Raw genomic sequence first — 72,089 nt, 5'->3', positions numbered from 1 at the left:
TTCCTTTTCTAGTCCAGTCGTACGTCATCACGTTCAAAACAAGCGGACCTTTGTCCGTTCATGTGTGGAAAAGTCAGTTCGTTCGGAAGTCCATCGTAACTCCATCGGAACTCCGTCGGGAAGACTGTCCGACCTTTTCTCCCGGAAAGTCTGGTTGTGTGTACGCGGCATTACAGATCACCTATTGGTCTGGATGAAAACGGTGAGGGCCGTGCATCAGCTGGACAAGTCATCAGTCCCGGGAGCTGAGGAGGCATATCCCAGGATAAGGTTTGGGATGAACCCTCTGGAGACAGTTATCCCTGGGAGTAGGGTGTCCCATGGATGGTAGATAGGAGGTGGGTGGCATGACCATGAGTAATCTAAAAAAGGGTGTAAAATTAAGTTTATAAGTAGATGTAATGAGTGTGTATGCTAAAAACGGGAAGGAAAGGGAAAACCTAAAATGACCCCAAAGGATGAGTGGGAAAAAGAAGTGATTTGATGAGAAAGTCCCATATAAAGATAAAGCATGAAATGGAGAAGATAGTGTCCCAGTTATGAGTAAAGGGATAGAAGTGAGGGAAATAGTGTGAAAATAAAGACAGTTGTTAAAAACTATAACATAGGCTACCTTGTGCTGCTGAGCCAATCAGGGCTACCTAGTGCTTCTGAGCTGACCCCTACTATTCAAGATGGTGCCTAAGGTCCACAGGAGCCAAAAGTCGCAAGGGGCACATGTGAAACTGGGGGGAGTATAAATACTGAGTGTGATCAAGGGTGGCTGCCAACGTTTCACTGACGGAAAGGTGGAGGGGAGGCGCCATCACCTGAACAGGATATCCACTCAGCAACTGGCACCAAAATCCCCACATAAAGGTGTTGTTGATACCACAGCACCTGCGCAACAATGCCAATGTGTTGGCGTGCTGCGCATGGTGCTGGATGCATGGCATTGATACGCAGTGTGACCCCCGCCCGATCCCCCAGAGCACCCAAAGGTGCAGAGGGAAAGGGGAGACATCCGTTGCGCATCGCAGCTCCCAAAACTGAAAAGAGACAGCTATGACAGGCAGCTCAATATGTCCACAACCAAAACACCAGGGGATCTAGACAATAGAGGCGTTAAAAAGGGTATTGGTAATGGGTATTAATAAATCTCCTAAGACTCTCTGGAATCAAGGCCCACAGTAAAACCAAACAGTTGGATCAAAATAGTATCATGCTGTATGTAATATGTACAACATGAGGGCAGTGAACTGTCCATATTGCATGCTTCCATCCCTAAATACTTTGAAATGGAAGGGAAGGGAGAAATAGGGAATTTGGGACTTTACATGAGGCATAAGAAGGTAGGTCTAATGCCTCCATCTCTGATTGTCAATATGACTGAAAGAAAGGTTGGGACTTTACTGTATATGAAACATGCAACTTAAAGATGTTAATGGACAATGGGTGTCAGAGCAAACATTTTTAATTATGACTGTGCATACTGGATCTCAATGTCACAGTAACACAGAAAAATAATTGCATAAAAGTAGTATTTATTCCATATATGATACATAATAGCTTTGAAGCATAATATTAAATGATAATAACTTTTTTTTAAATCAGGCACGTAAATCCATATATCACATAATAGGTGTATAAAAGATCATGATTTTTACAGCATAGTACAATAAAACAAGGTACAAATGATTTCATATTGTGTATAACATAAAAGCATCAGACTGACTCGATGCATTTCTTAGAACTTTCCACTCATCAGGAGAAGATGCTAGTAGTATCTGAAATTGATAAGGTTCAACTGTTGTAAGGGGTCTCTAATAACAGGATAGTGAGGGGAAAAATAATATTAAAGAAAAAGGAAGGTAAAAAATATACATGGGGCAAAAAACATCCCCCCAAACTTACAGATCACCAGCCAGGCAAGTTATCAGTCCTGGGAGCTGAGGTGGCATATCCCAGGATAAGGTGTTGGAATGAACCCTCAGGAGACAGATGTCCCTGGGAGTAGGGTGTCCCATGGATGGTAGATAGTAGGTGGGTGGCATAACCATGAGTAATCTAAAAAAGAGGGGTAAAATTAAGTGAAGCAATGCACACCAGGTGTTTCCCCTCTGCACCTTGGAGTGTGCTGGCATGTTGGCGTTGTTGTGCAGGCACTGTGTGGTATCAACGATTTCATTTTCCCTTACCGTGTTTCCCCGATAGTAAGACACCCCCGATTGTAAGACGTATCGGGAGTTTCATAGGGGTCGGCTAATATAAGCCGTACCCCGAAAGTAAGACGTATGTCTTACTTTCGGGGAAACACGGGGGTATTGCCGCCTCCAGTGACGTACGGTACTAAGAGTGGGGCGGGGGGTGCGGGCCGCACCCTGGGGGGGGTGCCAGGCCAGCGCCCTCCCCCTCCGACTGAAGAGACAGCGCCGTTTTGATCAGTCTCGGCCGAGCAGAGTGAAGCCGCCTCCCCCTCCTCTTGTATGGCTACACAGTGCTGTGTATGGAGGAGGAGGAGGGGGAGGCGGCTTCAGTGAAGCCGCCTCCCCCTCCTTCTCCTTCATGGACAGCACTGTGTAGCCATACAAGAGGAGGGGGAGGCGGCTTCACTCTGCTCGGCTGTGAGTGACAGCCGCTGCCCAAGACTGATCAGAACGGCGCGACGCAGGTGTCACTGGCTCTGTGCCCTCCCGGAAAAAGGTCAGTGCATACAGAGAGAGACCAAGGAGGGGGAGGGGGAGGGGGGGTGTGAAGAGATTCTCTGCAGCTCTTGTAACCGCAAGATGCAGCTGAGGAGGACTACAAGTCCCAACATACCGGGCTGTGTGTGCTTACAGTTCTCCTCTGCTGAGCATAGCAGCTTTGTATGCTTGGACTTGTAGTCCTCCATAGGTTAAAACAAAAAATTCGACACTTTTTATTCCAATATAAGACATACCCCGAAAGTAAGACATAGTGGGGCTTTTGGGGATAAAAAAAAAGTAAGACACTGTCTTACTTTCGGGGAAACACGGTACTTTCATTCTTGCTCTACTGTCCTTTTCTCTACTCCTCTCTCCTGTACATCCCTTTGGTCTGGGGAATTAATATTCATTTTGTTCTCTGTCATTTACCAGTTCCAACGCAAAAATCCTACAAATGAGGAAGTCAAGCTTGGCTGGTCTTTAGTTTCTAACAACTGGTACAAGGTACTCCTTAAGGTAAGTGATACAATATTTGACAGCTCCCACCTACATCTGCTCCATGGCTAAAGCTACAAGACCCGCACTCAATTTAGCCACACACAATGCTCAAGGCCTGAACTCCCCCCTTTCGATTCCTACAAATCTCTTAAGATAGACATTGTTATGGTACAGGAGACTAATTTTCCCCAACGTTATAGACCCAAATTTCTCCACCATCACTATCCTTTGTTCCAGCTCAAAAATTATTGACACCACACTCTCAGACCACTCAATAGTGACTGTATCTATGTTTAAATATTCACCCCACATCAAAAGCACACAGTGGAGACTTAATGAGTCAATTCTTTCTGGCCCCATTAGGGTTACTTAAATAAAGAAAGCCCTGCTATAATATTTCAAACTGAACAATGTGAGTGACACTTCAGCAGAGATGGTGTGGGCTGCCCACAAAGTGACCATAAGGGGGAAAATAATCCAAATTGCCTCTCAAATCAAAAAAGAGAGAAAGGTGGATATAATAAGACTGGAACAAGCATACAAGCCCCTAAGGGCTAGTAACAAAAGGGATCCCTCTGGAGCTGAATCTTGCTCTCACAGCTCGAGCTGAAAAGCAAATTTGCTGGTGCGGTGCTAAATTTTACACCCAAAAGGACAAACTTGGTCCAATGCTAGCTGCCAAACTTTCCCCTAGGGTGAGGATTTATTCCCTACCCAAGATTCGGACCCACGGACAGGTCACAACATCTGATCACACCAAAATCCTGGCATCCTTCGGAGATTTCGGTAACAACCTATATAGTGCTCCATCGCAGGGCAATAAAGGCACCATAACGCAATTCCTTAATACCCTCCACATCCCCTCTCTATTTGATAAACATAAAACTTTACTTGAAAAAAATATAACTGAAGAAGAAATTTTGGAGGTCATTGGAAACCTGAAAAGAGGCTCAACCCCTAGCCCAGATGGTCTTTTGGTCCCATATTATAAAGCTTTCACAAACACTCTAGCCCCTGATATGGCCAAATTCTTCAATACCAAAATGGCTGGTGACCCCCTAAGCCCCAACCTTAACACTGCCTTTATTACTGTAATCCCGAATCTTGATAAGAACCCTGAGGAGGTAGGGAATTACAGCTCAATATCACTCATAAATAATGACTTTAAAATCCTTACCAAAATCCTTGCTAACCGACTAGCATCTTTTATTAACTCCTATATACATAAGGACCAGGTGGGATTCATCCCAGGGAGATAAGGCCCAGACCAAGCCAGAAGGGCCATAGATATAATATCTATTCTATGATCCAATTGGCCAGGGGGTGCTAAACAACGGGGTCTTCTGCTTTCCCTCGATATACAGAAAGCATTTGATTCAGTGTCCTGGTCCTATATTCTAACGTTGTTGGAACGTTGGGGTTTTGGTCAACACTTCTTAGGCATCATGAGAGCCCTTTGTTCCTGCCCCAGAGCCCTAATACAGTTACATGGATATTACTCCCGACCCATCTATAATTCTAGAGGCACAAGACAAGGCTGTCCTTTATCACAACTAAATTTCGCCATAGTCACAGAAACTCTAGCAATAGCAATATGAGAAAATCCCTACATCACTACAAGGGGTGTCCTGTGGCTCCCAGACCCACAAATGAGGTCTTTACACTGATGACCTTATTTTATTCATTACCTCACCTATTACCTCTTCCCCCAACCTCTGTCGGACTTTCACTTCCTTTGCAAACATCTCTGGCCTACATGTCAACTATAACAGATCTCAAGCCATTAACATTTCCCTTGCCCCCGAGACGATGTCACTGCTGAAAAAGAACTTCAAATTTGACTGGAATGACTTCTTCATAAAATACCTTGGCATCTCCCTCACCCCTAAAGTTGACTCACTATACGCCAATAATTACCCTCCTATGTACCACAAACTTGAACAGGATTTAAAGCCTTGGTTCAAACAAAACCTCTCATGGATAGGGAGAATAAATGCTGTCAAAATGGCTCTACTACCAAAAATACTTTACCTCTTCGGATCCCTACCCATCTGTTAGGAGAGACCATCTCAGTTCCTTTCAAAGTAAAATACTTAAATTTATCTGGGGAGGTTCCAGATATAGGATCCAACAACAGACTCTCTACCTGCCCCATAAACAAGGTGGACTAGGACTCTCTCGCTTACACAGATACTACCAAGCATCCAGACTAGCCCAGCTCTCCACAGTCTATTCTAATAGTGAAAAACCAGATTGGGTCCAGCTAGAACACCAGGCCTTACCTCATTACATGTTAGACTTTTTCCTCTGGAGCCCACCTGGAACCCACCCACCTATCCTAGCCCTCACACTCTCTCACTCCTTCACCTTGTGGGACAAATGAAGGTACAACTCTTCTCTCACCTCAGAAATTAATCCCCTGGCACACCTCTTCCGCAAGCCGAACTTCCCTCCAGGGTTGGACATAAATGCATTCCAACGGTGGCTGGACAAGAGGCTGTACCGAATTTGGGCACTTCTATACATCAAGGGGACCCCTATCACTAGCCTATTGTATTAGCAAACTGGAACTCCCACAAGTAGAACGTTTCAGGTTCAATCAAATTGCTAATTTCCTTCACTGTATCTGGAAGGATAAATCTGAACCTCCCAAATTCACAGCCTATGAACTTTGGTGCAGTCAAGCCATGGAGCAGAGGGGTGGCATTTCGATCATCTATGCGTCACTTTCCCAGCAGTCTCAAAAATCACAGTATATGTTAGCATGGGAAGAAGCTCTTCAATTTCAGTGGAGCCTGGGGGCCTGGCACTGGGCTCTTTCCATTTTATTTATGGGCATTCTCAAAATATCCCTAATGGAAGTGAGCCTAAAAGTCATGAATCAATGGTATATGACCCCTGCTAGATTAGCAACAATCTTTCCCTCAGCAGATCCTCTATGCAAATGAGGGGCATGTTAACACACATTTGGTGGGAATGCCCCAGACTCAGATCTTTCTGGAAAAAAGTCTTTAACCTCATTTGAGAGTCATGGGATGCAAAGTCCCCAAGTCTCCAGAGGTCGCGTTACTGAACTCACACATCCCAAAGATCTCCAAATGTAATCGAGAATTGATACACTTCATACTCTTAGGAACCAAAATAACATTAGCCAAGGCCTGGAAACAACCATCTGTCTCAATAAATGCAGTCAAACTGCGAGTTTCATGGCAAGTTTTCAAGAAAAACTAGCTACTCCCAACACTTTATTCTTTCTTTCCTCTTTTTCTGGCCCTTTCATCTCCTTTCCTACTCTGGGATACTCAATAACAGTTATTAAGAACACGCCAGGGCTCTTCCCTAGCAATTTTTTGTTTATGGGGGTGGCCTGCTCTGGAGTGGGAAGGGGGGTGGGTGTCCCATCTCCTGGCACAGTTTGATCCCATTAGGGGTGCTGGGGGAGTTGGCGCCCTCCTACTCTTCCCCATTCCCGAAGGAGGATTACACCCCCAAGATTAAGAGCCTCTATTCTGTAGCTTCTGATGCAGCCATGAACGTTCTTACTACAAGTCATTTATAGTTTGGCAGAGATTGGAAATGAGCAATGTTAATGTGTGGTTTAATCCTATATGACCATCTCTTGTCTTTGTTTTGCCTGATCATGACTCGCTTCCCATACATCCCAACATAGTCTTTGCTTTTCTATTTTCTTTGTAAAAATGCTATTTGTGAAAATAAAAACTTTTGAAAGTAATAAATAAACTGAAACTAGTTCCATATTTATGTCGCTACCTCCCCATACGTTACCATCCGCGGTTTCTGCAGGTGCAGCAACATGCGGCTTTTGCTGTCTGGGGCTCCCATGTACTATCTAATTTTGTGCATCTTCTGGTAGAGCGTTGCCCTTTCCCCAAATAATGTCTAAATCTAATTTGCTGGCTCACCACCTCTGCCCAGCAAGAGCCCAGAGATTTTGCTACTCATTACTGGACTATTACCTCAATTGACAGTAACACAAGATCTCGGACATTTACAAACCCTTAAACTCTCGTCTAACTAAACCCTTGGTCTCTGGCCCATCTTCCCCCTGGAACAAGGACCTCCACACCACAGAAACACTAGAACATATATATTAAACGGCTACAATACCACGTGTGTTTTCATCACCAATGAGTTTTGGAGGGAGCACCAATTTAAAATCCTGCACCGGGCTTATATCCCCTTCTCGATGTCCACCAGACCACCACCTTACCAGATAGACAGCAGTGCCCTTGGTGTGGAGCGCCAAGACTGTCTCTATACCACAGACTCTGGCTCTGTCCCCACATTTCCTGATTTTGAGACCAACTGGAGAATCTTGCCGCCGCAGTCACAGGGTACTAACAATGCGGAGACCCTTTCCCACTGTTGTTTGGCTGTCTAGATGGGTATTCTTTAGGTCTACCAAAGGCTCAGTGCGTGACTCTCCAACGTAACAAAGCTTGGCTTGCTACCTGCTTTATGGCAGCCAGAAGGGCTATCCTAAAGCAGTGGATCTCCACTACCCCACCAACCATTGCTGATGTGAAAGCGGACCCGCTGAGCCTGCTACACAAAGATAAACTAGATGCTGTCCTGTCACACCATGCCAACTCGTCATGCTTCCTAAACAAATGGCATCTATATATCTTCAGGATTCAGCCTACCTTGGACCTACCTACATCTGATCTCTCATATCAGCACTATGGTTCTACCCCGTCTCCTATTCCACCTACTCCAGGCTGATGTCATGGACTTACCCTTTCATCCACTCATCCAATTAGCTCTTATGCATTTTTAGTCCTGCTTGTTCCACAGTTTAGAGGTTCTCATATTTCCTGTTTGCATTATCATATCTCCTGTTTTGCATCATTATATCATGATGCTACCTCCCTACTTGGTTACCCGAGCCCAGTGCTGGCTCTTATTATGAAAACTCCTAGATATTTGACTCCATTCCTTCCTCTCCCCTTCTCCCTATTCCCACCTCTTCCTCTCTCCCTATCTCCTTAACCCCCCTTATCTTTCTCCCCCTACCCTCACACTGGCATAACTCACTGCAAATTTTTTTGTCCTGTTATGCTTCTTTATACTAGAATAACTTTAATCTTTGTCATTGTGGCTAAATATCTTGAATTTGTCATTTGGAAAACCCAATAAAAAATGTTGTAAAAAAAACAAAACAAGAACATACTCATGTATTATTCTTTTTTTAAATTCATATTTGATATGTTTTGCACTGTACCACTGATTTGAGTTGAGTGAAGGGGTTCAAAGGTTCCATAATTCAGGTCATCAAGAGTTGAGTTGCAACATACTTTACCAATAAAGGATAAGTTCACTTTTTTGAGCAGAATTTCACTTTTCATAATAAATATAAGCATTTTTCAATACTATTTCTGGCCCAGCCCTCCTAATGTGCTTTTCCCTGACTTAGAATCTTGTCAGTTTCTTTGTATCTTTGAATGTATTCCATCACTTCCTATAGCTTGTATTAGCATTCACTTCCTGTAGGCCATCTCCCAGATGCCTTCACAGAAGAGGGCATGATAGGGTGTGTTTACCACTGTGGACCACGCCTCTCTCTTTTTACAATACCACCTTCCACCTACTTCCTATACAATTTGTTTCTATAATCTCTTTTAGATCTCCCATCAGCTATGTAGTGCTGGGGCCTGTCTGATTTAATACAAATGTAAAGGATTGTTTAGGTCACATAGGGCTTCCCACCTAGGCCAACTATTTAGACCAAAATTTTTGGCCACATGTCAATCGATAGGTATAGTGTACATCATGATGTGTGATTATAATGCTTTTCACATTGGCAAGACTAAATGCCCTTTCTTCCATCGCATCAGAGACCATGTCTCTCTGGTACGTGCAAAGAAGATGGAAACACCAATCAGTCGCCATATGGGCCTATATCATGCCTTTGATGAGACCCACATGCATTTTTTTGCACTTGAATCTGTACCACCAGGGGAGAGGGGTGGTGACAATGATTGTATTTTATTACAAAGGGAAGCACTGTGGATTTTCAATTTCAAATCTTTTCTTTAAGGGTTTTTTTTTGTCTGTTGCCATATTAGTTGATATATTCTATATTTAGAATTTACTAGATTTAATTTAATATGTGTACTATATAATTAAACATGTGATCAAATAGATGGGAATCAGGATCAATCTTTACCACTGTCATCCCTCCGGCCTGGGTGCTAATCAATCATCTCCCCCGGAGGCTTGCTCTTTTATCTAGGCTCTGCTGTGTGCCCTCCGGAGCGCTCTGAATCCCTCCTGGATGGTGAATGGATGGACTGGTCTTTTGCCCGCCCGTCCGTCCATCTTGGTGTATGCCCTCTCTCCTTTCACTGAGGGCACGGGTATTCAAAGATGTCTGCGATGTGCCGGTGATGCAATTTACGTCACCTAGCGCATTCTCGATAGACCTTCCCAGATTTCCGGCATAGCGTCAATGCCAATCAACATCCGCCTGGAAGAAAATCACCTGGCTTTTAGGAAAAAACTCAAGACCTTCCTCTTTTAGCAGATGATCAAAGCTCGCCACAGCGCCTAGAGGCGATTCAGTTCGCATTGTGCGCTATATAAGTATTTCATTCATTCATTCATTCATTCATTCATTCAGAGGGCTTCATAAGGCAGCTGTATTCTGCCTTACCCTCTGTTTGAGATGGCCATTGAGGGACACGTTTGTTTGTGTTCCCTCCTCTCGGGTTCCCTTTATCCTCCTACTGCTTGGGTAAGACATTTTTGATATTAACCACCTTTATTCTGGGCCAATATTTACTATTTGACCTACGAATCGATGGCTCTATAAATCTTTAGCTATACCTTTTACTCTTTCTATTTAGATACCTGATTCAGCCAACACTTGGTTTGCTGTCAGCTGCTGATGCTTTTGAGTCTGTCTGGTTTCGGGCTATTAGCAAGTTAGCGATTTTTTCTCCGCATTGACTCTACACCAATTATATAGCTACTCAAAGATAATATCATCGCTAATGAAGGCAACATTCTTTGTTTCCTGGTCGATGTGTAAAATATTCAATTTATAAGATGGACGCCTGATTCTGGAGCTCCGTTCGCTTGCCAGAGAGAATACGTCGCATCAGCGCTCACCGGCCGTATTTTACCCGCAAACTCACCCGAACGATCAGCGGAACGGCTGAGGTATGTCGAGGAGACGAAAAAACACCCCTCAACCGCAGAAGCTGGCTCACTTCTTCTCAGCGAAGTCCCGCGGGCCCCCGCAAGATGGCGGCGGCTCACATCCTCGCCTCAGAGCAGAGCAGGCTGCGCAGAGTGGGATGGAAAGCGGAGAGCTTAATTCCCACCGAGACTCTGCGGGATCCTTCAGTGGCCAGTCGTCAGGTACGCCGAGCCCCACTACAAGGAGCCCAGCCAAATCCAAACCCAGGCTGCTATCTCCTGACAGACACCCAGCCATGGAGGTAAGCGCCTCACAATGTGACAAGACAGCACAACCATCACAAGACCCTGACCCCATAGCACAATTTCCCACATCTGGCCAACCTATTTCAGATACTGTGCTAAAAGAAATGTTGATATCACTTCGTTCAGCTCTCCATGCAGATATGGTGCAAGGTATTAACCAGTGCCACAGAGAAGTGCAGGCTATAGGGGTCAGAGTGGATAGGGTGGAACGCAAAATGGAGGATTTTTCAGCTACCTATAATGTGATGGTGGATGCACACACAGCACAGGGGGAGGACATAGCATGGTTGAAAGACAAGGTCGCAGACCTCGAAGACCGCAGCAGACGTAACAACATTAAATTAAGGGGAATACCTGAATCTGTCTCTGCACAACAACTCTTACAATTTGCCCAAACGCTGTTTTCCTCTCTGTTACCTAATTTGACTGCACAGGACTTAACAGTGGACCGGATCCATAGGATCCCCAAACCCTCCTTCCTCCCTGAGGGCACCCCGAGAGACACGCTATTGAGGATCCACTTCTACCATGTTAAAGAGCAAATATTTCAAGCAGCACGCAGCCCCGACAATATGCCTCCCCAATATGCCGATTTGCAAATCCTCCCGGACCTCTCTCGGTATACGTTACAGAGAAGACACAATTTGGCGACAATAACGAAAGCTTTAAGAAACCATAAAATTCCACACAAATGGAAATATCCAGCCACACTCATCATCACACACAATGGGGTCACCAAATCCATTAATAAATTGGAAGAAGGCATTAACCTCCTGACCCAATGGGGGATTCTGCAGGAGCAACCACCTACTTTAGCTCCCCCACGGCGCCCCTCGCCTCTCCAAGAGGAATGGCAGCTAGTCTCACACAAGCGCCACAACAAACCACAGGCCGGGAGTAGCTCTTAACTACTCCACATTCTCTACATCTCTTCTCTCTGGCAGACGGAGTTAGTTTTTACTCTCCAATCGCCCTGTTACTAAGTTCAGCAGTCATGACTGCACACGGATCAGTTGTTAGATCCTTTTTTACTATTCATGCATTATACGTTTTTGTCTTATGTTTTTGTTTCTTTCCTTTTTTCCTCCCTTCTGGACTCATGGACTTCTACGATGCAACCGAGAACTTCCTTGGGAAAAAACCAACATTATTCCGTGCAGCACTGGTGCAGCCGCATCTATTGAGAACGTGCGACAATAGTGAGTACCATGCACTTATGATCCCACAGACTTTCTTACCACATCATAAATGACTATTACATGTTTATCTCTTAACGTGCGGGGGCTGAACCACCCCGCCAAACGTTTTTCACTCTGGCGAGAGGCCCACAAACAAAAAGCGGACATACTACTCGTCCAAGAGACTCATTTCCAACAGCGGAAAACTCCGGCCTGTACCCATAAAGATTACCCACACATATTTTTGGCATGTACTCCAGACAGCAAAAAAGGTGGGGTGATGGTAGCAATCAAGAACACTGTGTCCTTCCTTCTCAAGGAATCATTCATAGATGATAAAGGTAGATTCATAATTCTAACAGGCGACTTTGACTCTCAACCCTTCACCTTGGTAATGCTTTATGCTCCGAACTCCCATCAACTAAGATTTACCAGACGAGTGCTCAAAAAAGCTGAATCTATGCTTTACGGTAGTCTTCTCATCGGAGGGGACTTCAACCTGGTAGCGGATCATCATTTGGACACTACGGCTGTTCACAAATGTAGATCATCACCTCTGCCTAATCTTCTACACACAAGAGACCTTTTCGACGTCTGGAGATGTCACCACGCTAATGAAAGGGACTATACCTTTTTCTCAGCTAGACACTGTACTTATTCAAGGATTGATATGTTGCTAACTGACAAGTGGCTTTTGCAGAGGGTCCGGGCCACTACGATTCATGATATCACGTGGTCGGATCATGCTGCAATATCATTGTCTATTGATACACAAAAGGCCGCTCCCTCACCACCCATCTGGCGTTGCAATAACAGGCTTCTTCAAGAACCCAAACTTGCCCCAATAATCTCTCAGCATCTCAGAGAATTTTTCCAAACCAATTCCACCCCCGACATTGATCCCTTTATCCTCTGGAACACACACAAAGCATTCATGAGAGGTATTCTTATACAGTTAGGAGCCAGAGAGAAGAAGAAATACAATTCTTTATTGAAAGACGTGTTAGATGAAATACATTCGCTAGACACCCACAACAAAGTCTCCCCCACGCCCGCTATAGCGGCTGCCATCACCGACCTTAGACACAAACTAAGAAACCTCCTTGCACAAAAATTTGACAGACATTTACGCAGACTGCAATTAAATTCTTACGCTCATGCCAATAGAGCAGGGAAATACCTAGCTAATAGAATTAAAGCCGCCCGCACCCGCTCCAAAATTGCTCATCTAATACACCCGACATCACACCACAAAATCACTAATCCCCAGGACATAGCGAACCAGTTTGTGGATTATTATGGAGCTCTCTATAATCTAGCAATGACATAAACACTCCACAACCGACGGAACAAGCCATTCAGACATTCAGACATTCCTGAAAGCCATCAATCTCCCATCTCTCTCGGAGGACCAACTTACTCAATTAAATGCCCCATTCACACTCCAGGAGATAGCTAAGACTATATCCACATTGCCCAATGGCAAATCCCCGGGCCCTGATGGCTTCGGGAACGAGTACTATAAAATCCTCATGGACCTGCTCTCCCCACACCTTCTTGACGTTTTCGCTAAAGCGGAATCAATCTCCTTCTTCCCCTCTGAGATGCTGAGAGCACACATTGTAACTTTGCCAAAACCGGGTAAAGATCCCACCACTCCTGCTAATTTTAGGCCAATTTCCCTTTTAAATTCTGATATAAAAATCTATGCTAAATTGCTGGCCAGGAGACTAACCAATATCATTCCATGCATTATACCAAAGGACCAGATGGGCTTTGTGAAGGGGCGGCAGACTTCGGACGCCACTAGGCGCATTATCAATGTTATTCACCATGCTAAAGCCTCCGGAACGCCTTCTCTGCTTCTTTCCATAGATGCGTTCGATAGAGTGCACTGGATGTATATGAAAGAGGTATTGATCAAGTTTGGCATCAGGGGACCAATACTCACTGCTATTATGGCACTTTATTCGTGCCCATCAGCACAGGTATACACGGCAGGCCTATTGTCCAAATCGTTTGACATAACAAATGGCACTCGCCAAGGGTGCCCTCTTTCTCCCACTATATTTAATCTGATTATAGAGCCATTGGCGCAATCTATACGGGCAAATGACCGGATCAAAGGTTTCTCTTTTGTCAAATCCAAGCATGTCATAAATCTGTTTGCTGACGACATTATTCTACTATTAACTGATCCTATTCACTCTCTCCCTCAAGCCCACAAGGCCCTGTCTGATTTTGGAGCCATATCCTACTATAAGGTAAATCACACTAAATCACTGATTTTAGATCTGGGAACCCGCCCGCAAGTAAAAAAGTCCTTGCAATTCACGCTTCCATATTCTTGGGCCACCAACAACTTTACTTATCTGGGTCTGACGTTAACTAACACTCTCCCCACCTTAGCTGATGCTAACTTCAAACCTCTCTTGGCCAAAATAGACCGCCAACTTACAGAGATAGGAAGAAGGGAGTTGTCATGGCTAGGCAAAATTGCAGCATATAAAATGTCTATACTGCCTCAAATATTGTATATGTTCCGCTCATTACCGAGAAAAAACTGGGCATATAGCTCAGAACAGCTAAAAGGAAAAACTCAAGAAATGAGTTTCCTATTAGTTCAGTGGGAACAGGGACTATTGCGGTATCATAAATTAAATTGAAACAATCATTAAAATACAATTACATTTTATTATAATTTGATCCACATAAAAAGTAATACATAGACATTGCTGTAGCAGAACCACATTATATTAAATCCAATCAAGGGACACAATTGGTTCAGATTCTAAACAAATGAGTTTTTTACGGAAGTACAGAGATGACGCATAAATCCGACCGGTTTCGCGGTACTAAGAACACCGCTTCCTCAGGGAACGTCACTTTATAAATCTAGTACAAAAAAATATATATAGATATTAAATAATACCATACAAAGTATCAATAAGATTTTAAAGAGAGAAAAGAATAACAGTGTAACAATAACGGAAATTAATAATCAATACATCAAAAATTCAAAAATTCATTAGAAAGACAGTGGTGGATCATGACTCACCCCTAGAGCTCCCAACCCACAGCAAACAAGCGACCTACTCCGAGACACCCTCAAAATAGGGTGATGTATTGATTATTCATTTCCGTTATTGTTACACTGTTATTCTTTTCTCTCTTTAAAATCTTATTGATACTTTGTATGGTATTATTTAATATCTATATATATTTTTTTGTACTAGATTTATAAAGTGACGTTCCCTGAGGAAGCGGTGTTCTTAGTACCGCGAAACCGGTCGGATTTATGCGTCATCTCTGTACTTCCGTAAAAAACTCATTTGTTTAGAATCTGAACCAATTGTGTCCCTTGATTGGATTTAATATAATGTGGTTCTGCTACAGCAATGTCTATGTATTACTTTTTATGTGGATCAAATTATAATAAAATGTAATTGTATTTTAATTATTGTTTCAATTTAATTTATGATACCGCAATAGTCCCTGTTCCCACTGAACTAATAGGAAACTCATTTCTTGAGTTTTTCCTTTTAGCTGTTCTGAGCTATATGCCCAGTTTTTTCTTACATACCAATTGGGACGATGGTATCTTGGTGATCTTGGAGGCTATCTATTATCTATTGATACTAGGGTGGATAACACACCTGGATTGTGGGATCCAATTTCTCTTGTATGCCTCATTTACAAAAATTGTATAGGTATAATTTGTTTAAGGATATTGAATTTTCGTCCTTCGGACTATAACCTGAATCTTTACTAATCATTTACAGTTATTCCATTTTTCTTTTTGTTTTCTTTGTGTTTCTTTTTGTATATCCTCCGGGTATAGCGCGCTGGTGAGTACGAGTTAAATATTTTATTATTTTTCTGGTACTATGGATGTTCTAGGATCAAGCTGGCGTGATTTCATGTCCACTATACAGGCTGAGTGCCTAACTAGTCATAAATTAGATGACGATATTAAAACCTTTCTGGAAAAAATATTCAAGCTGTTAAAAAGAAAATCCCATCTCCATTGGCATATGCAATATTTCAAACTTTATGTGCAGGAAAAGATATGCCCTTTGGGCCTTCGGATACAAGTATTTCCTACTTTAAAAGATCCCAGTACTGATTTTAAAAAAACCTGGGAAGAGACCTTGACCTCATGCAGTATAGAACTAATGAAGCAATTGATGGCTCAACACTTGACTGATATGTCCACATTAGATGAGGAAATAGATAGATTATTACAGCAATATCCGGATATTACCACTTCCATTACTTTTACGGAGAAATGGAGGGAATTGAGGGACCGTTTAGAGACTTTAAATAGGGAAATCATCTTTAAAAAACAAGGTAAATTTTCATTGGATAAACAAGCCTTCCTTGAAGGATATGCATATAAATGGGCTGGTCGAGCCTATAACAGGAGAAATCCCTCATATGCTCGCCAACCCTCAATTAGACCATCAACGGAATTATCCGAATCGGATTCTTCCTTATCTTCTTTATCTTCACAATCTCTATCTCAATATACCTATTCCCACGGCCCCAGCCTTCCACGTAAGAGATCACTCACTGGAAATGGGCACCCCCATAAAGATCCCAAAAAAGATAGAAAATTGGGGAAATCGGTCAAAACCTCACAGGCCACACGCACAACAGCTCCTCCCCCTTCCTCCAATAAATCAGATATAGCGGCTTCCACACTACATAGTGTGATTCCGAAACTTTTGCAACCCCAAATCCAATCCCTTTTTCCCTCCAATCTTTTAACCTCAACCAATCCAGAGGGCACCAGAAAAGGCAGCCTAGACGCCTTTGTACACAAAACCTAAATCCCAAGTACCCTCTTAATACTAATGCAACACACCCCGATCAGATACCCCCATTAAATATTATTAATCTGACATCAATTACATTAACATCAGAGGAGGAATATGTTCTACAGCTCGGCCTTGGCTTTTGCCCTTCTAAACCTATCGATATTTTTGAAACGATTAAAGACTTGTATTTGTTTGCTCGCAATCTCACTTATAAATTCATTTATGACCCTGAACGTAAAAAACTAAACTTAGAAAAAGAACTAGCTGAGCGCACCAAACAATTCACCATGGAAGAGTTTAGGGCTTTGCGTGACCTGATGCTACTCTATGATGAGGGAGCATGTGCCACAGATGAGGACACTGTGAATACCCTTGGACAAGATCTCCCGGCTCTTGGCCAGGGACCTGTGCCATCAGGCCCACCTGTGTCTGAACAGAAGAAACAAAAACTCAAAGCCAAGTCTTGTGCATTTCCCGATTTGATGACTTGTCCCGCTATCTGGGCTTTTTTACATGAGTCGATCAAATCTCTCAAGAAATATAAATGGGCGGATCAGCCGTCCAATTTAACTCCCCGACAAAAAACAGCAATTAGGACACTTCAAAAACACCCAGATTTAATTATCAAACAATCTGACAAGGGTGGAAACCTAGTTCTCATGACACATCTACAGTACCAAACAATGTGTTATTTGGTACTACATAACACATCTTGGTATTCCCCTATTGATTTTTCCCTGATTGAGTCCTTCACTTTGGAATTTCGCCAATTGATAATTGGCGCATACCGTGAGGGCCTCATTGATGAAGCAACTTTAAAATACATTAATATTGTGACCCCACGCACCCCTACCTTTTATACTTTACCAAAAACCCATAAGAATTTACGAACCCCCCCAGGCCGACCTATTGTGTCAGGCCTAGGTTCCTTGACTGAAAATGCCAGCCGTTTCGTGGATACCTTTCTTATGCCTCATGTTGTAGGATTACCGTCCTATATCAAAGATACAACTGATCTGTTGAGGCATATTGAAGGTATCCAGATCCCTCCGGACGCCCTGCTCGTGGCAGTTGATGTCGAGGCTCTATACTCGAGCATCCCCCACGAGCAGGGTGTCAGGATGGTTGAAACCTTCTTAAAGGAGCAGGTTTCTGCCTCCTGGCCGCTCAATTGCTTTATTTTGAAACTGCTTAAATTTATTCTTACTAGGAATTATTTCTTATTTAATGATCAATTATTTTTACAAAAGCAAGGTGTGGCCATGGGCACCTCCTGTGCTCCTTCTTATGCTAATCTTTACCTAGGTGCGTGGGAAAGATACGTTTTTGGTGAGGACACTCTCCAATATTTTCTGGACTCGGTCTTGTGCTGGTACCGCTACATCGATGACCTATTCATTGTGTGGGCCGGCACCAGACCAGACCTTGACAGTTTCATTAATGTCCTTAATATAAACCAATTTAATTTACAGTTTACTTATACGGTGGACAACAGTAACATCTCATTTCTAGATTTAAATATTTTGAAACACCCTTCGGGTACTCTCACCACAGACCTCTATCGTAAACCCACCGCTGGAAATACGATTCTACATGCCTCTAGTGCACATCCCCGTCCTCTAGTTCGCAGCATCCCCTTTGCCCAATATTTAAGGCTGAGGCGAAACTGCTCAGAGGACGGGGATTTCCACAGACAGGCTAACTTATTGCGGGACCGCCTGCTAGTCAGAGGCTACAGCCTCACCAATCTTAGAAAGGCTTTCAATAAAGCCTCTTCTCGTAGTCGCCAATCACTACTCTATGGCCCTCCACGTTTACAACAGCCTTCCACCACCAAAATAATAACAAAATACTCTGCTCACCATCAACAACTTCGGTATATTTTGTCCCAACATTGGCACTTACTGACTGAACATCACATATTAGGAAACTATGTTAAATCTACCCCCGAATTAGTTTTTAAAAAAGCTACTTCTCTCCGTGACAAACTAACAAGTAGTCATTATCGAGTGCCCTCTGGATCCTCGGAGAGACCTAAAGGCACTTATAAATGTGGTCATTGCTCTAAATGTCCATGGATTCAAGAAGGAGGGGCTTTAATCTTACCGAATGGAGAGATGTTTCGGCCTTCACACCATGCCGATTGTGGCCCCCGAGGACTGGTTTACCTGATGGTCTGCACCTGCAAAGCATTCTATGTAGGGAAGACCATCAGGGAACTACGTCAGCGCTTGGGTGACCACCTTTACTATTCAACCAATGGGAAAATGACCACGGTAGGCCGCCATGTTGGCATACACCATAAATTTCAATTTGATTTAGTAAAATTTCTTGTTCTTGAAGTTATCCCACAGGACCCCAGAGGGGGCAATTGGGACCAGGCTATTTTGAGACGTGAAGCATTATGGATAGAGCGGCTGAATGCCCTTACCCCCCCTGGTTTAAACGAAGCCCATTCCTACAAGTGCTTCCTTTGAAGATGCTATATGTTCTACTTGTACATTTATGTGCTTTAAAAATGTAGGCAGCAATTCAAAACCATGTACATGTCTTGAGGGCATTTGATTGATGAGGGTTCCTTTGAGGCAGGAAACATTTGCCTCTATCCCCCCTCTTTCTTTTTATTTTTCTCTCCCTTTGTTTCCCTGTGTTTTTCTCCCCCCCTCCCCTGTTTTATCTAGTATTAGAACTCCTCGCTACCAGGCGCTAATACCCGTTTGGCTATATTCATTTTTTGTCATATCACACCTTATAATAATTTTTAAATTTATATATAAAGCAAATTTTGGTTTTCCCTTCAATGTGGAACCTTTATGATTCAGGTGCCATTCTGAGGACGGACTTTTAAAAATTTATTTCTATTTGTTTGTCTTGGTTGGTTTGGGCTGGCGACTGTCACCTGCGGACGGCCTCGGCCATTGAGTGAGGGTGGCTCTTTGATGCTGCCCTGCTCGGTGGCAGAGGTCTGTGGCGGTGTGACACTCCCCAGTCTATCCATAACATAAAACTCTGTACTGCATACAGTTCTGGATCATGACTCTTTTTTTCTTTTTCCCCTATTGGTTCCTTCCCTCTCCGCAACCAGACAGACTTGAGGAGTTTATTCTCCCCCCCTTGGGCGGACGTGTGGCACCCTGGTGTGGTTTCCACACCTCTCACTCCGCTGCAGATACTATGTGCAGCCGTATGTGTGAGCGCAATTCAATGCGCAGGTTGCCTGACCCGGAATGATCCCTGTCTGGATTAGGTGACGGTGGACGGGGACTGCGTGTTATGCAAATCCCCGCCCAGTCACGCCTCCAGACATTCCCCCCGGTCCATCCTCCATAGGGGACACGTTAGTGGTGCGCACAAGCGGATCCGCGCATGCGCCGTGACGGAGGGACAGTTTCAAGGAGCGCACAACTGCGCCCTGAATACTTCCGGGTTGGGGGTTTAAATGGCGCGCTCGGGAATCGAATCCTTAGAGCGACGCCTTTGTGGAGATGACCTATATACAGGACCACTGAGCTGCAGGTAATACCCCCCTTTAGACCTTACATGTGACCTATATATCCCTTCAATTGCAGAATTGATTTGTTGCTTATTAACTATATTTGTCCCCCACTCTAAACCAGAAAAAACTCATTATTGAAATCGTGGACACCCCTTATAGAAAATCTTTTGGGATCAACATTTTACAAGTCTTGGTTTAATTACTTGACAGATTGGGGGTATGTTTTCTGCCTAACAATTATAACTTTTTGAGGTGCACACAGCTTCACTGACCATGGTTCACTGGGTGCCTTCTGTGGTGTAAGAGATCTCATCTATCTATCTCTCCACTAATTAATCTACCCTGCTCTATTTTATTAGCCCATGGTCTCTGATATATATATATATTCTTGACCTATTGAACATCGTTCAAACGGACTTTTGCACCTACTTTTCTTTTTCAGTCCTTTTATGCGTTGATTAGAGTCTCTCCACCCTGCCCCCCGTGTCCGCCCGTAGGGGGGGCACCCTATTTTGAGGGTGTCTCGGAGTAGGTCGCTTGTTTGCTGTGGGTTGGGAGCTCCAGGGGTGAGTCATGATCCACCACTGTCTTTCTAATGAATTTTTGATGTATTGATTATTAATTTCCGTTATTGTTACACTGTTATTCTTTTCTCTCTTTAAAATCTTATTGATACTTTGTATGGTATTATTTAATATCTATATATATTTTTTTGTACTAGATTTATAAAGTGACGTTCCCTGAGGAAGCGGTGTTCTTAGTACCGCGAAACCGGTCGGATTTATGCGTCATCTCTGTACTTCCGTAAAAAACTCATTTGTTTAGAATCTGAACCAATTGTGTCCCTTGATTGGATTTAATATACCGTATATACTCGAGTATAGGCCGACCCGAATATAAGCCGAGGCCCCCAATTTACCCCCAAAAAAACTGGCAAACTTATTGACTCGTGTATAAGCCGAGGGTGAGACATGCCTGTCCATCCCTGTGTGTGTGTCCGTCCATCCCTGTGTGTCCGTCCATCCCTGTGTGTCCGTCCATCCCTGTGTGTCCATCCATCCATCCCTGTGTGTGTGTGTGTCCATCCATCCATCCATCCCTGTGTGTGTGTGTCTCCATCCATCCATCCATCCATCCCTGTGTGTGTGTGTCTCCATCCATCCATCCGTGTGTGTCTCCATCCATCCATCCATCCCTGTGTGTGTGTGTATCCATCCATCCCTGTGTGTGTGTGTGTCTCCATCCATGTGTGTGTGTGTGTGTGTGTGTGTGTGTGTGTGTGTGTGTGTGTGTGTGTGTGTGTGTGTGTGTGTCCAGCCTACCTGTGTCCCGAGCCTTTGTCCCGAGCCTCCGTCCCGTGCCTTGCCTCCTTGCCTCCGTCCCGTGCCGTGCCTTGCCGCCGTGCCTTGCCTCCGTCCCGTCCCGTCCCGTCCCGTGCCGTGCCGTGCCTTGCCTTGCCTCCGTCCCGTGCCCTCTTCGTCGGCGCCTCGGCGGCCATTGTAAAATTCAAAAGCTGCGCCGCCGCCTTCGCCTGTGATAGGCGGAACACTGAATTTCCCAGCAGCCTGTGTTCCGCCTATCACGGACATCGTATCATCCTCGTCCGTAGTACGAGGATGATACGATGTCCGTGATAGGCGGAACACAGGCTGCTGGGAAATTCAGTGTTCCGCCTATCACAGGCGAAGGCGGAGCCGGAGGCGCGGCTTTTGAATTATAGAATGGCCGCTGTCTGTCTGCTCGACACGCTGATCGAGCGGGCAGACAGCGATGACTCGAGTATAAGCCGAGGGGGGCACTTTCAGCCTCAAAAAAGAGGCTGAAAATCTCGGCTTATACTCGAGTATATACGGTAATGTGGTTCTGCTACAGCAATGTCTATGTTTTACTTTTTATGTGGATCAAATTATAATAAAATGTAATTGTATTTTAATGATTGTTTCAATTTAATTTATGATACCGCAATAGTCCCTGTTCCCACTGAACTAATAGGAAACTCATTTCTTGAGTTTTTCCTTTTAGCTGTTCTGAGCTATATGCCCAGTTTTTTCTTACATACCAATTGGGACGATGGTATCTTGGTGATCTTGGAGGCTATCTATTATCTTCCGCTCATTACCAATTCCTATACCCCTACACTATGTTGACAAGCTGTCCAATGTCATGTGGAAATTCACGTGGGGGGGTAAAAAAGCTAGATGCCCTCGCCACATTCTTACACCTCACAAATCCATAGGAGGAGCTGGATATATGGACTTAAGAGATTATATGTGGGCTACGAGACTTGACCAACTCAAGCACTGGTTCAATCGAGTGGACAGCCCACTGTGGGCAGACATGGAAATTTCTGTGCTCCCTGTAGGTAATCCCACAGATTTCCTATTTAGTGACTCTTGGGACACTTGGGACTCCAGAAGTTTACCCCCCACTATACAGGTATCACTACAAGCGTGGCGATTCCTTCTCAAACAAGATAACAAAGAAGTAACTGACATAACATATGACTTACCATTAGAAATCCTACATGCCAAACTCCCCTTTCTACAAACTTCACAACTGCAGGCGAAAAATATTCACTATATCCAAGACTTATGCAGGGACAAGGAACCCAAATCGGTAGCACAGATTATATCAGAATTTGATTTACCACACACCACATGGTTTTCCTGCACCCGTATTTCTCACTATTTAAAGTCACGCCCGATACCCACCATCCGAGTACCCACTAAGGCATGGGCTTTTTTTTCGAATCCATATCATAATACCAAAGGTATATCACTATTTTATAACATCTTCCAGGATAAACACACCTTTCACAAATCACCAGCCCTCAGAAAGTGGGAAGGAGTTTTAGCAACCACCTTTACTGATGAACAATGGCTCTCTGCCTTTAAATCTATGCACAAATTCTCCTACTGTGTGAGTCACTGGGAAATGACCTTTAAAATTATTTATAGGTGGTATTATACCCCTTTTCGAATGTCTATCATGTTCCAATCCTCTTCACCACTTTGCTGGCGGAATTGTGGTCACACTGGAAACTTGATTCACATTATATGGGAATGCCCGTGTTTGAAAAGCTTATGGAACAAAGTTTTCCAAAAATTTCTGATCTCACAGGTATCCTCACCCCTCCAAACCCTAATCTAGCTATACTGCACATTGGTATTGAAACCTTTCCACGTGGGGATAGAGCTATGGTGACACATATTTTACTAGCCACACGAAACCTAATTCTTCGTAATTGGAAGAAATCTATGGCCCTTAACTTCTCTGAAGTTGTCACCATTGTTAATAGAAATTATACGTTTGAAAGATTGATTGCAATTAACTCATTTTGCTGTAAGCAATTCGATAAAGATTGGAAGCTGTGGACCACCAGATTTGGGCCTTGATACGTAATTACATCTTATTTTAGAACCTTGTTATCGCTGACTAATACAATAATTTTTGCTTTGATTTTTGCTAACTGAACGATAAGTACTTTACTTGTCTGTACTATATATTTTACATATCTACTGGCTGTATGTCCTGAGTCCAGATACCCACCCAAATTTTCCTTTCTGTATTGTATTGTGTTATGTTCTGTTTGTCTTTGAAGAACTTAATAAAAACTAATTGATACAAAAAAAATATTCAATTTATATTTTTCTACATACCTTAGACTCATACAAGTTGAGTGTCCCTCTCTGCAAGCACTATCAACGTGGCTTTCCTGAGCCTGTGGGGCTGTCTCCAATTCTCAATATTTTAATATATTTTCCTTCATATTTGGATTTCAAGCATATGTGGTGAGACCTGTTTTCCTACTTTTTGATCATATGTTTTCTATGCCCATGTAATCTTGATATTTTGCTACTGCTTTCTGTATTTTTGTTAGAACTTTTGACTACTTATTAAGTTCCATAAATATACATGTGCTCTATTTATGCTAACACGCACTTCAAAAGGATGTTTCTTATTTATGTTTTGTTATTGCAGCATACAAAAGAGCTTTACCATCAATCGCCTGAAGAAACTTTAAGTGAAACATGTCGAGAGTGGTAGTTATGGTTATGTTTGAATAATTTCTATATCCCGTTGTATTATTGTCTTCCTTTTTGTTTTTATCATTTTTTTATTTAATAAAAACAAATGTCTTTTATACTTCTACCTCTGGTATTTTGATCTATGCACTTGATAACACTAAAGTCCCGAGGTTTGTTACCTCTCAGTCCCCCTTTTTGCTCTATTTTGTATATTTGGGATGTGGTATCTTTAGTTTGATCTCTTCATCTTGCTTTTTGGATACTTTAATCTATCTGATGTCTGTGAAGGTTTTAGGTTATCCAGGTCATAGTAAATCTAGTAGTATTTAGTCACATATAACTGGCTTTGTTCTGTAAAGTTGAAGATATGTAGATATGTATTTGCAGCAAACATTGATCCAATGACCATCAAAAGTTATCTTTGTACTTGAAATAGGTGCTGTTGAGGCAAGGGCCCATCAAGGAAAATACTTGGTCAGGCTTGAGTTTTGTTCCAGTGTAGAGAGTCTTATCTCATTTCAAATATGTTCTTACAATCTCAATAGCTTTTGCTGTTGGTAAACAAGTGAAAAGGGATGTAGCATCATAGGACACCACTGTTTCTTCTTGCTGTAAATTCAATTCACACACCTTAATAAATTCTATATAAATTCTTTAGAGTTATGTATATGGTGTACCATGTTGCCAACAAATATAACATCTACAGACAGAAAAATGGTTGTGTTCTTCCCTTGAATAACACTGAGTCATCATATGTGGATGATATGTGGTTCAAGATTAGAACATTGAAAACACAAGCTTTTAGTAAACTCATAGACTCAGTGGAAATAAAGTTAACATGGTGAGAGACACAGAATAAGAAACAAAAAAGAAAATCTTTTTGGACTGTGTGTTACATGTCAAGAAGGGGGTAACTTGGGCAAGGAGGTGTAGGGTAAACCCAACCACACAGATATGCATCTGCTTTTTGACTTCCACAACCTAGTGAAACACAAACTGGGTCTTGTTAGAACATTGCAGCGTATGGCTGAGATGGTAACAAAGAAAAGAGACCTCTCAGGTGCTGAAGGTTTTTTCTTTTGTGAAAACACCCACAAGGTCAAACAAAAACACAGGCCATCAGGCAGATCATGTTTATTTCCTTGATACATTTAGTATTTTAAATGTATATTGCAGTTATCCCTGAAACCTTTCTTAATTTTTTTCCATCCTGTTCCATATGATTCCCTCAAAGGGATGAGCCATATTTTCGAGTTGAACATTAGGTGTTCGGCGAACAGCGAACTTTGTGCAGTGTTCACTGCAAATTCAAAAGCCGCAGAACAGCCTATGGGACACTAACATGAAAAACCAAAAGTGCTTGTTTTAAAGGCAAGTTATTGCCATATAAAGTGTATGGGGATCAGGGTCCTGCTCCAGGGGACATGTATCAATGTAAAAAAAAAGCCTAGTATGGATTTTTTTCAATGATTTTTATCTATATTGCCAGGATCCGACAATTCATTACAGCCGCAAGCAGTTTTAAATGAGACTTTTTCCTTTAGACATGTCATTTTGCTGTGGTATTGTTCTAAACACGGGAAAGATGCTATACTTTACAGGCATACTAAGGACACCCCCAGGCACGATATTTAAAGGAATATTTCATTTTTATTGTTTCACTTTATTAATTATTAAAATCACTGCTCCTAAAAAAACTTCAGTTTTTAAAGATTTTTTTTGCATTAATACATGTCCCATGGGGCAGGACCCACTTCCCCATACACTTTTTATAGCAATAATTTGCATAGAAGACTTTAAAATGAGCACTTTTGATTTTTCATGTTCGTGTCCCATTGACTTTAACAGTGTTCACTTGTTCGTACAAATTTTCTGTTCACATGTTCTGGTGTGAACCGAACCAAGGGGTGTTCGGCTCATCCCTATTCCCTTGTGCAGCCTAAAACTGGTCTGTAAATGCTGTCCCAACAGCTGTCCTGGTTCTAATTCCTGCCCATCAACACTAAAACCTGCCTTTAATCTTGGCTGCTTCTTCTGTTCAAGACGCAACAGACTCTACATCCCTACATCATTTCAAGAATCCAAGATTAAATATGACTTTTTGTAGCTTAACAGTCCTTTGGATTTGATGGTTGCATACATTAAAATTTTTTAGGCTAAGAACATTTTAAGCAAGTACAGAAAATACATATGTCCTTGTCACTTTCTGTGAGATAAACTGGACACAAAAGCAATGCAAAATTTGTTGTATAAACTGCTAAGTGCTTCACCCCATATTAGAGGTCCAGCCTGAGTAGAAATCATATCTCCATTCATAGATACAGTGGAGTAACCATCCAGGGACAGAAAATGGTATTCGCAACATTGCCAAAAAAGAAGAAAAAAAATGAAGTCACCTTATCTGAGGACTGGAAAGCTGCAATATATTATTATTTTTTAATTTGCCAAGGGTAATGAAACAGCCTCATTGTTATTTTAGAAAGTGCCACTTTAAAAATAAAAACTTTGATCCAATGAATTAAAAGGCTCTGCTTCTTGTTTAGCAGAACCGTACAGAAGATATTTTCCTACATACATTTTCCAAATACATTTTTTGGCCATGTGTTGTAACTAAAAAGGAATAGTCCTGGGAAAGACTAGCAAATGGTAAACTTCAAAACACTACATAAAATAGAACTACACCTATGCCATTAGGCTAAATGTAAACATTTTTTATAGTTAACAATTTTCTGTTGTAAATGTATCCTACTGTGAAATCAATATGAAATACTAATATTCTCCATACTGGAGAGCTGCTATTCCTGGGTAATTGATATCTACACTGAGTTGATAGATACCTGCATTTATAACTGTTTCAAGGCAATAGCAGAGCTCACACAGCTTATGTTAGCTTGCAGAACACATTCTGATGTTCGTCTTTTCCATTTTTACCAAAGGTCTAAAAATTTGAACAGAGCAATGACAGAATGCTATACAATGTGAAAATGTGAAACTAAAATTTCATGAATCTGTGTTGGTTAGTGCACTGTACACGATATTGGCTTACAATTTAGTTGGCAAAATGTAGGGAATCAATTTTAAATCTTAGGTGTGCAATATTATAATTGAGTTGAGTTGAGAAAGGTCATAAACGTGATGTGCAAATTTTTTTATGCTGTAATTTGCCAATGTTATTAGTGTCTTTTTAAGAATGAAAATATTAATATTTAGGCATCTGTAGGAATAAAAATATTTACATATTTATATTTTACAACATATTTAGAAATTGCTACTCAGCTATGTTTTGCAACTAAAAAACCCACTAAGACATACTTGGATTATTTAGTATTTCATAATCAAATCTGAAAAAGGCTCAGTTCACACCTATACAAGTGCAGGAGCCTAAACTTCAAAGTAAAAATGCATATAAAAGCAAATGAAAAGGCCTTCAAAAATACAAAGCTGAGGGTTCGTTGTCAGAATTTCAACTTTACAAAGAATGCAATAAGAAATGTAAGAGTGCAATCAGGGCTGCAAAGATAGAATATGGAAGGCACATGGCGGAAGAGACTAAAAAAAACCAATAAATTATTTAAGTATGTCAAAAGTTGTGCTAAAAACACTAATTCTCGCCGACCCCTATAGCACACTGCTCTGCGCTCCTGGGTGTTTAACTACAATATTAACTCAATGTGTCATCTTTCAAACAGCTGCTGCTTTAAAAAACCAAGAATATATCGTAAATACATAAAACATGAAACAAAAACTAAAAAGTCCACTTTTTATGTATAGCAGCGCATGCACATTTTTTCAGAATATGCGTAAAAGTTCAGTTCAGTGTTCAGAAGATAGGGTGCTTTGTTCAATCGACTTGCGTTTGTGATTAAAACACAGCTTCCACCATACAGATCACCACTTGTGGTACCAAGGCCGACCCCCTATGGGAATGCACTCACCAAACGTATGAAACCAATAAGCCTTCAGAATGCCATTGCAGCTCTCTCCTTTTACCACCAGTTATCTCCTTTGTGGGAAACGGCTTTCACATATAGGAAACAAAAATGCCCAGACATAGCATAATACTGTATAACAATATTTATTATGTAAAAGCAAAATCCATATATGCGTACCAAGTAAAAAACTGTTTAAGCGTTTAAAAATACTGTGCCTTATTCCGCTGTGTTGAATCCGTCCGAGGAGAACCGACCGTTTACAACGTGCACCTAAAAGTGTGTGCTTCCGTATTTCCTCGGATCGTTGGAACGCAGGGATTGAGGCGCACTTGTCACTTCCGGTATAGTTACGCCCTGACGCGTTTCGTCATTTCCGACTTTATCTGAGGGAGTAGCTGTAGATACCGGAAGTGTTCTTTTATTACCATCACTAACCAATCAAAACTCAATGCAACATGATCTGCGGGGCACCCCACCAATCGTCAGCCACCCACAGGACTTAACTATACCTCAGGTAGCCACGAACGGTGCAGACCCATCGCAGAGTGCAGTAATCTGTAGACTCATCTGCATCGTGTTTAGAACAATATGCATCAAATACAATGTTACAATCATAAATACACACTGCATAAAACACCGAATCACAAATCGATCGTAATCAAGGATAATTGAGAACAGTTAATAAAGGTACAATAAGTTACCGTATACAGTTATCCATGTACCATTATACATTTATCCCCATACAAATACAATCCGAACGGTTAATATAATAGATCATCTTATGCGGGAACCGAAGACCATTCCCCAATCACTATTAAAATTCTCAACTGATTGTTACGCAAATATAAATATATTCTTATGTGTAAAACTTTAGGGCAAACATGAATCAAATTAGGTAGACCGATATTTTCGCGGTACCATACACGTCCGATCCGCACGAACGGATCCGATTTCGTTTTTTTCACTAATATTATTTCTTTATTTCAAAAGAAAAATTATGGCACTTACTACTGATGATTAATCATCTAGAAGCTTAAGGATCCAATGAACGGTGCGAAAATATATGTACACAAAATGATATGTGTTTAAAAAATCTATATATATGTTTAAAAGATGTATACTTTTAGAAAAGATATCTTTAAAAATTACACAAACAACTATGTCAAAGATCTGTATATATTTAGGCTTGACCAAAAAATAATAAATTATATATATCTAAAAATTATAAAAGATGTATATATTAAAAAGATGTATATATTAAAAAAAATATATATATAAAAAATTCTCTACATATATATATATATATATATATATATATATATAGTGTGTAAACAACAGGCACCGACCGTGCATGGAGTTACTAATAAATATGGTCTTTATAACTTGTTTTAAAATTAATTAGTACTAAAATGAAATGAGATAAAATGCGACTTCAATGTATGATTTTAAGTATCACTTATAAAACAATTAATGTCAAGTTCTATGTTTAAGCCTTTTGGACTGAGAGTATCTGTGGAATATATCCAATGAGTTTCACGTTTGGATAATTCACGTACTAAATTCATACCCCTCCAGTGTGGTTTAACTTGTTCTAGTCCCCAAAATAGAAGGCCGGTAGCATCCCTATTATGTTTCAGCTTAAAATGCAATGAAACATTGTGATCCTTATATCCAATTTTTATATTGTATATGTGCTCTGCTATTCTTACTCTTAGTTTCCTTTTGGTTCTGCCGATATATAATAAACCACATGGGCACATTAATGCATATACAACATGTGTACTATTACAAGTAATAAACTGCTTAATCGGGAAACTACGATTATTGGACAGTGAGCTAAAATTGTCCAGGGATCTAATTGGTTTTGCTACCTCACGACACGCCTTACATTTACGGCAAGCGAAAAAAACGTTTCTGTCCCAAAAAGTGGGAGGAGGTTTTGGAGGGTCAATGACTTTTTTTACGATTTTATCGCCAAAATTTGGAGCCTTTCTGTATAAAAACTGGGGTTGATCGGGTAATACGGAATGCATTTTTTTATCTAATAACAGAACATGCCAATGTCGTTTGAAAATAGTTTCTACTTCTTTATACTGTGAGTGAAAGTTGGAAATAAAACCCCATTCTTTGTCAAATTTCCCCTTTGCAATACTCTCACCATCTGCACACAATTCTTCTTTTCTTTTATCAACCAAACAAAGTGCTCTGGGCATATTACCGACTTCCTGAATCACTTTCTGTAATTCCTGATAGTCGTACCCCTTTAAGGAAAACCTTTCAGCTAAGACATTGGCCTGCTTGATATAATTCTCAAATTCTGAGCAATTCCTCCGTACGCGAGTTATTTGTCCTTTTGGTATGTTACGTAGCCACTGGGGGTGGTGGCCACTGGAAATAGGTAGATAGCTATTATGATCTGTATTTTTAAAAAATACTTTAGTTTCCAATTTATCACCTTTTCTGTAGATTGTTACATCCAGAAAATTTATCTCATTCCTATTCCATTCTGAGGACAAACTAATGTTACGGTTATTGTTGTTCAACTTGTTAATAAATAAATTTAATTGCTCAACATTCCCCTCCCAAATTAAAAACAAATCATCGATGAATCTTTTGTAAAAGATTAATTCACAGTATAAAGAAGTAGAAACTATTTTCAAACGACATTGGCATGTTCTGTTATTAGATAAAAAAATGCATTCCGTATTACCCGATCAACCCCAGTTTTTATACAGAAAGGCTCCAAATTTTGGCGATAAAATCGTAAAAAAAGTCATTGACCCTCCAAAACCTCCTCCCACTTTTTGGGACAGAAACGGTTTTTTCGCTTGCCGTAAATGTAAGGCGTGTCGTGAGGTAGCAAAACCAATTAGATCCCTGGACAATTTTAGCTCACCGTCCAATAATCGTAGTTTCCCGATTAAGCAGTTTATTACTTGTAATAGTACACATGTTGTATATGCATTAATGTGCCCATGTGGTTTATTATATATCGGCAGAACCAAAAGGAAACTAAGAGTAAGAATAGCAGAGCACATATACAATATAAAAATTGGATATAAGGATCACAATGTTTCATTGCATTTTAAGCTGAAACATAATAGGGATGCTACCGGCCTTCTATTTTGGGGACTAGAACAAGTTAAACCACACTGGAGGGGATGAATTTAGTACGTGAATTATCCAAACGTGAAACTCATTGGATATATTCCACAGATACTCTCAGTCCAAAAGGCTTAAACATAGAACTTGACATTAATTGTTTTATAAGTGATACTTAAAATCATACATTGAAGTCGCATTTTATCTCATTTCATTTTAGTACTAATTAATTTTAAAACAAGTTATAAAGACCATATTTATTAGTAACTCCATACACGGTCGGTGCCTGTTGTTTACACACTATATTTATATATATGTAGAGAATTTTTTATATATATATATTTTTTAATATATACATCTTTTTTAATATATACATCTTTTATAATTTTTAGATATATATAATTTATTATTTTTTGGTCAAGCCTAAATATATACAGATCTTTGACATAGTTGTTTGTGTAATTTTTAAAGATATCTTTTCTAAAAGTATACATCTTTTAAACATATATATAGATTTTTTAAACACATATAATTTTGTGTACATATATTTTCGCACCGTTCATTGGATCCTTAAGCTTCTAGATGATTAATCATCAGTAGTAAGTGCCATAATTTTTCTTTTGAAATAAAGAAATAATATTAGTGAAAAAAACGAAATCGGATCCGTTCGTGCGGATCGGACGTGTATGGTACCGCGAAAATATCGGTCTACCTAATTTGATTCAAAGTTTTACACATAAGAATATATTTATATTTGCGTAACAATCAGTTGAGAATTTTAATAGTGATTGGGGAATGGTCTTCGGTTCCCGCATAAGATGATCTATTATATTAACCGTTCGGATTGTATTTGTATGGGGATAAATGTATAATGGTACATGGATAACTGTATACGGTAACTTATTGTACCTTTATTAACTGTTCTCAATTATCCTTGATTACGATCGATTTGTGATTCGGTGTTTTATGCAGTGTGTATTTATGATTGTAACATTGTATTTGATGCATATTGTTCTAAACACGATGCAGATGAGTCTACAGATTACTGCACTCTGCGATGGGTCTGCACCGTTCGTGGCTACCTGAGGTATAGTTAAGTCCTGTGGGTGGCTGACGATTGGTGGGGTGCCCCGCAGATCATGTTGCATTGAGTTTTGATTGGTTAGTGATGGTAATAAAAGAACACTTCCGGTATCTACAGCTACGCCCTCAGATGAAGTCGGAAATGACGAAACGCGTCAGGACGTAACTATACCGGAAGTGACAAGTGCGCCTCAATCCCTGCGTTCCAACGATCCGAGGAAATACGGAAGCACACACTTTTAGGTGCACGTTGTAAACGGTCGGTTCTCCTCGGATGGATACAACACAGCGGAATAAGGCACAGTATTTTTAAACGCTTAAACAGTTTTTTACTTGGTACGCATATATGGATTTTGCTTTTACATAATAAATATTGTTATACAGTATTATGCTATGTCTGGGCATTTTTGTTTCCTATATGTGAAAGCCGTTTCCCACAAAGGAGATAACTGGTGGTAAAAGGAGAGAGCTGCAATGGCATTCTGAAGGCTTATTGGTTTCATACATTTGGTGAGTGCATTCCCATAGGGGGTCGGCCTTGGTACCACAAGTGGTGATCTGTATGGTGGAAGCTGTGTTTTAATCACAAACGCAAGTCGATTGAACAAAGCACCCTATCTTCTGAACACTGAACTGAACTTTTACGCATATTCTGAAAAAATGTGCATGCGCTGCTATACATAAAAAGTGGACTTTTTAGTTTTTGTTTCATGTTTTATGTATTTACGATAAATTATTTAAGTATATAAATAGTAAGAAAGCAAAACCAGAGCATATTGTCCCCATAAAGCAGACATTTGCAATTAGTGGACCTCCAGCTGTTGCAAAACTACAAGTCTCATGAGGCATAGCAAGACTCCTACAGCCACAAGCATGACACCCAGAGGCAGAGGCATGATGGGACTTGTAGTTTTGCAACAGCTGGAGGTCCGCTAATTGCATATCCCTGACATAAAGGATGGTGAAGGGAATTTGGCTACAAAGGATAGATAGAAGGCAATGTTTTAAATATACACTTCTCCTCAGTTTTCAAAAAGGAAATAGGGGGATACAGTAACCAAGAATGTAATGTTCATTTTCATAACACATCACAGATTGCACCCTCATGACTAACAGAAGACAGGGTCAGAAATAGACTTGAAAACTTAATATAAATAAGTCACCGGGACAAGATGGCTTACACCTGAGGGTCCTTAGGGAACTCAGTTAGGTGATAGCCAGACCATTGTTCCTAATTTTTATGGACAGTTTATTGACTGGAATTGTGCCAGCTTATTGGAGAAAAGCCAACGTGGCACCAATATTTAAAGAAGGGCCGAGACATATCCCTGGGAACTATAGGCCAACATCAATAGCCTAAAATCATTAGTCTGCAAGTTATTGGAGGGGATGAAAAGGGACTATATACAAGATTTTAGTAATGAAAACAGTATCATTAGCAGCAATCGGCATGGATTCATGAAGAATTGTTCTTGCCAGAAAAATATATTAACCTTAAAAATCGATGAATCTATTTACCTATGAATAAGTTAGCTGCCATCTAGATAAAGAAAGTCCTGTAGATATGGTGTACCTGGATTTGGCAAAGGCATTTGATACAGTTCCCCACAAGAGCTTACTGTACAAACTGAGGTTTGTCGGTATGGACCATAGGGTGAGTACCTGGATTGAAAACTGGCTACAGGGGCAGGTCCAAAGGGTGGGGATAAACGGTGAGTAATCGGAATGGTCTGGTGTGGAAAGTGGGGTCCCTTAGGGATCTGTCCTTGGACCAATCCTGTTTGTTTATGAATTAATTAATCTAGAGGATGGGATAATCTGCTCAATCTCAGTATTTGTGGACAATACCAAGTTAAGCAGGGCAGTAACTTTTACACAGGATGTGGAAACCTTGCAAGGAGACCTAAACAAAATAATGGGGTGGGCCACTACATGGCAAATGAGGTTTAATGTTGAGAAATGTAAGGTAATGCATTTGGGTGCAATACATATGAACAGAAGTTACTGACTGGGGGAGAACCTCTGGAGGAATCTAGGATGGAAAAGGACCTGGGTGTCCTAGTAGATGACATACAATTCCGGGCTGCTGGGATTCACTCCAGAGATAAAACGATAATTCTTCCTCTCAATAAGACTCTGGCCCAGCCACATCTTGAATATGCCATCACGTTCTGGGCACTACTCCTCAGGAAGGATGTGCTGAAAATGGAGAGAGTCCAGAGAAGGGCAACAAAGTTAATTAAGGGAATGGAGGACCTCAGCTATGGGGAAAGACTACAAGCATTGAACTTATTCACTTGAGAGACACTTGAGAGGGAATATGAATCAATGTACAAAGTGAGTTTTTACATACAGTACATGGGGGTGGCATTCAGAATGAATGACAGCCCCATGTATCTCACAGCAGCATGTTTTCACTGCGGGTGGTTGTGGGGGTGCGAATCTCTGCAATTCACACTCCCACAGCCAACCGCATAGATGTGAAATGAGCCTAATACATATTAAATTAGTAAACCTGTATAATACAGTAATTATTGTGTAGTATATAAATAGAATAGTTATTCCTGCTTTCCAATGGAATATGAATAAATAATGGTCAATGGTGCTGCAACCACAGTACTGGCCAAACACTACCCCAAAAAAATATTTACAAAAACAATCAAGTGATGGTATTACTCTCCAATGTGAACTATGATAATATAAATACCCACTTACAACGTGGACATGGATATGGGACAAAAAAATATATATAGGTAAAATAATAAAAACCGTGATTAATAATGTGCAAAAAAGCAAAATAGGAGTGAAAACGGGCTAAGTACCATAGATAAAGAGTACTTAACAGCTAGCATAAATACAATGAAAAAGAAAATTGGCATAAATATAGCAATGAAGCTTCAGAATGTCAAAATGTGCAACATAGTACAAAGAGCAAACAAACAAATTAAGGTTCAAGCGATCAAAATAAAGTGGTTGAAAGTCCTTTTTAACTCAATTATAATCACACCATAAATAAGGCGAAGCTTCAGAATGTCCAAATGTGCAAAGGTGCAACAAGTGGTATAGATTCCACTTAGTAAAATAGTGCAAGGTGCAGGATGTGGGGTAGCATCAGTGGAGTGACATAGGGACTTTAGGTGAATCTTCGGTGAGAAATGTCACCCGCAGGTGTACTAACTTATTACCTTACAGCTGCAAAGTAAGCAGCATATAGTAAAGCCAGTGGGTCACTCTGGGGCAGAGGGGAAGCAGCCTCTTTCCTTTCTTCTCGGTTGTAGATCACCTAAAGGGTCACAGCTTGTTTCCAGGGACAGGTACTTAGCAGAGTGGTTTGCTCCCAGTGTGTCAAGCAGGTAAAATAGAGAAACATAGGCTCTCTGGTGTAGTATGTTTAACACTTGATGTAAGTTTATTCAACATAAAGGAAAAAAATAGGGTACTCTAAACTAGCAACAGTGCATACAAATGAGCAGCGAGCGCAGATGGTAAAAACGTCACTTCCGATGTCCTGTGTCTAGACCCAGACAATTGAGAGCACAGCACAAAAGATGGATAGGGAGGCATATTAGAAACTGTGCTACTTGTAGCTGATAATATTGGCTAACTATTGCCACATAACATTTCATGCAGATAATGTCTTGCAATGATGTAAATTGCTGGGAGTTGCCAACTCCAGGTTAAAGTTTTACTATTAACAGTTAATTTATACATTTGGTCTTCCCTACCAGATCATGTTAAAGAAGTAAGAGCATATTACAATGAAACTGTAGATGAATTGCTAAAAAAAAAAATATATTCCTTTCACCTAGGCTTAATAGCAGGGTATAGAACAAAACAGGAATATAATGAGAATCCACTTGTAGCACTAACCCTCGAAGGAGCTGCTAGTTAGATTTGGGCTTACCGTTACCTTCTGTCCTCCTTGTTGTACATCTAGGGGTGTCCCATGGTAAATGGCCCAGTAACTTGAGAGACCGACAACAGATCCACTTGAATGGATTTTATTTGCAAAATGTAGACAATGAACAGTCTCTTAAATTGGGATCAGAGGGCTGGAAAGGAAGTTCAGGTAGTCTTACTGGTCAAATTGTTGAAGAACTTGCTTACTTTGACCACATCCAGAGAATAGCCATTCGCAACTGGATGATCACTCAGGTTGGACAGTCCCTCTCTCTCAAGGCCTAGCAGCCAACAAGCTGTTTACTCAAGAACAAGTCTCTGCCACAGATGTTGTTGTAGAACGTACAAGATAATGTCTCTGCCACAGACGTTGTTGTAGAACACGTAGGGAAACTAAGCTTGAAAACACTTGCAGGATACCTGGGTCTTTCAGCCAGCTTGGCGATGTCCACAAGACTGGATTCTCTTGGTAACTTCAGCCCTTCCAGACTCTTACTAAGAAACCAACCCATACGTGGTCTTCTTCTGAAGAGTCCTCCCCTGGAATGCTTGAAGTCACTGAGCCTCTCCCGAACCGGAGACGGCACCCAACCACCTCAGAATCCTTCTTTTAGTTTCCTTGCCTTGGGCTAGCCATCCCCGAGACATCAAAATCGGGTGGATCTGCACCCCAGGCCATAGCCTTCCTGGGGGCTGGTCAGGAGAACCAGGACCATGAAGTCAGTACATCATTCTGGACCAGAACACCGAACCATGTGACGTCCGTATCTTAAATACCCTCTCCCAGAAAGCACAGTGAGAGCGCCACTCCCACTGGGCAGGCTCTGAGAGAGAGTAACTTAAGCACCTAACCAGACCATAGTTCCATGCCTGCCAGAAGAGATAGTGCCTCCTGTGGCCAGGCTGAACATTTCACAGTCCAGTCAGACTGATGCTGAAGTCTAATTTAGACAATTATACCCAAACCAAACTGCAGTTTAGGCAAAACATTACCTTTGGAAAAATGCATAGCGCGTGCTCTTCAGGAACCGCCGCTACACACTTCTTTATGCAAACAGGCAGCTTACTATGTTGGCAAACAGAGAAAAGGACAAAGAGAGGACCCAGAGTACAAAACCCTCCTAATATCTAAAGCCCATCCAAAATCTAAAATTAAACGTGGATTTTTTTTATAAATCATGGACTATATGCACAAGTATTTTCATGTAGTCAGAAGTTCTAATTCTGTGAAATCAAAGATATATCATCAGAGTACAAACAACAAAGCTTGTTTAACAAGTCACACTACAGAATTGACCACCTTTTCAAACAGAAAGAGGCACCATTACAATTACAATACCTCCAAAGATAAGATCTAAAGGCATGGTCACACAGTTATTAGTCAGAGGCAAATAGCCTCATGCTCCCCTTTGGATGTAAATGCCATGGAAAGCGATCTTAGATTACAGCACAGGAGATCAGTTCTTTTTTTTATAAATTCTTTATTTTCTTTTCACAAGGATAGTTTCACAATTATACATCAGAATATCCGTACATCTTATCTTCCATTTAGCATCTTCCTGCTTTAACACACACATCAATAAGAAAAAAATAATAATTATACTTTCTACCACTGGTTCAACCTTTCTTCAAATTTAACACAGAGAGAAAAAAGATAAAAAGATACTTTACTCTACCCTTGTTACTCTTGTTACAATTACAATACCTCCAAAGATAAGATCTATAGGCATGGTCCCACAGTTATTAGTCAGAGGCAAATATCCCCATGTTCCCCTTTGGATGTAAATGCCATGGAAAGCAATCTCAGATTACAGCACAGGAGATCAGTTGTGAAAGAACTTAAGTTAATTACCACAATTACTTCTCTTGAAAATTAGATTGAACTACTGAAGTCGCACATTCATAATTGGGAAAATTCCAATAAAATAATGGAAACATCACAACATGTTCCTAAAGTAAAATATGAAGCACGCCATGCAGATGTGGTACAGTGTAGGAAAGTGTAGGGAAGAACTGAAAGCAATAAAACAATCTTTTGATCATATTATTAACCACTTGATAACTGGGCACTTAAACACCCCTCGTGACCAGACCAATTTTCAGCTTTCAGTGCTCTCACATTTTGAATGACAATTACTCAGTCATGTAACACTGTACCCAGATTAATTTTTTGTCATTTTTTTCCCACAAGTAGAGCTTTCTTTTGGTGGTATTTGATCACCTCTGGGTTTTTTTATTTTTTGCGCTATAAATGAAAAAAGACAGAAAATTGTGAGAAAAAAACGCATTTTTCTTTGTTTCTGTGATAAAATTTAGCAAATTTTTTTTTCATGAATTTTGGCCACAATTTATACTGCTACATATCTATGGTAAAAATAACCCAAATTAGTGGATATTATTTGGTCTTTGTGAAAGTTAGAGAGTCTACAAGCTGTGGTGCAAATCATACAAAATTGATCACATCTGATGTACTGGTGGCCTATCTCATTTCTTGCGGCCTGAACAAGCCAGCAAAGTACAAATACCCCCCAAATGACCCCTTTTTTGAAAGTAGACATTCCAAGGTATTTAGTAAGAGGTATGGTGAGCTTTTTGGTGTTGTCCTTTTTTTCCCACAATTCTTTGCAAAATGAAGATTTTTTTTTTACAAAATTGTCATTGTAATAGGCCATTTCTCTCACATGGCATGTGTATACCACAGATGACACCCCAAAATAAATTCTGCTACTCCTCCTGAGTATTATGATACCACATGTGTGGGACTTTTCCACAGCCTGGCCACTAGGAGAGGCCCAACATGCAGGGAGCACCATCAAGTGTTCTAGGAGCATAAATTACACATCTAATGCCGCGTACACACGAGCGGACTGTATGGCATACTTAGTTCGTCATACAATCCGACGGAGAGTCCGTCGTACTTTCCACTGAGCGGACTTGACCACACACGGATACCCAAACAGTCAGACGAAAGCTTGCGCGATGACGTACAGCACATACGACGGGACTAGAAATAGGAAGTCCAAGACACAGCAAAGCACCCTTTGGGCTCCTTCTGCTGACTTTGCGTTAGTAGAAGTTTGGTTAGAGACGATTAGCGCTTTTCAGGCTTCAGCTTAATTTGTCCGTTTTCTGCGGCGCAGTCTGCCTGTGAGGTTTGTATCTGTCTTTCGGTACGCGTGGATCAGTTGGTACCTGTTGTTAGGCGCTTCTGGTCCGCTCGTTTCTGGGTTTCAGGTCGTTCTTCATAGGTCTGGCTGTTCTTCAGTGCGTTCAGTTAAGCTTGTTTGTCCAGCCGACCGTTTCAAAGCCATGGAGAGTGGACGTACTCGCGAACGAGTTCGTGCTATATGGGGGCTTGGTGTTGGGGTTAATACTTTGACCCAAGCCCAGTCTGTGAACAGGGTGAGGAGGAGTTCATGGACAAAGAATTGGTTGCGCCAGCGCGACCAATTCTCGCATATGCCTTTACTCCGTGAGATCCGTGAGAATAATCCTGATGATTTCAGGAATTATCTCAGGATGACGGACCCCGTTTTTCACCGTCTGCTGGCTTTGCTGACCCCTTATATCAGCAGGCAGGATACCTGCATGCGGCAAGCCATCACTCCGGAGCAGAGGCTCGTCGCAACGTTGCGCTACTTGGCGACAGGGAGAAGCCTTCAGGACCTCAAGTTCTCTACAGGCATCTCCTCCCAGGCTCTGGGGATCATTATTCCAGAGACCTGATCTGCCATTATTCGGGTCCTGCAGAAGGAATATATGAAGGTAAGTTTGTTCTTTTATTATTGCATTATATGCATTGTATGTTTGTATTAATTTCATCATGACTTTTAATATCCATGACAGGAATATGCTGTGAATGTCCCCTTTATATGAATGTATGCAATTGTTTTTTTGATGTATTTTTTTTTTCTGTCATTTTTTTTTAGAGCTTTTACCTTTTTGTGTCCCACGTGCATATTTGCTTTCACTAACGTCCCCAGCATGCAATCCTGGGCCCCTATACACCCACAGCCGAGACTGTTTTTCTCTAATTCATATTGTCAGCTCCATTGTACTGTTTTACTGCCCCCCACCCTTTGTATATATATATATATATATATATATATATGGATTGTATACTCATTAATTAGGCCCCCACCCCACTCAAATTGGTTGCAGGAATTGTATACTCATTAATTAGGCCCCCACCCCACTCAAATTGGTTGCAGGAATTGTATACTCATTAATTAGGCCCCCACCCCACTCAAATTGGTTGCAGGAATTGTATACTCATTAATTAGGCCCCCACCCCACTCAAATTGGTTGCAGGGATTGTATACTCATTAATTAGGCCCCCACCCCACTCAAATTGGTTGCAGGAATTGTATACTCATTAATTAGGCCCCCACCCCACTCACCCACCTAACTTATGTCCCCTGGTCCATCAGATCGCTGAGTAATCTGTGAATTGGGCCGTCTATTTGTTTTTTTTTGCAGAAAAACATTTTCAATATTTATGTTTAACTGCTGTTCCAAAATGTTTTTGAGTTTTATTTGTTATGAATTGTTTTGATTTAATGACTAATTTTTTTTTCTCCTGTGTTTTACTCCCCAGTTTCCTTCCACGCCACAGGAATGGCAGACTGTGGCTTCCCAGTTCGCTGCCCGTTGGGACTTTCCCAACTGTGGAGGGGCGATCGACGGGAAACATGTGCGGATTGTGCCCCCACCCCATTCGGGGTCCTACTACTGGAATTATAAGGGGTTCCATAGTGTGGTGTCAATGGCGGTGGTGTCAGCACAATATGACTTTCTGTATGTGGATGTGGGGAAGAACGGCCGGATGTCTGATGGAGGAGTGTTTAGGCAGACCGAGTTCTGCCACCGTCTCATCACTGGTGGCCTGGACTTGCCACCAGATGCTGATAATGTGGAGGGTCTACCTTTTGTTTTTATCGCTGATGAAGCGTTCGGTCTGAGTGACCATTTGATGAAGCCCTTCCCCCAAAGGACCCTCACCCCGGAGAGGAGGGTTTTTAATTACCGGCTGGCCAGAGCAAGAAGGGTTGTGGAGAATGCCTTTGGTATTATGGCCAGCCGGTTCCGTCTGTTTTTGACAGCAATAAACTTGGCAGAGTACAAACTGAACTATGTCATTCTCTGCTGCTGCATTTTACACAACTTTTTAAGAAAACTTTCTGGAACCCATTACCTGCAGCCAATTGGGCCTGAGGCCGGACTAATGCCAGAACTCACAGGGCTGGATCCTGCCCATCCTGGCTTAGCCCCCCAAACAGCACGTGAGGTGCGTGACCAGTATGTCACCTATTTTAATGGTAGGGGGGCTATTCCAATGCCAGCTGACCAATAAAGATTTCCTTTTGTTTAAATATGTATTGTCTGATCAAATTTTTAAGTTTGGTTCTTGTTTGCTTTTCAAGGTGGTTGTCTCCTACATTCTCCTAATTCAGGGATATGCAATTGGCCGACCTCCAGCTGGTGCAAAACTACAAGTCAATCATGCCTCTGGGTCTCATGCTTGTGGCTGTCAGTCTTGCTATGCTTCATGGGACTTGTAGTTCTGCAACAGCTGGATTTCCACTAATTGCATATTCCTGTCCTAGTGCATTTGTATTGCAAAGTGGTTTTTGCCAATAGTAAATAAGGCCCTTTGTGACAGAAAACACAAAATGACTTCCCAAACTGGTATTGAGTATTGAAAGAAGGAGACACACACACACACACATCTTTTTTTTGTAATTTTTAATAGTGCACATTCCAACAAGTGCCTCTTTTTTTGGTATTTTTCTTTTTGTTTTGTTTTGTTTTGGTAAACAATTTTTTTTGTAAACATATAAAAAAAAAAAATATATATATATAAAAGAAAAAACAAATTTTTAACTATTTACAGAAAACATGGGGTAAAGCCAAATTTTGAAGATGCACACCAAAAATTGGTAATGTCAACATGTGCTATCTACCATCATGAGTGATCAATGGACGTGTTTGGTGGGTGCAATCCCTTCCTCTCACATACTAGAATGAGGAAGGGTTTGCAAACACAAAATGCGTACATTGCGATCCTCTGATGGCACATAGCACATGTTGACACACCGTGTGCATCTTCAAAATTTGGCCTCTAAAAACACCTAAAAACAATGTTATAAAAACATTAAAAACTTTTTTACAAGGAATGAAGAACATGATCTTTCGTTTTAGGGAAAAGGGGCTTAGATTCTCCCTAAAACATCGATCATGTTCTTCATTTCCTGCTTCATAGTGTCCAGTTGTCGTTGCATGTTTTGCATCTTGTTCTGCATTTGATCAATCTTGCCACTTCAGGCCATGATCTGACCAATCAGTCTCTGGGCACTGTCGGAGGAAAATGGCTCCGCGGCTTGTCCTTCCACAACCAGATCATCACCTAAAAACATGTGTAGATAAAAAATGTTGTTAAAATATACATCCATTAATTGTTTACCTTAAGCTGGGTTGTCAGACACTCACTTTGTGGGGTGCGTATCTCCACCAGCTCTTCCTCCTCCACATCTAGCCCTGGGCTGGGCTGCTCCAGCTCTGGCAATGGACTGGGCTGCTCCAGCTCTGACACTGGGCTTGGGCTAACTGCCCAATCAGGCTGGTGAGGTCGGGGGGTCCTGGGCTGCTCCGACTCTTGTCTGAGTCTTTGTTCCCCTATGAGAATGAAAAACCAAAAAAAAGGTATACTTTTAAGCACAGTGATATTTGAGTTCAGAAATTGGAATATGAAACATTGGTTTGAAGTGGTGTACAATTATTAGCTGGTTGTTACAAGATCCTAGTTTAAGGCTGGGTTCACACCGCTGCGGGTGGGAGACCCGGATGTGATTCGCACCGCACTGCAGTGCAAATCATATCTGATCTGTCTGTGCGATGCGAGTTCAGCCATACAGATAGTATGGCTGAATTCGCATCGCACCCGCCGCAAACTCGCACAGGACCCTTTTTTTGGTGCGCAGCAGAATCGGATCGCATGGGTGTTCACACCATGCGATCCGATTCCTGTCCGAGTTTGCAGATCGCACTGCGATATGCGGACTGGTCTGGGGGTGTCATTAAGATTTCATTGACACTCCCAGTAGTCCGCATAGGGCAGTGTGAACTGCCGGCGGGAGGCATGCGATGCGGGAAAACGCAGCGGATTCGCGGCGTTCCCGCATTGCTATGGTGTGAACCTAGCCTAATACATCATTTAAATTACATTTTTTTAGTTAGGCTGTGTTCAGGCTGCTGCGATGTGCGAACGCTGCAAATCTACTGTGGTTTCACGCATCGCATGCCTCCCGGGGGCAGTTCACACTGCCCTATGTGACCTGCTGGGAGTGTCAGTGTAAAGTTTTATTGACACCTCCAAATTATTTCTCATATCACAGTGCAATCTTTAAACTTGGACAGGAATCGGACCACATGGTGTGAACACCCATGTGATCCGATTCTGCTGTGGACTAAAAAAAGGGCCATGTACAAGTTTGGGCCAGATGCGATGCGAATTCAGCCATACTATATGTATGGCTGAAATCGCATCACACAGAGATCACATGTGATTTGCACTGCAGTGCGGTGCAAATCACATTCGATCTCGTACATTGCAGCAATGTGAACCTAGCCTTTAACCAAACTGCGATACTTTATATCTTTGTCCAAGTTTCACAGACGGACACACTCGAATCATCCCCTGGAGTACCTGTGTGTGATTATGTCAAAAAATGTTCTATGATGTCCCAAACTACACTAAATGATTCCCAGTCCAGATGTTGAACCAGCATTTTATCTATCTATCTATCTATCTATCTATCTATCTATCTATCTATCTATCTATCTATCTATCTATCTATCTATCTATCTCTTTTTTTTAGTTAGACTACATTACACTGAATAAATTTATGAAACAGCTGCAGCTATAAAGACATGTACACAGGGATATCCTAAACTGAGTGTGACAATTCAGTTTATCATGAACAATACAAAAAAATTAATAACTAATTAAAATCTAATCCAACACCAGATAAATTTACACCATATACAAATTCACGCTATTTACGTCCACATATACGAACGAGCATATTCGCTCATTACATGAACGATTAACCACACAAACGATCAAATTCGCCAGATTTACAAATATATCGTATACACCTATACGAACGATTATGTCCGACCGTCACGATAAGCGCAGAGTACTCACTTTTTTTCAGTGCCTTTTTGATTCTCCTGTATTGGTCCGGCTCCCTGGATTTTATCTCGGACCATCGTTTCCGGAGATGATCTTTGGCTCTTCGGACCCCAAATTTGCTCTCCAAAGTGCTCACAACTATCGTCATGATGCGATCTTTTCGGATATTGGGTTTGGGATACGGGCCATTTTCCCCATCGTAATCCTCCCTTCGGAGTATATCCACCATCTCCACCATCTCTTCAAAGGCCATGTTTGTGGCCTTAAACCTCTTCCTTGCTCCGGAAGCATGGGGTTCAGGGCTTTCCTCTGCGCTGCTAACTGAAAATCCGTCCGCCATCTTTATCTATTCAATCTCCCACAGCGGAACGAGGGTAAAAGGGGCGGAGAAATACGATCACAAGGAACGTCAGGGGCGGGCAACGTGGGCGACGCAGGCGGAGCTTGAACGCATGCGCTGTATATAAAGCGTTACCGCGAGGCCGTACGTTTGTCCGAACGGAAGCAGCGAGCGATACACGCGACGGTAAGATGGTTATCTTTTTATTTTTAGGGTTTTAGGCCTGCGTTAGGAATGTATATAGTGGGATTTTACCTTGTGGATGGTTAGTTGATTTTAATGTGGGTTGGTGTTTTGTGTGGGTGTGTGTGGAGGTGGGTGTGTGTATGGGGGGGGGTAGTGTGTGTGGTAGTGTGTGTGTGGGGGGGTAGTGTGTGTGGTAGTGTGTGTGTGGGGGTGGGGGTGTGGGGGGTAGTGTGTGTGGTAGTGTGTGTGTGGGGGTGGGTGTGTGTGGGGGGGTAGTGTGTGTGGTAGTGTGTGTGTGGGGGTGGGGGTGTGGGGGGGTAGTGTGTGTGGTAGTGTGTGTGTGGGGGTAGTGTGGGTGGGTGTAGTGTGGGTGTAGTGTGTGTCTCGCCTACATTGTCACAATATAAATAGTGTGCATTTGGTCTGACATTAGTATTTATGTTTTCTTTTCTTTTCTTTTTTTTTTTTTTTTTCAGAAATCAAAATGCAAAAGTACACTCCAGACTCCTTTAAGGAGGAGGCATTCCTGTCAACATTCATTGATATGTTTGAGATGCACAGGAACCTGTGGGATTCCAAGCACCAACTATATTCAAGCCGTCCTGGCCGGAGGAAAACACTGGGGACAATTTTGAAGTTTGTGAAAACCCGACTCCCCCAGGCAGACATTAAGTTTGTGGGCTCCAAAATTCAGGGCCTGCGTAACATGTATAGGCGGGAGCGCAACAAGATCCTAGAGTCCCAAACATCAGGAGCAGCAGCAGATGAGATATATGTACCTAGGCTGTGGTATTACAACAGGCTGCGTTTTCTGGATGACCCGTCAGAAGCCAGGCAGTCACTTTCCACTCTTCCGTCTACCCTTCCCTCCACCCTTCCCTCCACCTCAGGTGAGCCATCCCTGGAAGATCCAGACCCTTCCTTGCTGGACGAAGTTGATGCGCCCAGCTGGAGCCAGGTATATTTTAGTTTCTAAAGTTAGGATTGCTCAAATATTAATGATGTAAAGTTCAATGTTTGAATTGCTTCCAAATCTAGGATTTCATCACAAATTAAATTAGATATAAGGATACAGTAGTTTCCACAAATGTGGCTAAAATCTTGGTGAACTGATGGAAAAATGATGGTGTCAAAATGATAGCCTTTTGTATTTCAAGACAAATGTATTTGCAAGTGAGAACTGTAAAATTGTCAGTGATTGATGATTTCAAAATATAGACATATTTTATTTCTTTATTTCTTTATTTTTTACACAGGATGAGCTCACCCAGGAGGAGGCCGGGACCAGTGGTATGGAGGAGGAGGCCGGGACCAGCCACACGCAGGAGCTAGCTGGGCCCAGCAGGAGTCGGACCGAAAGTCAGGTCCCTCCCCTCCGCCTAGCCAGCAAAAGCCCAGGAGGATGACACAGACAGAGGAGGAGTCATTGGCGCTTATACGTCAAGCCAGCCAATTGCTGAGTAAACCCCCCAATCCTGAAGAGGCCTACGCTACTTATTTGGCCAGCAAGTTGCTTGAAATGGAGAAGGGACAGCGCAACTTGTGTGAGGCTATTTTCTTCTACAGTATTCAGCGGGGTCTGAAGGGTGAGCTAACACCAACCACCAGACTCTACAACACAGACCCTACTGCTCCTCCTCCTCCTCCTCCTCCTCCTCCTCCTACCACAAGTCCACCACCAGAGGCACAGCCTCCAGCGAAGCGTGGAGGGAAGGCTACACGGAAGAGTCGGAAGTGACTGCCTGGCTTCAGTCTGCTCTGACAGAAGACGCAGGCTGTTGTAGTACCACAGTCTGGGGACATAGATGTCATCTGCTGCTGTTCCTGGTCTGTGGGATTCTAGGACCATGTTGTGCTCCCTATTTTCATGTTTACACAGGATCTGAATTTTGGTGGCCACTGACTTGATGTGTGCCTGGGGGACAAAAGGCTTCACAAACTCCAAAAGTGTCTCCAGTGTTGCCTCCCTCTTGATTTTGTTTTGTACAGACTAAAAATAAAGATTTATTATTTCCAAAAATATTGTAATTTTTTTTATTTTAGAATAAAAAAACAGAGTTTATTTGTGAGTAGGCAGGTACATGTCAAAAGACTATGGGGGTTATTTACAAAACACACGTTCATGTTAATATAAATATGCTAACTACAAGTGCAATTTTTAAAGCACTGCAAGTGCACTTGGAAGTGCAGTCGCTGTAAATTTGAGGCTAACATTTGAAATGAGGGGAAGCTCTGCTGATTTTGAACATTCAATCATGTGTAAGCTAAAATGCTGGTTTGGGTATCTATCTATCTTTCTATCTATCTATCTATCTATCTATCTCTACTTACATACTTGGACAAAAAAAACGCAAGTCCATCTAGTTTAACCCCCCCCCCCCCCCCACACAAAAAAAAAAGCAAAATAAATAAATAATTTTAAACTAACAATAGTAGTTCCAAAAATATATAGTAATAGATAAATTATAAAATTATATATATATATATATATATATATATATATATATATATATTTTTTTTTTAGTTTTTTTTAGTTTTTTTTTTAGTTTATATATATATATATATATATATATATATATATATATATATATATATATATATATTTATTCTCAAATTGGAATATTAATCATAGGATGAGGATGAATAAAAACATTTGTGATAACTCTGTGTGAATATAAGCAGCAAAGCTACTTCCCCTTTCTTGCATTATGAAGAAGAAAAGAATGTGCTATATTAAAAAAAAAACACAAAATTAGCAGCATGACGAATATGCTAGCTTCAATATGAACACTAGTTTTACAAGACCGAGCGCTTCCGCCCTGTAAATCCTTTCTGGGCATGCGTCATTCTTAGTCCGTCCAACTAGCATACTGACGACCGTACTGTCCACTAAAAACCAAAGTACGACGGACAGAATTTCGAAAAAAACGAAATACTTAGTACGCCGGACTGCACGCTGAAAAAGTCCGCTGAAGCCCACACACGAGCGGATTGTCCGTTGAAATGTGTTTCGACGGACTAAGTATGCCATACAGTCCGCTCGTGTGTACGCGGCATAACTTGTTGACTAACTATTACACTTTTGAAGGCCCTGGAGGACCAGGACAGTGACAGTGACGTGGCACCGATGACAGATGGCACTGATACAGGGCACTGACACCTGACACTGATGTGGCACTGATGACAGATGCCTCTAATACGTGGCACTGATGACACGTGACAGTGATGACAGATGGCACTAATATGTGGCACTGATGACATGTGGCACTAATACTTGGCACTGACACGTGACACTGATGCCACTGATATATGGCATTGATGGCACGTGACACTAATAACAGATGGCATGTGACACTGACAGGTGGCACTGATGACAGATGGCACTGATACATGGCACTGATGATAGATGGCACTAATATGTGGCACTGATGACACGTGACAGTGATACTGCACTAATGACAGATGGCACTGTGTGGCACTGATGACACGTGGCACTGATGTGGCACTGATCACAGATGGCATTATACATGGCACTGATGACAGATGGCACTTATACGTGGCACTGGGGACAGATGGCACTTATATGTGGCACTGGGGACAGATGGCACTGACAGGTGGCATTGGGGAAAATGGCACTGACAGGTGGCACTGGGGAAAATGGCACTGGGGACAGGTGGCACTGACAGGTGGCACTGGCTCGTGGCACTGGGGACAGATGGCACTGACAGGTGGCACACTGGGGACATATGGCACACTGGGGACAGATTTATTAGCACACTGGGGACAGATGGCACACTGGGGACATATTTATTAGCACACTGGGGACAGATTACTTACGGCTGCTGCAGCCGCTAATCTCTCCCTCCTCACACGTTGTCTGTGTGAGGAGGGAGAGCCGGTCGATGAGAGATGATCTCATATGTTTACATATGAGATCATCTCTCATTGGACATGCCGATCGCGCTGCAAACGGCCGCTTTGATTGGCCATTTACAGCGATCTGTAACTGGCTTTGTCCAGGGGACACGGGCAGCACAGAACTTCCCTGATGCGTGCTCGCGGGAGTGCGCAACGCGGAAGTAAACAGGAGGACATCCAGGGACGGCCTCCCGGCAATTGGCGTCCGCTCTGCAGCCGTCTTTCGGCTATAGAGTGGACGCCTAGTGGTTAAAGTCCCACAGAAAACCGTCTGTTCCAATCAAGCAGAAAATAAGGGAGGGAGGCCCAACCTATCTATGTTATCTGCTAGGACTTCACCTTACTGGGAACAAATCTTAAATATAAGCAATGTAGAAATAGTGAAAGAAATACCAGATCTAATGTGTCATTCAGATGTCTATGATCTGATTAATTTATTTTCACCAGATCCAAGTGTGAATGTCAGTGAACATATACCAATATAAATATGTAAAAGTAGCAATGTGGTAGTGTTTGCTTTCTTTGTGTGTCAAAGAAAGTGAAAAGGGTAATACATTTTGTCTATAAGTTATATTTTACAGGTGCAGTGAGCTCATGAAAAGTATTTACATATTAAGCAGGTGTATCTATATAGATGTATATTTACATAAATACACACACCTAACAAAGGTAACTAAACAGTATTAGGCTATGTATTCAAACATGATTATTATTAATACAGGTGTTTATCTTCCCCAAAGGATCAGAAGACTGCCATAAATATTTAAAGGTATAGGGTACAAATATTGCTTAGTACAGAAGCTTACTTTGGCTTTATTTTTTGTTTGTTTTTATTGGTGTTCTTGGTTGTTGTTTTTTCTCCCATTTGCAGAAACACATAGTAATTAATTTGGAATTACATAAGCTCTTCTATCCAGAATGTATGGGATTCAATCTCAATTAAGGTGTGTGTCTGGGTGATGTAATGGATGTGCATGAACTGTCTATGTGTAAACAAAGATTTGTTTTTTACTCAGGGGTGTGTACACACCATTGTTGGATTGCCATCAATACGAAATGTGATTACATTAACGCTTGTGTTTTGTATTTTTGCTTCCATTTGTAATGAGCTCAGTACTAGTACCAGTTTACATGTATACTTTTTTTTTACAAGTTTAACTGGTTGCCGATCGCCAGCTGTAAAATGATGGCCAGGCGGCGTGGCTCTTCATATGATGTCCTCCCATTTAAACAGGGAATGCGCACGATCGTGCGAGCGCATCCTTGTTCCTTCGGTGGTGGCGTGTCACAGAGAAACTGCTTTCCACCGAGGGGGGTGAACAGCCATTGGGTATGGCTGTTTAACACATGATCAGCCGTGATGAAGTCACGGCCGATCACAGATGGTTCCACCCTCACTGTGCACGGCGCATGCGCGCGATCGCGAGCTCATTGCGCATGCACATCGGTGGCTGCATGTTCCCGGGACTCTGGTAAACAGCCATTGGCCAGCTGTTTACCCATGTGATCGGCTGTGATCCTTTCACAGTCGATCACTAAATGTAAACAAACCGCAGTAATGAGATGTTACCAGGTTCTCATCCTCACACACCGATCGTGTGTGAGAAGGAGATTGCGATAACATTCCATTACTGCTTACAGTACACACCAATCACACTGATTGCCCCCTCCCCCCCCAATAAAGAGGACCTGTCACCACCCATCATAGTACCTGTTACTCACAGTCCATCAGAGTACCTGCCACAATCCATCAGAGTACCTGTCACAGTCCATATGAGTACCCGAGTACCTGTCACAGTCCATCAGAGTACCCGAGTACCTGTCAGTCCATATGAGTACCTGTCACAGTCCATCAGAGTAACTGAGTACCTGTCACAGTCCATCAGAGTACCCGAGTACCTGTCACAGTCCATATGAGTACTCGAGTACCTATCACAGTCCATTAGAGTACTTGAGTACCTGTCATTTCCTCTGAGTACCTTTCACAGTCTATCAGAGTACCCAAGTACCTGTCACAGTCCCTCTGAGTACCTGTCATACTCCATATGAGTACCCGAGTACCTGTCACAGTCCATCAGAGTACCAGAGTACCCGTCACAGTCCATATGAGTACCCCAGTACCTGAGTACCTGTCACAGTCCATCTGAGTACCTGTCACAGTCCACCTGAGTACCTGTCACAGTGCATATGAGTACCTGAGCACCTGTCACAGTCCATTAGAGTACCCGAGTACCTGTCACAGTCATATCAGAGTACCCAAGTACCTGTCACAGTCATACCAGAGTACCCAAGTACCTGTCACAGTCCACCAGAGTACCCGAGTACCTGTCCCAGTCCATCTGAGTACACGAGTACCTGTCCCAGTCCATCTGAGTACCCGAGTACCTGTCACAGTCCATATGAGTACCTGAGTACCTATCACCGCCCTTTAGAGTACCCAAATACCAGTCCCCAGTCCATCAGAGTACCTGTTACCAGGACATTAGAGTACCCGAGTAACTGTCACCAGGCCATCAGAGTACCCGAGTACCTGTCACCAGCCCATCAGAGTACCTGGGTACCTGTCACAGTCCATCAGAATACCCGAGTACCTGTCACCAGCCCATCAGAGTAACCGAGTACCTGTCCCCAGCCCATCAGAGTACCCGAGTACCTATTTGCAGCCCATGCCTCATAGAATATACGTTGGGGTGTTTGTTTCCAAAATGGGGTCATTTTGTGGGTAATTCCACTGTCCTGGTGCTCCTGGACCTTCAAAAGTGTTAAAGGTAGGAATGAAATGAGATGTGTAATTTATGCTTGTAGAACGCCTGAAGGTGCTACTTCAATGTTCGGCCTCTGTATGTGGTCAGGCTGTGTAAAAGTATCACACGTGTGGTATCGCCATACTCTGGAAGAGTAGCAGAATGTGTTTTGGTGTGTAATTTTTGCTATATGCATGCTATGTGTTAGAAATATCTTATAAATGGACAACTTTGTGTAAAAAAAAAAGATTTTAATTTTTTTCCACATTTTCCAAAAACGTCTGGAAAAAAATGAACCGTTCAAAATACTCATTATGCCTCATAGATTATACTTTGGAGTGTTTTCTTTGCAAAATGGGGTAATTTTGTGGGTAATTGTCCTGGTGTTCCTGGGCCTTCAAAATTGTAATAGGTGGTTGTGAAATGAGATGTGTCATTTTTTGCTCGTAGAATGCCTGTAGATGCTACTTTAATGTTGGTGCTCTGTATGTGGCCAGGCTGTGTAAAAGTCTCACACATGTGGTATTGCCATACTCGGGAGTTATAGAAGAATGTGTTTTGGGGTGTAATTTGTTGTATGCATATGCGGTGTGTGAGAAATAACCTGATAATCTGACAATTTTGTAAAAAAGAATAAAAAATTAAAAAAATCTTAATTTTGCAAAGAATTGTGGAAAAAAATGACAACTTAAAAAAAATCACCATGCTACTTACTTAAAGCGGGAGTCCACCGGGACTCCACGTTTTTTTTTTTTTTTTTTTAAAAGCCAGCAGCTACAAATACTGCAGCTGCTGACTTTTAAATAGTGACACTTACCTGTCCAGCGCGCCCGCGATGTCGGCACCCGAAGCCGATCGCTCGCTCGGCTGCCGGGTCCCGCCGCCATCTTGGGTATGGGAATCAGGAAATGGAGCCTTTCGGCTTCATTTCCCGGTTCCCTACTGCGCATGCGCGAGCCGCGCGGCGCAATCCGGACAGTCCCCGCTGCCTCTGGGAGCTGTGTGTTTCCCAGCAGGCAGCGGGGCACTTGCTGAAGGGGGCGGGCGCTTGCGGAACGGGGGAGTAACGTACGCCCCGTTCCGCAGAGAGCTAGCCCGGAAGTGGGTGCAGTTACCTGGATTATCCAGGTAACTGCACCCCCCTCCCCCCTGAAAGGTGCCGATTGTGGCGCCGGAGGGGGGGGGGATTCCGATGAGCGGATGTCCATTTTAGGGTGGACCTCCGCTTTAATACCTTGGATTTTCTACTTTCTAAAAAGGGGTCATTTGGGGGGTATTTGTACTTTCCTGACTTGTTAGTGCCTCAAGAAATGAGATACACCTGATGTACTGAAGGCCTGATCAGATGTGATCAATTTTCAGTGAATGGCACCATAGTTTGTAGACTCTATAACTTTCCCAAAGACCAAAATATATAGACTAATTTGGGTTATTTTTACCAAAGATATGTAGCAGTATAAATTTTGGCAAAATGTATGAAGAAAAATTACTAATTTAGCAAAATGTTATGACAGAAACAAAGAAAAAGGATTTTTTTTCACAAAATGTACTTTTATTTATTTATAGTACAAAAAATAAAAAAAACACTAGTGATTAAATACCACTAAAAGAAATCTGTATTTGTGTTGAAAAAAGGACGCAAGCTTCATATGGGTACAGTGTTGCATGTCTGAGCAATTGTCATTCAAACTGTAAAAGAGCTGAAAGCTGAAAATTGGTCTGGGCTGGAAGAGGGTGCACTGTATTGAGGTGGTTACATGTATTTGCGAATAAATAACCTGTGCACGGCACTCTGAGAAACTGTAGGGATTTTGTTTTGTTTCTTTTTCCTTTCCTGTGGCTTAGAGTGAAGTTTCATTTACTCTGACGCTCGGAAAGTACATAATAATACATTACTTTGCATCTTGTGGCATCTTATGGATTCAATATGTCTTGTGTTTTGTTTTTTCTTCCAAATTGACTCATGTCGTACGCTCTGGTGAGTACGAATCGATCATTTCACTATCCTTCTGGTACTATGGATGTTTTAGGATCAAGCTGGGGTGATTTCATGTCCACTTTACAGGCTGAGTGCCTAACTAGTCATAAATTAGATGATGATATCAAAATCTTTTTGGAAAAAATATTTAAGTTGTTAAAAAGAAAATCTCACCTTCATTGGCATATGCAATATTTCAAACTCTATGTGCAGGAAAAGATATGCCCCTTGGGCCTTCGGATACAAGTGTTCCCTACTTTAAAAGATCCCAGCACTGATTTTAAAAAAACCTGGGAAGAGACCCTGACCTCATGCAGCATAGAACTAATGAAGCAATTGATGGCCCAACACTTGAATGATATGTCCATATTAGATGAAGAAATAGATAGATTACTACAGCAATATCCGGATATTACTACTTCCACTATCTTTTCGGAAAAATGGAGGGAATTGAGGGACCGTTTAGAGACATTAAATAAGGAAATTATTTTTAAAAAACAAGGTAAATTTTCATTGGATAAACAAGCTTTCCTTGATGGTTATGCATATAAATGGGCTGGTCGAGCCTATAACAGGAGAAATCCTGCATATGCTCGCCAACCCTTAATCAGACCACCAATGGAATTATCCGAATCAGATTCTTCCTTATCCTCTCTGTCATCACAGTCCTTATCTCAATATACTCAGTCTCACGGCCCCACCCTCCCACGTAAGAGATCACTCACTGGAAATGGGCACCCCCATAAAGACCCTAAAAAAAGACAGAAAATTGGGGAAATCGGCCAAAACCTCACAGGCCACACGTACAACAGCTCCTTCCTCTTCCTCTAATAAATCAGACACAGCGGCCTCCACACTACACAGTGTGATTCCAAAACTTTTGCAACCCCAAATCCAGTCCCTTTTTCCCTACAACCTTTTAACCTCAACCCATCCAGAAGGCACCAGAAAAGGCAGCCTAGACGCCTTTGTACACAAAAGCTAAACCCCAAGTACCCTCCTAATACCAATGTAACACACCCTGATCAGGTATCTTCATTAAACATCATTAATTTGACATCAATCACATTAACATCAGAGGAGGAATATGTTCTACAACTCGGTCTTGGCTTTTGCCCATCTGAACCCATAGATGTTTTTGAAACAATTAAAGATTTATATTTATTCGCTCGCAATCTCACTTACAAATTCATTTATGATCCCGAACGTAAAAAATTAAACCTAGAAAAAGAACTAGCCGAGCGTACTAAAAATTTCACCATGGAAGAGTTCAGGGCCTTACGCGACCTGATGCTTCTCTATGATGAGGGAGCCTGTGCCACAGATGAGGACACTGTGAATACTTTGGGACTAAATCCCCTGCCTTTCGGTCAGGGACCCGAGCTATCAGATCCACCTGTGTCTGAACAGAAGAAACAAACACTTAAAGCCAAGTCTCGCGCATTTCCAGATTTGATGACTTGCCCCGCTATCTGGGCCTTCCTACATGAGTCGATCAAATCTCTTAAGAAATATAAATGGGCGGATCAGCCGTCCAATTTAACTCCTCGACAAAAATCGGCAATCAGGACACTCCAAAAACACCCAGATTTAATCATCAAACAATCCGATAAGGGTGGCAACCTAGTTCTCATGACACATCTACAGTACCAAACAATGTGTTACTTGGTGCTACATAACACATCTTGGTACTCCCCTATCGATTTTTCTTTGATTGAATCCTTCACTTTGGAATTTCGCCAATTGATAATGGGCGCATATCATGAGGGCCTCATTGACGAAGTAACTTTAAAATATATCAATATTGTGACACCGCGCACCCCTACCTTTTACACCCTACCAAAAACCCATAAGAATTTACAAACTCCCCCAGGCCGACCCATTGTATCAGGCCTGGGTTCCTTGACGGAAAATGCTAGCCGCTTTGTGGATACCTTCCTTATGCCTCACGTTGTAGGATTACCGTCCTACATCAAAGACACAACGGATTTGTTGAGGCATATCGAGGGTATCCAGATCCCTCCTGATGCCCTGCTCGTGGCAGTTGATGTCGAGGCTCTATACTCGAGCATCCCCCACGAGCAGGGTGTCAGGATGGTTGAAACTTTCTTAAAGGAGCAGGTTTCTGCCTCCTGGCCACTCAATTGTTTTATTTTGAAACTGCTTAAATTTATCCTCACGAGGAATTATTTTTTATTTAATGATCAGTTATTTTTACAAAAACAAGGGGTGGCCATGGGCACCTCCTGTGCTCCCTCGTATGCTAATCTTTACCTAGGTGCGTGGGAAAGATATATCTTTGGGGAGGATACTTTGCAACCTTTTCTGGATTCTGTCCTGTGCTGGTACCGTTACATTGATGACCTATTCATTGTGTGGTCCGGCACTAGACCGGACCTTGATAGTTTCATCAATGTCCTTAATATAAACCAATTTAATTTACAATTCACCTATACGGCGGATAACAACAATATCTCATTCCTAGATTTAAATATCCTGAAACATCCTTCGGGCTCTCTTACCACAGACCTTTACCGTAAACCCACCGCTGGAAACACGATTCTATATGCCTCTAGTGCACATCCCCGCCCTCTAGTTCGCAGCATCCCCTTTGCCCAATATTTAAGGTTGAGGCGGAACTGCTCTGAGGACGGGGATTTTCACAGACAGGCCAATTTATTGCGGGACCGTTTGTTAGTTAGAGGCTACAGCCCCACCAATCTTAGAAAGGCCTTTAATAAAGCCTCTTCCCGTAGTCGCCAGTCACTGCTCTATGGCCCTCCTCGTATACAACAGCCTCCTACCACTAAAATAATAACAAAATACTCTGCTCACCACCAACAACTTCGGCATATTTTGTCTCAACATTGGCACTTATTGACTGAACATCACATACTAGGAAATTATGTCAAACCTACCCCAGAACTAGTTTTTAAAAAAGCTACCTCTCTTCGTGATAAACTAACAAAAAGTCACTATCAAATGCCCTCTGGATCTTTGGAGGGACCCAAAGGCACCTACAAATGTGGCCAATGCTCTAAATGTCCATGGATTCAAGAAGGAGGGGTTACAATATTACCGAATGGAGAGATGTTTCGGCCTTCACATCATGCCGATTGCGGCACCCGAGGGCTGGTTTACCTGATGGTCTGCGCCTGCCAAGCATTTTATGTAGGGAAGACCATCAGGGAATTACGCCAGCGCTTGGGTGACCACCTCTACTATTCGACCAATGGGAAAATGACCACGGTAGGTCGTCATGTGGGTATACACCACAAATTTCAATTTGATTTAGTAAAATTCTTTGTCCTCGAAGTTATCCCACAGGACCCCAGAGGGGGTAATTGGGATCAGGCCATTTTGAGACGTGAAGCATTATGGATAGAGCGGCTGAATGCTCTTACCCCCCCTGGCCTAAATGAAGCCCATTCCTACAAATGTTTTCTTTGAAGATGCTATATGTTGTACATGTACACTGTACACTGTCCTTTTTAAAAAAATGCAGGCAATAACCTAAAACCATGTATTTGGTTTGAGGGCATTGGACTGAAGAGGGTTTCTGTGAGGGAAGTGATATTTGCCTCTCCCTCTTCTTCTTCTTTTTTCTTTTTTCCCTTTTTCCTTTTCTTTTTCTTTCCCTTTTTTTTTTCCCACGTCTTCTTACGCTCCTTTTTTCCCCCCTTCCTGCCTTCCCTAGTATTAGAACTTTTTGCCACTAGACGCTAATACTCGCTTGGTCATACTGATTTTGTGATATCATCTTACTATGTAATAATCTTCAAATTAAATTCAAAGTAAATTTTGGTTCCCCTTTAAATGTGGAACCTATATGATTCAGGTGCTATTCTGAGGACGGTCCTTTTAGGATTTTTATTCCTTTGTATGTCTCAGCTGGCTTGGTCTGGCGATTGTCACTTGCGGCCGACCTGAGCCACTAGGTGAGGGTGGCCTTTGTTGCCGCCCCGCTTGGTGGCGGGGGTCCGCGGCATTGTGACACTCCCCAGTCCATTCATAGCAATAAATTTTGTATTTACACAGTCTTGGATCATGACTCTGTTATGTTTTCCCCTATTGGTTCTTCCCTGTCTCGCAGTTGGACAGACCTGAGGAGTTTGTTCTCCCCCCCTTGGGCGGACGTGTGGCACCCTGGTGTGACTTTCACACCTCCCCTTTCGCTGCAGACATTTTCTGCAGCTTTATATGGGAGCGCAATACAATGCGCAGGCTGCCTGACCCGGACTGATCCCTGCTTGGTTGAGGCGATGGTGAACGGGGATTATGTGTTACACAAATCCCCGCCCAGCCACGCCCCTAGACATTCCCCCTGGTCCTTCGTTCATGGGGAATATGTTGGCCGTGCGCACGAGTGTACCCGCGCATGTGCCGTGATGCAGGGACAGGATTAAGGAGCGCACCACTGCGCTCTGAACACTTCCGGGTTGGCGGTTTAAATGGCGCGCTCGAGATTTGAATCTTCAGAGCGCTGCCTGTGTGGAGACGAGCAATGCGTAGGACCTCTGAGCTTCAGGTATTGTCCCTTCGTTCTGACTCTACATATGTTTCAGTCACATGTATCTCTTTTCTTGGTTCGTCTAAATGATTTGTCACTGACTGACTATGCTTACCCTCTATTCTGAATCAGGAAAAATCTGTAATTGAAATTCTGGACATCCCTTATAGAAAACTTGGTGACATCTTAGAAGCATTTGATTTAACTATCCAATTTATTGGGGGTATGTCTTCTGCTTAAATAATAACAATCCTCTGAGGTGCACACTGCTTTTATTGACCATGGCTCACTGGGTGCCTTTTGTTGACATGAGAGATCGTACCTGTTTATCTCTATACTCATTCTTTTATACTGCTTTATTTTATCAGCCCATGGTCTCTGATACATTTATTTCTTTCTATTGAACATCGTCTAAATGGACCATTGCATCTATTTATATATTTTTTTCAGTCCTTGTATGCGCTGTTCAGAGTCTCTCCACCTTGCCCCCCGTGTCCGCCCTTAGGGGGGGCACCCTGTTTTGAGGGTGTCTCGAAGTAGGTCGCTCGTTTGCTGTGGGTTGGGAGCTCCAGGGGTGAGTTATGATCCAATACTGTTTTTCCTAATGTAATGTTGATGTATTGTCTATTTAATACTGCTGTTATTGTTACCTCTTTCCTTTGTAAAAATTTTTTTGATACTTTGTATGGTATTATTGTATATTTATATATATATTTTTCATACTAGATTTATAAAAGTGACGTCCCCTGAGGAAGCGGTGTTCTTAGTACCGCGAAACCGGTCGGACTTATGCGTCATCTCTGTATCTCCGTAAAACACTTAATTGTTTAGAACTTGAACCAATTGGGTCCTGTGACTGGATTTAATAATGTGGTTCTGCTACAGCAATGTCTTTGTATTATCTCTTATATGGATCAAATTATAATAAAATGTAATTGTGTTTTAATGATTGTTTCACATTAATTTCTGATACCGCAATAGTCCCTGTTCCCACTGAACCAATAGGAAACTCATCTCTTTGAGGTTGTTTCCTCTTGGTTGTTCTGAGCTATATGCCCAGTTTTTTCCTGTTAATATGTGTAAAGGTTATATGTCTACCTGAGATCCCTGGATGCCTGTATAACAATGGACACACTGACAAACTCTCTTTCAATTCTAAAGCCATAGAAGCTGGTGTAAGGCTTTAACGGTCACTATACTCTTACTTTGGAGCAAAATCACTCTTTGAATGGCTTAAGATAACTGAGGGTGCCATTGTGCTCTCCCTCCCCCACATTCCTGTACACCCAATAAGGGGTGACTCCTTGCAAGTTGTGTGGAGATGGGGGGTCTCTGCCCCTATCGAGAGCGAAGGAATGTTTACGGGAACATACTGGGATACCCTGGGCTGGAGATGCTTTTAGAAGAATGGCACTTTATCTGACTATGAAATGTAGCTTTCTCGTAAAGAAGTGAATAAACCCCCCTGAAGAAGGCCGTTACATACATAGTTTGAAACGCGTATGGATCATGTGAAACGCTTGTTAAGTTGTTTGTTACTATACATAGAATGAGTTCATATGTGTTTTTTTCAATATTGACAAGATATGTGGTTTTTATGTCAAGACCAGAATTGCCTTTTATGACTCCTGTGCTAGAGTGAGGTGTTATTAATGGTTTTTGAGTTTTGTATTTTAGGGTAAATACACAAACATGGATGGATAATCCAGAGTGGACCCAGACTGGGCAAATTACTTTGAAACATAGAGGACCTTAAAGCAAAGTTTGTTTTAAGGAGAAGCATTGAATGGAATTAATTGCAGTCCTGCTTAACTAAATTCTAAAATATATATTTTTTTTGGTTTGTCTGTTTCATTAGACAGTTTTCGTCGCCTCTTTATTACAACTTTTTGTTGCCTGCTTGACCTGCAAATGGGAGGACCAGTTAATATGATATGTTAATATGTTAATCACCACCGAGAAAGGGCATTGCCTTTGTATAGTTGCAATGTTTGAAAGTAATTTCAATTGTTTTTATTTCGTTTATCTAAAAACAGATTCAAAGATCTTTAACAATTTAAACAGACAGGGGTATAACAAATCTCATGTTGAGGCAGCATTAAATCTGTACTTTTTTTTTTTTTTTTTTGATTTTTAAAGAGCTTTATTAAGAGTAATGAATAAAGTACAAGCTAAGATATGAAAATTGCAGACAAAACATAGGCAAAGTATAATGTCCATAGAAAAGTAATAAAGAGCATATAGCCCAAACAAATACACAGAGTGGAAGGGGGGGTGGGGTGGGGGAAAGAAGAGGAGAAGTGGGGGGGTGGATGCCAGTAGGGGATTGACATTAGTATTTAGTTAGTAAACTGTTTAGCCTGTCTCCGTATCATTCTTGTCGCAATGGGCTCAAAGTACTCTAAGGGAGAGTAGATCTTGAAGGCTACCTCTATGTGAAGGTTATCGCCGGGGGTAGTATTTATATTGTAATCAGATACAGGGTTTAGCCCTGGGGTCGGAAAGCTAGGGCTTCCAGTGTTAGTGGAATTTCCTCAAAGTCATTTGTGTTTTTGCAAAGAGATATTCCATCAGCAAGTGTTCATTTAAGATTTCGATAACATTGCTGATAGCAGGTTGTTTCCAGCAGCGGGCAATAGCCAAATGGGCCGCTATAAAAACTTGTGTGACAATAGGATGGAATTGTGGAGGCCAGACTGAGACGTCTAGGCCAAATAAGGCCATCTGTGGGGTAATGACACGAGACAGGCCGGTAACCTCATGAATGAGAGTGGAGATGTCCGTCCAGTATACCTTTATAAAGGGACACCCCCACCAAATATGTAAAGTATGACCATCCATATTGCAATTCCTCCAACATTTGCTGGAATGAGTGGGGAAAATGCGGGTCAGTTTTACAGGGGTATAGTACCAGTTGTATAAAATTTTCATTACAGTCTCCCAATGGGATACGTTTTTTGAGAACATCGCTGGTAGGCGAATTGCTCGGTAACAGAGTGATGGGGGAATGTGAGTGTGCAGTTTGGTCTCCCAGTAAGTAATTGCCGGAGGGCTTTCTTCTTGAGTCGGCTGGGTTAAGAGAGCATAAAAATAAGAGATGCCGCAAATCTTGTTGATGGGCGAGCAGAAAAGGTGGATGATGTCTTTGGTGGAGTTGTAAGTGGAGGTTGGAATTGAGGAGAGAATGTGGCGAATTCTCAAATAGATGTAGAAATCTTTGTGAGAGAGGAGGTATCGATTTGTAAGTTGATGAAAGGAGAGGAGATGGTTGTCCTGGAATAGGTCTCCAATATTTTGGACGCCTTGCGCTAGCCATTTCTGTATTGGTAGATCCAGGGAGAGAAGGGAGATGGCTGCAAGAGGCAGTTGGTAAAGAGTTGGGGGTGTATTCCACCTGAGACTTGTGATATAGATTTCCAGGTAACTAAAGTTGCATTCATAGTAGGTAGAGAGGCTTGTGTCGGGTGAAAACCCAACCATACCGCTGCTAGGAGATGCGAGGGAGTGTGTACGATGTCTGCCGCTTTGATTAGGGTCCAAGGCTGTAGCGAGGACATATCCCAAAGTTCTCTGGTTTGGTCGAGTAAGGTTGCTTTGTAGTATAATCTGAGGTTGGGCACTCCCAGACCAGCATATTTCGTCGGTGTGTAGAGCAAGGAGGCCTTAACTCGTGGTTTGCGATCTGCCCAAATAAAGTTGTTGAGAAGTCGCTGGAGTCCAGCGATGTCAGATTGGAGTGTTGGTATTGGTAAAGTTCTGAACAAATATAGGATGTGTGGTAATAAAAACATCTTAGAAAGGGCTATCCGGCCTGCCCAGGAAGCCTTCACCTGTAGAAGCGAATTGGTTAGGGCCTGTAGCTTCTGGGTAAGAGCAGCTATGTTAATACGAAGTATTAGAGAAGCGGGGGAGGTCAGCTGGATGCCCAAGTAGGTCATAGAGGAGTTGGGGGCCCAGGAAAATGGGGATGCGGAGGAAATGTTTGTTCTAAGCTGTTGGGGTAAGGATATTCCCAACATAGCAGACTTAGAGTGGTTCAATTTGTATAGGGAGATCTGGCTAAATTGGTGTAGGAGATCACAGAACGGGGGCAGGGACCGTAGTGGGTCGGTGAACCAGATAATAATATCATCGGCGTATAGGCCTATTTTATGGGTGCTTTGATCTACCGTCAGTCCGGCTATTTCTGGGTGCGTTCTGATCGCCTGTGCTAGTGGTTCAATCACCATCGCAAAAATGAGTGGGGAGAGGGGACAACCTTGACGGGTTCCGTTAGTGATAGAAAAAGGGGAGGACAGTAGTCCCGATGTGAGAACTTTTGCGCTTGGGGTTGAGTAGAGACCAAGAATGGCTTGTCTGAATGGGCCACATATGCCAAATTTTTGTAGGACAAGGTCTAGGTATAGCCAGTTAACCCGGTCGAATGCCTTCTCTGCATCAAGTGAGATCAGCAGAGAAGGCACTCGACGGTGCTCCACCCAATGGATCATGTCGATGAGTCTGCGGGTGCCGTCTGAGGCTTGTCGGAAAGGGATGAAGCCCACCTGGTCAATATGTATTAGGTTGGGAATAAACGGGTGGCTAACAATTTGGCGTAAAGTTTTGTGTCCATATTAAGGAGCGAGATGGGGCGGTAACTAGCAGGGTCATGAGAAGGTTTACCAGGTTTGTGAATGGTAATTATTGTTGCTTCAAGTGATTCTGAGAGGATCTTACCAGTGTTTAAGAAACTATTAAAGGTGTTGCAAAGGTGGGGTGTAATTTGGTCTCTGTAAGTTTTGTAATATTCATTTATATAACCATCGGGACCAAGGGCCTTATGTAGGGGAAGCTCTCTTATAGCTTTGAGGATTTCTAGTTGGGAGAATGGCTTGGCTAGATCTTCAAGTTGTGAGGGGGTTATCGAGGGGGGCTGTAGGGGAGCAAGGAAATCCCGTATCAGTTGTGCGGTGGGCTGCGGTTCCGAGGTTGATAGGGAGAGGTTATACAATTTTGAATAGAAGGCACCGAATTCATTTGCGATATCTTTGGGGTTTGATAGTTTGTGACCTTGCTGGTTTAACAAAAATGGGATTCTGCTTTGCGCTGCTTTCTTTTTATATTTATAATCTGTTTATGGCCCAGTGGGAGGAGGATGTCGTCTATGCCCTTAACAGGCCTGAATTGGTGCTGTGGGCTAGATATATAGACGACATCCTCCTCCTGTGGAGGGGCAGTTGGCCAACCCTTGATACCTTCATGGAAACCCTTAATTCTAACGACCGTGGTATCCAGTTAACCTTCGAGGCTAGTACAACCAACATCCATTTCCTTGACTTAGAAGTCACGGTAGTGCAGAAACGTCTGGTCCTGAGAACCTTCTTTAAACCAACAGATCGGAATGGTTACATTCCTGTTGACAGCTGTCACCATCGTCAATGGCTTAGTTCCATCCCACGTAGCCAATTTCTCAGGCTTAGGCGCAACTGCACGAATGTTAGTGATTTTATTTCTCAATCCTACACCATTCGTAAGAGGTTCCTGGATAAGGGCTATGATCCACACACCCTTGATGTTGAGATTCAATCAGCTCTACACACTGATAGAACTTCTCTCACACAAAAGAAAGTCAAAACAGGAACAAGTGACAAATTTAAATGGTCCTTTTTTACAACCTTTTCCACACAACATAATGATATAAAAAGAATTATCAATAGGCATTGGAAGGTACTACAAAGTGATAAAGTTTTGGGTGGGATCATCCTAGAGAAAGCTGGAACCATCTACAGGGGAGCACGATCAATACAAAATGATATTGCTCCCAATGTAATCGATATCCCCAAACCGATACAATTTTTCCCACATAGCAAGGGATACTTTCCTTGTAGAAAATGTAACGTATGCCTACATAACATGTTGGGCAAGGGGAAAAGTGATTCTTTTACATCTTCAACCACTTCACGCAGGTACCTTATGAAACACTTTACTACTTGCGTTACCAGGTATATTGTTTATCTGATCACCTGCCCTTGCAACCAACAATACGTTGGTCGCACTATACGCAACTTCTCTACTAGAGTCAATGAACATCTCAGTAAAATCAAAAAAGGGTGTGACAAACACCCGGTTCCGAGACATTATCTTGAAAAACACAATAGAGACCCTACAGGTACCCGCTTCCAAGTCATTGACAAATTTGTCCCAAACTGGAGAGGGGATTCATGCCTGAGGGGGGTGTCGCGCCTTGAGACATTTTGGATTTATGAATTGAGGTGCTATTCCCCCTTCGGCATGAATACAGACTGGGACATCAACAGTTTTATTAATCAGGCTTAATTTATTTTGTCACGGATTATTACCACTACACATTATTTTCCCTTTTTATTTTGATCTGTATGTCTACTTCATTATTCACTTTAATCCGTATTACTTTTAGGGCTTCCTCACATTAACACATATAATATTTATTTTTCAGGACACTTCAATCATATTTATTCATTTGATCATTAGTTTGTGCCCTTTATGGCACAACGCTCACTTAATTTCATTTATTTCATACATTTATGCACTTTATCCTCGGTCCCGTGTCCAAATCTAGATATATGCGATTATTATGCATTTTCTCTAGACCACGTGCGATTGGGGACGGATGTTTTTCGACTAATTTAGAATTTATATTTATTTTTGGCACTATTAGAAAATATGCTATATGTGCTAGATTTTAAGTTCACTCCCATGTCACTGGCACTTTAATATATATTTTTTTCGGTCATTATGTGCGTAATTCACATTATTTGACTCTATTTTTGGCACTATTAGAAAATATGCTATATGTGCTAGACTTTAAGTTCACCCCCATGTCACTGGCACCTCATCACTTTTTTCGGTAATTATGAGCGCAATTCACATTATTTGCCTATGTCACTATTTTTCACATATTTTTCTCAGATACCTCCCTATTGTTACCAGCTGTCCATTCTGGCTATGGGGTGTTATTTGTTTTTCTTTTTCTGATATCTTTTGATTTACTACTATTATGATGCCTTAGTTGCTACGGTTACGTCGGGTGTTTTTACTGGGCGTGACGTTATGTCGCCACGCCTTTTGTATCCTCCCCGTTGTCCTGCTTCCTTAATGTTCCCGGATTCAATAAATTGCGTGACGTGACGTGACGGCGTCATTGGTTACGGCGCACGTGTAGAGCGGGCACATTTTTTCTGATTGGCTGCCCTGTGTATTGCCACGCCTGTGGCGTGTGACGCTCACCACGAGGGAAACGGCGCCTATTTTTGTGGCCCCTCCCCTCCCTATTCCCTGGAAAGCTATTGGATGCGTGACGTTCACACGCACACACCCCCCGGGTTGTGACGGAGTGACGTGGCGTGTGACGTCCGCACGCACACGTTCACACGCACACGCCCCCCGGGTTGTGACGTAGTGACGTAGCGTGTGACGTCCGCACATGCACGCCCCTGTTCCGAGGTAATGGGTCCTGACGTGGCTCTCTGCGATTGGCAGTACAGAGCACGTACAGGAGAGGGAGTGTGCCATGGTGCGTTGTCTCCCTCCCTCCCTTGCATCTCTATGTGGTGACCTAGATGTACATTTGCCCTTGCTATTGGACATGATGGTCCTTTTCCACTCCCACATCCACTCCCCCCATAGCCATGTGACACATGTATGGAGTGATTGGCTGTGCCTTCTCTCTTTCATTACACACCTTCTGACCATGTGATCGGAACTGTAAACAATAGATCATCACGTAAGGACTATCACTATGGTTACTGATATACACTTTTCTGGCCACCTACGGTTAGTAAAATAAGTCTGAGACATCTGAACAGCACAATGAGGAATACTATTATACAGACCCTCACAGTTCCTTCTGTTACACCACACAAATGCAAACAGGTCATTTTACGTGATGTTGCAGTTTAGTCTATGTGAAATAGGTGGTATATGTCTGATCTTTTTGCATTGGCATTTGATGCGATTTCTATATGCCTTTTATGTGCACTTGATTTTCTTGCATTTTTATGTTAGATGAGGCTATGTCTAATATGATTAATTTAGAGATATTTATTTGCGAACATGGTGGCTTATTCATATATTTTTGTCACTATATTAATTTAACAATTTGCATTGGTGCTTGATGCGATTTCTGGGTATACCTTTTATGTACTTGATTTTCTTGCATTTTTATGTTAGATTAGGCCTCCAATAATATGATTAACTTAGGGATATTCATTTGTGAATATGGTGGCTTATTCTTATATTTTTGTCACTAAATCAATTTGATAGCTTGTATCAGTGACATTTTTAGATTCTATTTATATTTATTTATTGTACTTAAATATGTTTTCTCTGACTTGATTAAATGTTCATTGTATCTTTAAGAGGTTGTCCGAGATAGGATTCCCCGCCCTTTGGTAGGCGGAACCCCTCTCTGACTCCTTATATATTTGCTAGCAATGTGGTGGGCCCCAACAAGCCCCTGTAGAAGACACATATGTCGAAACGCGTTGGGCGAGCTGTTGGCACCCTACATTGCTTTTAATTTTTATTTTAGACTTTCTATGTGATCACTAAGTCATTAATTATTTTTTGACTTCAATAAATCAACCTTTTTTATACCGCCTGACCTGCACCATGTGGAGCCTTTTTTCTTTTTTCCTTTTTTCTGTTTCTCTGGCTTAAACCTCCACAACGTCTCCCTCCCTATTTGGGTGAGATTGGAGCATCAGTACAACGGGCTATGTCTGAGCTGGACTACATACAACCTTGACGTTCCATTTGAAAGGATCCATCACAGGGCCTACAATCGTTTGGAGCTCATCCATCAGCTCAACAGACCTTCCTCTTTGTACTCCTTGGTCCCAAACTGTGACCTAAAGCCTTCTAGACTCAACTGTCATATGACTGTATGAGTCCAACTAAGTCGGTAAGAAGTATTTTATCCATTTCTCTCTGATGTTACAATCAAGCAGACTCGTATGAATACACCCGCCTAGTCCAATTTCCCCCCTCTGTGACGGTTCGGCCACCCTCGGGCCTGCTACATAGTGGAATGTGCGGCCAATGTTGGACTTTTCTTTAGGCATTCATATTCATATTATCTTTGTCTTTATTTATATAATTTATGCTGACCACATCTATTAGTGAAGCGCTACACTGTTTTTATTATTTTGTTTGTTGAACTTTGTTTGTTTTCGGTGTTGGCTGCTGTTTTTGGCTGTTGAGGCCTTTTTCCACATATACTAAATTGTAGCGCAGTGTTTTCCCCTTAACTGTGTTCTTTTTATATTGTTGGGCCAAGTGTTTCCCTGCTCTGTTGCTCTGAGAATACCAAGTTAGACGAAGACGTCTAATATAGAAGTCATGTTTTTTTTGAAGGAGTGAGCTTAGTTCATTCCTTAAGGCGCTAGGATCTTTTGCATTGGCCGGAGTGGGATTTTGTTTGTTCAGGATTTCAATAGTTTGAATACGCTGTAGGAGGGAGTTTATTGCGAGTGTTTTCTTTTTCTTTTCCTGGGCCCCCAACTGGAGGAAAATTCCCAGAATGACCGACTTGTGTGCATTCCAGAGTGTAGTTGGGTTGGAGACAGAGCCATAGTTAATGGTAAAGTAAGAAGTTATCTCGGATCGAATCTGTTCCTGGGTCTCCTTCGCACTGAGTAGTGCTGCGTTTAGCCAGATTGTATGTCTAGAGGTGGGGGGCGAAAGAGAGATGGAAATGGAGACTGGTGCATGGTCCGACCATGTGATGAGGCCAATGGTTGCTTTGTTAATTTTTTGTTTTGGGTTGGAGGAGTCCATCTGGGTGTCTAAAATCTCGTTAAAGTCTCCACATAATACGATTTCATGTTTTGGGTAGTGTTGGATCTTATGCAGTACTGCTTTAAAGAAGAATTTCTGGTGGGTATTAGACACATATATGTTAACTATGACGAGTGGTTGGTCGTTGAATGTGGCCGACAGGATAAGGTATCTGCCCTCGGGATCATATTCTGCGTGTCTAAGGATAAAGGACACCTAAGAGCGGACTACTATCATTACTCCCCTGGTCTTTTTATCAGCGCGAGCATGAAAGCAATGGGGGAATAGTCTATGAGTGCATATTGGGGGGTTGGGATCGGAAAAATGAGTGTCCTGGACGCATTGTATGTCCGCCTTCTGATTCAAGGCTTCACGCCACAGGAGAGATCTTTTAAAGGGACTGTTGATGCCTTTAGCGTTTAAGGAGACAAATGTGAGTGACATTTCACTGAAGTTGGGAAGTCAAAGAATAGATGGCTGCACGGCAATGGGGGGGGGACAGACTCCAACTAGAGAGAAAAAAAAAAGGGGGAGGATGGGATGGAAAGGTGGGAGGGAGGTAAGAGTATCACAGGATTTTACTAAACACAATAGTATCTATAAGCAGTGCTGGATCAGATCAGGTGAAATATACCCAATCTGAGCAAACAATGTTAGAACTGTGCAGATACTAGAATAGGATAATGACATATCTTATAAATCAAAGGCAAACAGAACGATTGAAAATGTAAATGTGTAAACCAATAAATGTGCTTAGCACATCAACAATTATGGAGCTTGGAAGGGATAACATAACTGCTTCCACTCCTCCACACCACTAACACAAATGATAAACATACTGATAGTAAAGAACCAGCCATAAACTACATATACTTTTAGAAATATTCAGAGTGCTGCATGCTGCAGGTGGATGGCCTGCGGCTAAGTTAGAGCGTGCGGTTCCCACGGGTTGGAAATCTTGGAGGATGGCCTTGTAGGCGGGGTGCGAGGAGGCGCTTGGGTTAGCAAGCCCCAGTTGAGGAGTTGTTTGAGGCCTTCCTTGGGAGATAACATAGCAACTTGTTGGTTGCGATGGGTCATGATGAGTTTAACAGGGTAGCCCCATTTGTAGGCAATTTTTCGTTCGTTCAGAATGGAAGTGACCGGTGCAAAGGCTCTACGCGCCTGGGAAGTGGCCGTTGAAATGTCATTATAGAGTGTCACTCCATGGAAAGGATCTGGGAGTGAACGCAGGGACCTTGCTGCGCGCATAATCTCTTCCTTGACATGGAAAAAATGTACCCTTGCCAGGATGTCTCTGGGAACAGAGGCCGGGAGATGCTGCGGTTTGTGGATCCTATGTGCTCGATCTATGAGCATGTCTTGTGTCGTCAGCGAGGGCACTAGTTTGCAGAACAGTTGGTGTAAGTATGGCACGATTTCCGTGGCTGCAAGAGATTCAGAGACCCCCTCACCTTAATATTGTTCCACCTTGAGCGGTCCTGGAGGGCTGCGATTTTGAGACGGAGCTTGGTGACCATAGCAGCCCGCTCATCTTGTAGGTCAACCATGATGTTGTGAGCTTTGGTGGCTTCAGATAAGTTTTGCTCTATGTGATCTGTACGCTGCTCTAAGGAGGTGACCTTCTCCTGCATCTGGCTAATAGAGATTTTTAAATCCCTGTGCAGTTCCGTTTGTAGGGAGAGTAGCATGGCTTTTAGTGAGTTCTCAGATGCTGGGTTGTCTGTGGTGGGGTAAGCAGCAAGTGACTGTGTGGCTAATATCTCTGTAGTGGTGGGACTACAGGTCCCAGCGCCATGCTGCTTCCTAAGCCCCATACACACTATCAGACTGTCTGCTGATTTTTTCCTTCAGGTTTACCAAAACCATGTAGTACAAGGGCCTGCCTGACTGCATACACATTGAAACCCCTAAGGTTTGACCTCATATTCTATGGTTTTGGTAAATCTGATGGAAAAAATCAGCAGACAATCTGATAGTGTGTATGGGGCTTTAGAAGGAGGCTGCTTATCTGGGGAGTGTGTGGGGAACTCTGCAAGCCTCTTACCTCTGTCCCTAGGAGAGATGGAGTGCTCGGTTGTTTGATCCATTCCTTCTTCCAGCGCGTGGAGCGGAGAGAAGGCTGCCACAGGGCTGATAGGTGGGAGCCTCGGGTTTCCCGGGTCCCGGCCGGCGCCATTTTGAGAGTCCTGCTGTGAGGGCTTCATGTAGAAGTCCAGGAGTCTACGGGGTCCCTTGAGCCTGCCTTCCTTCTTGGACATAGTCCAGAGGGTGCCCGGTGTGTAGCAGGCTGTGCAGCAGTTCGTTTGGTCGGCGGGAGATGGCTGGTTATGCAGGGCTATCGTGTGGAGGAGCGGAGCGGTGTATTCAAGCGGCCATCTCGCTCAGCGGCCAGGCCACGCCCCCCTGTACCTTTTTTTTGTTTCATTTTTTTCTTTTTCTTTTAATGTTAACAATTTTTCTTTCTTTCCTTTATCACCTTTTTGGCAATTCTGGAGATTTTTGCTATGGTGAAATAAAAAAAAAAAAATGAGAGTATGAGGAACATTATATGGAGAACATTTAAAACAGTTAAAAATGTTTCTAAGTTCTATTATCCGGTTTTAGGGTTTCTTCTGGGGAGGAAGTTTACCTTATTATTATATTTGCAAAACTCGCTAGAAGGTTTACATATGTTTTTTGTAAAGATCATTCAGTAGGTGTACCATTGTTAAACCCGGTGCATTGATTTTTATAGGGTTCTCCTCCAGCTACTAATGTGAGTGGGGTGGTGCTAGGAAGGTAGGAAAAGGCAAAGACAATCCCTTTGTAAACCTTTGAGGATGTCTATTTGGTTGTCTTTTTCCTCCCTTTTGTAACAGGTCAATATGGCGATTAGATTCCACTATATATTCTTTTGTATTGATTGTGGGTATTCCCAAGCCCCTTTTCCCATAGTTAAGATGGCGGATTTATGTGCTTAGCGGAACTCAGACCAAGGCTTGATTTTATGTATGGTTATTTAAGCGGTGCGTCAGGACACCGTCCCGTATCCCGTGACCATGTCCTTGGAGTGACGAAATGCGCAGAGAGGAACGGCGTACTGACGTCACCGCATTCTACGCCAGTCCCAGAACTATGGGCGGTAGTTGAGAGCCGCCGGCTCGTTTGTTTTCTTTCTCTTTTTATATACGTATTATGTGAGTTTACATCTATGTTTTATCTTAATAAAATATAAAGGTTTTTTACGCTATGCGAGTATTCCTTTGTTTTTCATATGGATTTATTAATTGCGGCATAACATCCTGAATGTTGAGGGAGAGAGATTTCCTGCCTGATTTTCCAAAGTGTCCATCCCGATGGTTTATCTATGCACTTCCTGGTCCCTGGCCAGAGTGGTTATTGGTGATGGCAACCTTTGCACTTCATAGCACTTTTTCCATCGGTGATTGTTTGACCCTGCACTGGATTTTCTGTGACTTTTGTGCACAAGGAATTTGTTGGGACTTTTATATGGACTGTTATTTTAAATTTTTTTGACATTAAGTATTATTACCGAATATCATGTGTCATATATGAATTTGTGTATATTTATGTTAATCTTAGGAGTTTGACAATTTGTATTTATTTATTTCTAGGGATGAGCTTCGTGTTCGAGTCGAACATACGTTCGACTCGAACATCGGCTGTTCGTCCGTTCGGCGAAGTCCGAACATTTTGGTCCGTTCGCGCCAAATTCGTGTGGCGCTCACGGCCCACAATGCACTGCGATGGCGCAGTGCATTGCTGGCTCATGATTGGCCAAGCATGCACTGTGACCCCGCATGCTTGGCCAATCTCAGCACCAGCAGCGAGGAGAGCCATGATTGGCCACAGGCAGGATGCCTGTGGCCAATCATAGCTTAGGCTGTGTAGTGCACGCCCCACACTATATAAGGCCGCCAGCGCGGCGGCCTTGTGTAGTGTGTTGGCGTCTGAAGCAGTGGGTGTTCTGTGTACCTTCAACACAGTACACACCGATCGTTTTCGGCCGATTTTCAATCTTGCTGTTGTGTAGTGGTTGTTGTCTGCGTGCCCTGACCGCAGTATACACCGCTATATTCACCTCACCTATATAGCTAGTGATCTATCTTTTATAATAGAGCTTGCAGTCATTAGTGTTAGGAGCTTGTGCATGCTGTCTGCGTGCTCTGTACCCAGTACATATCGCTATATCCACCTACATAGCTCTTCTCTATTTGAGCCCACTTGCCCTCTGCAGGAGTTATTGGAAGT

The sequence above is a fragment of the Lithobates pipiens genome, unplaced genomic scaffold (assembly GCF_037356315.1).
Source record: "Lithobates pipiens isolate NorthernLeopardFrog02 unplaced genomic scaffold, aLitPip1_a1.2 Scaffold_3, whole genome shotgun sequence".
Lineage (NCBI taxonomy): Eukaryota > Metazoa > Chordata > Amphibia > Anura > Ranidae > Lithobates > Lithobates pipiens.
The sequence above is the reverse complement of the archived record's forward strand: the minus strand, read 5'-3'. Positions refer to the sequence as shown.